Raw genomic sequence first — 72,089 nt, forward strand, 5'->3', positions numbered from 1 at the left:
CCTTAAAGGGTTAAGGCTGTTTCCTTAGATATGGGTATGTTTCCTCTCCATAGACGGTGCCTGAGAAAGTGGTGGCCAAGAAAAAGAATAAAGAATGCCCTATCTGCAAGTGTTCGCTGACATCTTCGTATACTAAGAAGCTCTTTCAGCAGTGCATTGAAAAAACTGTGGCGGAAGAGAATCCGGGTATTCTGAGGGATTTGAAGTCTCATGTCCGAGGTTAAAGTGTCCCTTAAAGCTGGTAGAAAGAAGAGAAAATCGATGAGGCAGGAGTCGGATGTGGAGTCCGAAGACAGTGAGTCTCCTTCTGCATATGGGGACTCTGATGATTCCTCCTCTTCAGAGGATGAAGGGAGAGAAAGAAAATTTCTATTCCCGGCTGAAGATACGGACAAATTACTAAAAGTTATTAGATCTACCCTGGAGTTAGAGGACACCAAGGAGGATAGATCAGTGGAGGACTCCGTATTTGAGGGTCTGAGGGAAAAGAAGTGTAGATGTTTCCCAGTTCACAAGTCTATTTTAGCGGTAGTAGAGAAGGAATGGAAAAAAACGGATAAGAAGCCATTTATATCAAAGACCTTTAAACAGAAATACCCCTTTGAGGAGGAAGCATCTACCTCCTGGGATAAAGCCCCAAGACTAGATGTAGCTATTTCAAAAATTTCTAAGAGATCATCCTTGCCTTTTGAGGATATGAGTTTCTTAAGAGACCCAAAAGAATAGATTCTTCACTTAAAAGTTCTTGGGAGTCTTCTGCGGCTGCGTTCAGGCCTAGTATAGCCGCCACAGTGGCCGCCAGATCAATGTTTCTGTGGCTAGATAGACTGGAAGGGCAGATCAGGGACAGATGTCCTAGGGAGCAGTTGTTAGCATCCATACCTACTTTCAAAAAGGCTGCAGACAGAAAGAAAAAATTTCCTCAGGAGTCCTTTACCCAGTTTAAGCAATATAATCAGCCCTTTCGGAACCCGTCCAGATTCCAAAATAAAAAGAAGACGGGAGACAGAGAGCAGGGAGCAAGGCCTAGAAGGTCAGGAAATTCAAGATGGAGACTATCAGGTCAGCGATCTATCTTTTATCTCCAGGATGCCATATGGCGGTTCTTGATCTAAAGGATGCAGCCATCATATCCCGATACATCCAGACCACCAGAAATTCCTCAGGGTGGCTGTAAGATCAGAGTTCGGTGTTCTTCACCTTCAGTTCCAGGCGCTACCTTTTGGCCTCTCTATGGCGCCTCAGATTTTTACCAAGGTAGTGGCGGAGATGGCTTCTTTCATCAGAAAGGAGAATATCACGTTCATGCCTTACCTGGAAGATTTCCTGGTGGTGGCCCAGTCTGGGGAGGCATGTGTCAGGGCGCTGAATCGGGTGATGGATGTCCTGCAAACTCTAGGATGGTTATTGAACTTCCAGAAGTCCAGGATGCAGCCATCGACAAGTCAAGTTTTCTTGGGTCTGGTACTAGATTCCAGACAAGAGAAAACTTTCCTCACAGTGGAGAAAGTTGCCGGGGTTCAAAATGCAGTTCAGAGGGTTCAGTCAGGAGATGCCTTGTCCATAAGGAAAACTATGTCCTTGTTAGGAGTTCTGACGTCCTGTATACCAGCGGTCCAGTGGGCTCAGAGGCAGTCTCGGCAACTACAAGTAGAGATCCTGGCCGCCACGAGATGGGCAGGGACTTCCCTGGAATCAATTATAAAGCTATCAGATCCAACACTTTCATCCCTGAACTGGTGGAAGGAAGCAGAGAATTTAACTCGGGGAGTTCCCTGGTCCTTTCCGGAAACAGTAGTAGTAACTACGGACGCCAGCTGAGAATGGTCCCAGGTTCAGAGATGTTTATCTTCAAATCGAAAAGAGCTACGGGTGGTCTTACTAGCTCTGAGAGCAGCTCTACCAAAAATCCAGAACAGGCATGTAAGAGTGATGTACGACAATCGGTCGGTCGTTTCGTACCTCAATCATCAAGGGGGAACCAGGTCAGATTCCTTAATGAGAGAGACGGAGTGGATTTTCAAGGAAATAGAAGGGAGAGTTCTACATCTTTCAGCCATACACATAAGAGGAGTCGAGAATACTCAGGCAGATTTCTTGAGTCGTCACAGGTTACGTCAGGGCGAATGGTCTCTGAATCCAGAAGTATTTTCCCAGATAGTGGATTTATGGGATCTTCCATCAGTAGACATGTTCGCCACAAGGGAAAACAGAAAAGTCAACAAGTTCTTTTCCCTCAGTCCAAGGGAGTACCCATCTGGAATGGATGCCTTTCTCCAGAGATGGAACTTCTCTCTGGGATATGCTTTTCCCCCTCTGCATTTAATTCCACTAGTGATAAGGAAGATCAGGTACGAGGAAGCGAGAGTGATTCTAATAGCGCCCTTCTGGCCGAAGAGGGCATGGTTTTCCCTGTTGAGAGCCATGTCAGTTTCGGACCCATGGATTCTGCCAGAGATCCCAAACCTGTTGTCGCAGGGTCCAGTATTCCACCCGGAAGTAGAGTCTCGACGCCTTTCGGCGTGGAATTTGAAAGGTCATTTTTAGCCAGTCAGGGATTTTCAAAAGAAGTTGTTTCCACTCTGATGAAAAGTAGGAAAGAGGTGACTAACGTTATCTATGCGCGAGTCTGGAGAAGGTTCTTATCCTTTCTAGGTGTAGATAGTTTCTTGGCTTTTAGAATTCTCAGTTGTACAGGTGTTAGAATTCCTCCAGAGAGGGTTGTCCCTTGGGTTGGCAAAGAGTACACTGAAGGTGCAGGTGCCAGCATTGTCAGTCTTAGGGAGAAGGAATTTAGCCATGGACCCATGAGTGGTTAGGTTTTTTAAGGCAGTTGACAGGGTGATACCGATGAAGGACACCAGATTTCCTCCCTGGGATCTAAACCTAGTATTGTATGCCTTAACCAAGCATCCTTTTGAGCCACTAGATTCTTTCTCAGCTAAATTGCTTACCCTTAAGCTGGTTTTGTTAGTAGCCTTAACGTCAGCCAGGAGGGTTGGTGAGATTCAAGCCCTCTCCATTAACCCCCCTTTTATGACTGTCAGAGAGGATAGAGTAGTGCTGAGGCCAGATCCAGGTTTTCTGCCGAAAGCCCCTTCTAGGTCAAATAGGTCTCAGGAGGTAGTCCTTCCAGCTTTCTTTTCAGAACTGAAGAATGACAGAGAGAAGGAGCTGCATTCTCTTGATGTCAAGAGGTGTATTTTGCAGTATCTGGAAGTAACAAAAGATTGGAGAAAATCTTCTGCCTTATTTGTACTATTTGGTGGGGTTAGAAAAGGTAATACGGCCTCTAAGGCATCTATTGCTTGCTGGATTAGAGAAACCATATCCTTGGCATATTCAGTATCTGGTGTTTCTCCTCCTGTTTCTGTGAGAGCACACTCCACGAGGCCTGTGTCGACTTCCTGGGCGGAAAGGGCCAGTGTATCCATAGAACAGATTTGTCGGGCAGCTACCTGGTCCTCTCCATCCACTTTCTATAAGCGCTATAGGCTTCAGCTCGATTCTATTTCTGACCTACTCTTTGGCACAAAGGTCTTGGGCACTGTCACCCACCCTGAGGATAATCTCTGAAATCTCTCTCTAAGGTGCTGTCGAGGGGGGAGGGTAAAAATGATGATTACACTTACCGGTAATCGGATTTTCCTGACCCCACGACAGCACCTCTTTATTCCCTCCCTTTGGTGTAGGGCTGTGTGTTCACGGGTGTCGCAAAAAAAGTGTATATATGTATGAAATTTAAACTAACGTAAGGGGGAGTCCCTCATGCTCTGAAAACTCACTGAGGTGGGAGAGTGGCTCCACCTTTTTATGCTGCAGGTTTCCTGTCCTGGAGGCGGAGCCATCTCTCTAAGGTGCTGTCGTGGGGTCAGGAAAATCTGATTACCGGTAAGTGTAATCATCATTTTTATGGGGTTGTGGAAATGACCGCCCGACGTGTGACTGAGAATTACTAAAAGCTCATTCCCTTTGCTGGTTCTGTACAACGCTGCAGATTTACCGCACAGAAATCCGCAAAGCAGATCTGCAGCTGACCAGTCACGTGTGAACCCCGCCTTATACTGCACTGCAGCCGTTCTCTATGTGCTATATGGCGGAATTATTTCTGTACTGTGCGATGGACGCAGCTGAAGGTTTCTTATTCATTAGTTTCTTATTCACATAATTTGTATTTTTCGTGTGTTGTTAATGAATAAAATAAATTGCACTGAGCGGTCCTGAGGGGAAATCAGCTGAACGCGGTATGACCACAGAAATGACTGGCACACGGCATCAAAGTGGGCATGAGTGTGATTTGAAGGCTTAAATGACTATGTGGGCCACTGACCAGCATACATGTTCGTATATGGTTGCATTGCTAAGAAAAAATTTTTTTTAACCCCTTCTCGCCCAGCGTACATGTATGGCGCAGCATGACGTAACGTGCCATACAGCTACGTTCCGGTGATCGGGCAGGTGAACTGCGATAGAGGGGAGGAGTTTTCGCTGAGTAACACTGGGGCCTGTGCACTTTGAGCAGCAAACACCGCCCCTGGGCACTTACAAACCCCGTTTCCATATGGTGTAAACTTCATTTTTGGAACATTGCAGCTACAGAAGGGGCAAAAAAAGGTCCCGTGTGTTATCTGTGTGTGACCTACAAGGCGGTATAACAGCGAGACAGGACTGAGGCTGGTGACAGACGGCCTGTAAGAGTTTGCTGTTTATACAGGAAACCGTCACCAGTCTACTCTAGAATTGGTATTCTATACATAAATAGCAAATTTACACAATTTAAAATTTCTAACTTTTATGCAATTTAATAATCCAGGATACACAGAGCCCTGATAAACGTGATATAGACTGATATGAGGCAAATACACTCACTGATCGCTGCACCAGCGGGCTCTGGCTGAGCACCAAACACAGGGACAACACAGGAGAGTTTGGCTTTGTACTTCATCATACCTCTCGGAGTCCTGACACCGGATTGTGACCTCTAGTCCGGCAGTCACCTCCTCACCTCTCATGTCGGCAGCCGGTTCCGCAGTCAGAAGAAAGCCGCCACGCTGCACTGTAAGTGATCCCATTAGCCCGGTGCAGGGATCAGAGCTCTGCTGTCCGTCCGCCGCTCCTTATCAGCTTGTCCCCAGACATCAGTTTGCCTCCTCACCGGCTGCTCTCCCGTCTCCATGGATCTTTCCTCGGCCAGACACTACTCAGCCTACACAGTCAGGGATCTGGAGCGGCATGGAGAAGCAGCGCGCCGAAATTGGCCAATGAGCAGCCTCCCTCCTTAATAAAAAGCTCCTTCCTCGCGGCCTACCCTACACCTGCCAGTAAGGAGCTTTGCTATTGGATGCTTTGGGTAACAGCGGTATTACTGTGCTGCCCATGAGATTCACAGCGTGCAGTGCGCTGGTTAACTACATGAAAAGCCTTAATGTATATTCATACGCAACAGCCTTTTTTCAAAGTGTAACATTTCCTAATCCGGCGTCTATGCCGCTTGTACAGACGTTACTGCGACCTCTGATCAGAACCATCTCCCCGTGACCTTCCGGTATGGAGCTATGAGCCATAATGGGTTTTGTGGATCTTTGGCTACTAGGACCAGGGAGGGGGATCCTCCCGGGGAGTGAGGGGCGCGACCCACTAAGGATTACACTGCCTGTGCGAGCAGCGGCCATGGAATTTCTCTAAAGGGGGTCCCATCGTGTAATGTGTTTGGAGGGACCGTGGACAACCTGCTGATGTCACTGCTCCCATGTGACTATAGCATTCGTCATCATAACCCAAAGGATTACTCATCTACCCGGTAACTGACTTTTCATCTGTTTAACTCTATTTGTACCATATCATCTGTATTTGCACATCTGACCATCGTATATATCTGTGTGTATATAGTGTTGTGTCTAGTGCGCCCTTAAGGCAATTAAATATATAAATTAATCTTGCGCTGTTCTGTATCTCGATCACGAATCCCCATGTCCGTGTATCAGCATAACACTGTAAGCTACCTGGGGTTGGTTCCGACCCAATGTAATCCCATTAACGGACCGTGCTTATATCTAATGAGGAACTGGAGGCAGTCTACCGGGCTGGCCGAGCTCTGCTTCACTGGGGCAGTGAAAAGGTTCTCTCAGCTTGTCAGGGTTGTGAGCGAGTGTTGTGTCACACCGGCGGTAGCGTGGATCACCCTCTATCACTCCCCGTGCCTCCCTGCGCCCGTGTCTGTGTAAACTGTGCCAAGCGGACCTTATGTACTCCCAGGGAGGGCGTAACATCACGTCTTGGAAGCCAGTGACAAAACTGTACCACGTGATCCCAATGTACAGTGTCGGTGGGCAAGGCTGCAAGGTGCGGTATCGTTGCATATTGGTGTCACTTTTTGTTTTTACTGTAGGGGTGCATCAGGGGGACTTTAAATGTTACATGGCATCTTAAAATTGTCTTAGTGAAATCTGACCTCCAAAATTCCTATGTCGCTCCTTACCTTTTGCGCCCTGCCGGGTGCCCGTACAGCAGTTTACGACCACATAAAAAATATTGAGGTTTATATTGCTGTTAACCCTTGCTGTGTTGCATGAAAAAATAGATTAACAAAAAATCTGCAAAAAAAATGTAATTTTGAAATTACCTTCATTTTATTTTAAACTGTTGTGGAACACCTCTAAGATTAGCAAAGTTTGTAACACCAGTTTTGAATAATTTGAGGGGTTTAGTTTCAGAGATTGGGTCATTTATGGGCGGTTTCTACTATGTAAGCCCCTCTAAATCACTTTATAACTGAATTGGTGCTTAAAAAAGCTATTTTGGAAAAAAAAATTAAAATTTGAAAAATGACTTCTGTGGCGGAACCCGCCTCGCCACTGGGCATTGGAGAGGCCTGGCTGCCCGCCTCCTACCTGCTGACTATGGCCCCTGGTAAATTGGTACGTTTGAATGCAATATTTGGGCATGTGGTATTTTATATTGCTGCTACTGGCCCTTTAATGGCCATCCGTGGACATGTTATGACTTTTAGGAACAATGCCCCTTTAAGACTGTGTAGCAGATTGCATTCAGGCCGTCTTTAATATTATGTATGTTATTATGGGTTCGGTTAAATTGTATTGCTGTGTGTTGTGGACTGTATATATCTTGCTCTTACTGTAATGGTTGCTAGGTTACAGGCATGGCTGTTCTGTGCCTCTTCTCCTCCCCCTTTTTCCTGTCCCATTGTTTCTCCAGCAATGTGTTGTCGCAGGGACACCAGTTTAAACCAGCTGCTCTGTCCCTCCTCAATCTCCCATCAGCCCTTGCTATTGTCTGGCCCCCACCCTTCCTTGTACCAGAGTCCTCTAGGTGCCCTATTGTATGTAAATGAGGCTGTTGGGGAGTTTAAAGTAAGTGTGCTGTGTCTAAATAAAGTTCAGTTCCTGTTTTAACCCTCAAGGTGAAGTGTCGTCTCATTCTTGGGGGAGGATTTATTGCATGCTGTTCCAGTTTGACTGCTAGGAGCGTAAACCTATTCGTATGGTTTCCTATTCAACTGTCTACAGCATTCATCTGCTTGAGAGGATTTATATGCTTCCTCGGTTCAGTGATTGTGGTGTCTGCCAGAGTGCTTGGAAACCTCAGGAAAACGCTAGGAGCATACGTCAACGGAGGTACTCAGTCGGGGTGCCAGGTGATCCGTTACAACTTCTAAAATGTTAAATCTTCTAACGTCCTAAAAAAAATTTACGACATTTACAAAATGATACCAACATAAAGTAGACATATGGGGAATCTTGGCTGATAACTATTTTACCAATTTTTTTTATAAGTTAAGGAAAATAATATTGACCCAATTTTTCCGCTAACATGAAGTACAATGTGTCACCAATAATCTCAGAATCGCTTAGATAAGTAAAACTATTCCAAAGTTATTTCTACATAAAGTGACTCGTGCAAAAATAGGCCTGGGCAGGAAGGTGAAAACTGACCTGGGGTAGAAAGGGTTAATATATGCAAATAAGCCTCTGGCAGCAACAGGGGTGTTGCCCTTACACCTAGAAGCTCCTCTTTTTCTGCACCTGCCACGCCCATTTCACTTTCATTGACAGGGTCAGGTGTGATTACGTTTTCACTGTCTGGTCCTGTCAATCAAAGTGAAAAGGGCGTGGCAAGTGCAGAAAGGAGGAGCCTCTAGGTAAAAAGGCAACACCCCCGTTACTCCTGGAGGTTCATTTGCATATAATAAAACATAATTTTTCTCAGCAGTGCGGGCACATAGCAACATGGGACCAACACAGATGCCTTCAGCTGCCAAGCGCACATGCACCAGGTCAGCCGGTGTCACAGGTACCAATCTCCTGACAGATGCCCTTTATTCTTGTGATTCCAACTGATAGGACGAGGGCAGTCTGAGCTCTAGATCTATGAAGTGATCCACCAGATTACAGCTTTAGGCTACTTTCATACCAGCATTTTCAATTCCGCTATTGAGATCCGTCATAGGATGAAAACGCTTCAGTTTTGTCTCCATTCATTGTCAATGGGGACAAAACTGAACTGAACGAAACGGAGTCGCCAAAATGCTTTCTGTTCCGTTTGGTTGCGCTCCCATCGCGGACAGAATAACACTGCAAGCAGCGTTTTTCTGTCCGCAATGTGTCTGTCCTGACACACAATGTACACACAATACGTTTTCTCTGACACAATAGAAAACAGATCCGTCCCCCATTGACTTTCAATGGTGTTCGTGACGGATCCGTCATGGCTATAGAAGACATAATACAAACGGATTCATGCGGTTGTATTATTGTAACAGAAGCGTTTTTGCAGATCCATGACGGATCCGCAAAAAAATGCTAGTGTTAAAGTAGCCTTATACTGGTATTACTGCTGTGACCTGTAACTGACTATAGTGGTAATATGAAGGTGTGACATGCTTTGACCTGAAACATGGAGGAACTGCCTTGATACACGTTATTATCTCCTCCAGTGTTTCCTCTTCTTATCTCCAGTAATTGTATTTTACATGGGATTTTCTATGTTTTTACATCGGTTCATCTTCTTTCCATTCAGGTTCCTACAATATAGGATCCGCTCAGCGTATATCTCCTATATAAGATCATTCTCCTGATTGACCCATCAAGGATGGATAAGGATGGGGACAAGATGGCAGAGATTATAATAAATCTCACCCTAGAGATCCTCCTCTTGCTTACTGGAGAGGTGAGAGATTCTGATGATGTCACATTACATCATCTTATCTATTTTACTAACAGATGGACATGACTGGAGAGGTGAGGGACTCTGGAGATGTATGGAGTGATATTTATTACTGCGTCTCTCTATAATCAGGAATACACAATAGTGAAGAAGACCTCTAGTGAGCATTGTCAGGCCCCGGTATCTGAAGGACGGGGAGGAATCCTAAGCCCAATATCCAGGCCGACACCTCACATCCCGATACATGAGAAAGTCAACAGAGAGAAGGTCCTAGAGCTCACCAACAAGATTATTGAGCTGCTGACTGGAGAGGTGATATCGCTGGGAATGTCGTGACATTATACAGTAACAACACTATGCAGGGATCCAGGTGATGACTGTATCATTGTGTTGTCAGGTTTCTATAAGGTGTCAGGATGTCGCCGTCTATTTCTCCATGGAGGAGTCTGAGTATTTAGAAGGACACAAAGATCTGTACAAGAACGTTATGATGGAGGATCACCAGCCACCAAGTAAAGACATGACTAAATACACACATCCTCTCACTAGTTACAGTATATGTAAGAAATTAATTGTCACCGTATGTTTTTCCTACAGTTAAAGAAGAGAGAACAACTCCCAGTCCTCTTCTTCTACAGGATGATAGATGTCCCAGTCCTCTTCTTCTACAGGATGAGAGATGTCCTAGTCCTCTTCTACAGGATGGTTCAGAAGAGCATCAAAGCATTCCATATGATGATCAGATAGATGGAAATAAGGTCTCATGAAAGGTTCCCTATGATCTGTAGAAGCAGTGGCGTAGCGTGGGTTGCCAGCACCCGGGGCAAGCCATTTATTGCGCCCCCCCTCCCAACCTGTGGACACGCCCCTTTTACAGATAATATAGCAGTCCTATATAACACCACAGATAACATGGTGGTAACTCTCTAAGTACAGATGATGTAGTAGATGGGTATAAGGCCCCACACAGTGTGACCTGAAGTCTGGGGCCAGGATGCGGCAGGGTTGGCCAAATTCTCAATCCACCACCCAACCCTACCATGAAACAAATATGTGTTTGGACATTACATACATCACTACAAAATATACAGTATAATACAGCACCACATACCTCATCCATCCAGTGACATCTCCTGTGATGTAGACTTTCCTCAGCGTCTTCATTCGGAGATAAGACCGCCATGACACCTTCTTTCAGCCGCGTCTCATCTCTGCAGAGTTTTATTATTATTAGTTATTATTATATATAATGGCCCTCTGTATAATATATAATGGCCCCCTCTGTATTATTATTATGTATAAAATGGCCTCTCTGTATAATTATTATATATAATGACCCCTCTGTAATATTAGGATATATAATGTCCCCTCTGTATTATTAGTATATATAATGGCCCCCTCTGTATAATATATAATGTCCCCCTCTGTATTATTAGTATATATAATGGCCCCTCTGTATTATTATAATATATAATGGCCCCTCTGTAATATTAGGATATATAATGGCCCCTCTGTAATATTAGGATATATAATGGGCCATTATATATCCTAATAATACGGAGGGGGCCATTATATATCCTAATAATACGGAGGGGGCCATTATATATCCTAATAATACGGAGGGGGCCATTATATATCCTAATAATACGGAGGGGGCCATTATATATCCTAAAAATATGGAGGGGGCCATTATATATTATAATAATACAGGGGGGGGTCATTATGTATAATAATTATACAAGGGGGCCATAATATATTCTACAGGGGGCCATTATATATTATAGTTATACAGAGGGGCCATAATAAATGATAATTATACAAAGGTGCCATTATATATTATACAAAGGGGCCATTATATATAATAATTATATAAGGGGCCATTATATATTATACATAGGGGCCATTATATATTATAATTATACAGAGAGGCTATTGATAATGGGCCCTCTGTATAATTCTAATATACTGTATAATGGCCCCCCTGTATAATTATTATATATAATGGCCCCTCTGTATAATTATTATATATTATGGCCCCACAGTATAACTATAAATTATAGTTATACAGTGGGGCCATAATATTTACGGTAATAATTATACAGGGGGGCCATTATTAATAGCCTCTCTGTATAATTATAATATATAATGGCCCCTATGTATAATTAATGATGGCCCCCTTATATAATTATTATATATTATGGCCCCAATGTATACCTATAAGCTGCCACATCAGAACCATGAATGCCAGACTGCCACGCCACCTATTTGGCCTGGCAGAGATCTGGCACTTCACTTATTGATTTATTACCATTATTATTGCATGCTGCTCAGCCTGGCTCAGACAGTGGTGGCACCATCCCCCCACACACAGACTCAGGGACAGGGAGGGAGGTCATCATTGTGACATCTGACATGGCCACCCACTAACTCCCTTTCTACCTCTGCTCTGTAGTAGTCTCAGGACAGTCTGGACGGCTCACTGGCTCAGGGCTCACTCAGACTCAGGGCCTGGTCAGTCTCTGACTCAACAGTTCTCTGTCTGGACTGGAGTCTGAAGTGACACAGTGCACACTGACCAGTGGACTCAGTCTGTCTTCTGCCGCGGCGCCGCCTCCTGCTCCTGGCAATCTTCTGCTGGCTCTGGCTCCCGCACTCCGCACTGTGTTTCCCGCCTGGAAAGTGGGCGGAGCCGGCGGGAGCCAGGCCAGTCAGACTGTCTAGTTGTTAACAGTTAACTAACCAACACAGTAGTGCGCCCGCCGCGACGACCGCACAAATGAATCATCAGGGCCGGGCGGGCGCACGCACTAAACAGCTTTCTGCCTCAGACTCTGGCCGGCCGTTGCGCGTCCTGAAAAAAACACACAATATAAAAACTTTTCAGCCGGCGCCGGAGCGCCCCCTGCAGTTTGGCGCCTGGGGCAACAGCCCCCCTGGCCACCCCCCACGCTACGCCCCTGCGTAGAAGTGCTGTGAAGATCTTGTGTTCAGTCTTGTTTTATAAACCAGTATTATATGTTTTATCCTTGTATAAGGCGAAAGGTAGAGATGGCAGGATTACAGCTAACTATAGACCTTACATGTCGTCTGGATCTTCTCACAGTTTTCTGGTCTGTAGTGACTACTGGTTGGAATAAGGAACCAACTATATGCATATATACAGGAGGCCTGCAGATATTTTTTGGGTCAGACAATGAAACATGGCACATGTAGATTCATGGTAGCTAAGCTTGACATGGTTCTGCTCCAAAGTGTGTTATATAAGTGACTCCCTTCCTTCCCATTTTATCCCCTGTAGACGGATCTGGACTTTGTTGCAGGGGAACCACAGAACGGAGATCAGGCAAGGGTCGGGTCAGGCAGCAAAGGGTCCAATCTAGAAGTCGGGCAGATGTCTGTACACAGAACAGGCAAGCAAGCTTTCCATGAAACTAGCATACTAGAACCTATTGATCAGGCTCCTTTCCATGGCTTGTAGAGATCAGAGTGCGTGCATGCCGGCCCTATGAGAGCCAGAGATAGTGTGTGCACACATGACCTATGGTCAGAGAAGGTCATTATCGGCAGGAAGCAGGCCTCAGCTTGTGTGGGAGGACAGCGTTATTCCAGCAGCCGGGACCACTGGGAAGGGAGAGAGGGATGTCTGTGGGACTGGACCGCTGGAGCCCTAAAGCTATGGAGCAGGTAAACCAGGCAGCAGGCGTGCCCACCAGCAGGAAGGAGAGGAGCTATAGGCATGGACCGCTGCCATAGCAGATAACTCTGCTGACATTTCATCACTTTTTGTCATTGTAATTAATGATCTTTTCTGGTCTCATCAAACATTCCACACAACTTCTCCATCAGTCTGCTGACTTTTACCATTTCTGTTTCACAGCTTTTAAATCTGGGTAAAGATCTGAACGATATTAAGGCTGAAGATACATATGTGAGGGGCGATGAGCAGATCATAGAGGACATTCCCACCGATAACCACCCAGGTGAGTAGTAACCACTACATATAATAAATTGGTGGTTGGCTCACACTTCAGGTGGTTATGGGCAGGTGCTACTAACTCACAACTTGGGTGCCCGAACCCAAAAGAATTAGAAAATAATAGAAAAAGAGAGGAGTGAGCACTCACACCATCTGGACCATAGGATATATTTAATAAATGGTAAACAATAAATCACATCAACAATCAAATCCAATAAAATTACATAAAATAATGGTTGGTACCAACATAAAATGACACTGACGAATGGTAGTTGTGCAAACCTTGCCTAATTGGTATTCAAAACTAGCACTTTACACCGCGTAGAGTTGTATGGTAGAAGAACCACTCTCAATAGTGGTAATACCGCAGACCGCAGTCGGCAGTTCTAATGTCCCGCTGAGAAGTCCATATAACTCCGGATTAATACTCAAGTGTCCTCGTGCATAGAGATATATATCTTTCAATATAACAGTCTCTCCACAGTTGATCCGCTATAACCGCACAGGGCTATAGATATTAGGTATACAGTTCAGGTTCCTACCTTATCCCAAATTGTTCCAAATTGTTCCACGCTGGTCCGTCCTACCACGAGGAGCGAGTGATGCCGGCTGCTTCGGCGTCTCACATCGCAGATCTCGGGTTGCTGACGTCACGGTATCGCGGGATCACAAAATTCGGCTGATAGGAATAATGAATCGTTGTTGGAACCTGTAGTTATCTCCTGTATCCTAGAGAGGTATTATTGGGATTCCTTATCGCATGGCCATGCAATGTGTTTCATCAGAATCCAGTGGGTTAGGTGGGCGCTTCTCTTCCAGTCACCAGACGCGTTTCGGGGCGTCTACACCCCTTCCTCACTGAGATATTTATTTTTGCGGCTTGGATGTGGACCCATTCACTTCAACGGGGCCGCAAAAGATGCGGATAGAACTCCATGTGCTGTCCACCTCCGTTACTCCTTTCTGCAAAATGCAGAACACACATGGCTGGTGTCCTGCGGACCAAAAGAAAAGGTACGGTCATGTGTATGAGGCCTTACTTGCCGGGAAAGCACTGATTGGTTAACCCTTTAATAACCAGGCCTGAAAAGGCCTTTATGACCAGTCACTTTTTTGTGATTTAGCACATGTGGTTCAAACACTTGTACCTTTTTTATTTTTTGGACTACCAAAATAACTTTGACATCTTTTTTTTACATAACATAGAGTTTTTAATATATTTTTTAAGTTTTATTTAGGGGAAACTGTACATAATTTTTTTTTTTAAAAGTCATTTTTATTTAAACAATAGCTCATTATTTAAATGATAATTATTATAATTAGTTCCCTAAATGTGTTGGATCGTTTTATTATACAATATGTATAGTTTCACATGAATGGGGTGATAATTTGTAATAGTTTGTATCTTATAATTTTTTTATCATCATCACTTTTTTTATTTATTTTTAAAATATATTTTTGCCACATAATATGACAATTTTATTTAGCACTTTTCCTTTTTATAATTTTCTTTTACTTGTATTTTATATCTTTTTGCTAAACTTTTTTCTTTATTTTTAATTTTAATGACCAGTCACTTTTTTGTGATTTAGCACATATGGTTCAAACACTTGTACCTCTTTTATTTTTTGGACTACCAAAATAAATTTGACAGCTTTTTATTACATAACATAGGGTTTTTTAATATATTTTTTAAGTTTTATTTGGGGGAAACTGTACATTTTTTTTTTTAAGTCATTTTCATTTAACCCCTTAAGGACTTGGCCATTTTTTGCAAATCTGACCAGTGTCACTTTAAGTGCTGATAACTTTAAAACGCTTTGACTTATCCAGGCCATTCTGAGATAGTTTTTTTTTGTCACATAGTGTACTTCATGACACTGGTAAAATGAAGTAAAAAAAAAAATCTTTTTTATTTATAAAAAAAATACCAAATTTACCCAAAATCTGTAAGAAATTGCAGATTTCCAAGTTTCAATTTCTCTACTTCTATAATACATAGTAATACCTCCAAAAATAGTTATTACTTTACATTCCCCATATGTCTACTTCATGTTTGGATCATTTTGGGAATGATATTTTATTTTTTGGGGATGTTACAAGGCTTAGAAGTTTAGAAGCAAATCTTGAAATTTTTTTAGAAATTTTCAAAAACCCAATTTTTAGGGACCAGTTCAGGTCTGAAGTCACTTTGCGAGGCTTACATAATAGAAACCACCCAAGAATGACCCCATTCTATAAACTACACCCCTCAAGGTATTCAAAACTGATTTTACAAACTTTGTTAACCCTTTAGGTGTTCCACAAGAGTTGATGGCAAATGGTGTTAAAATTTCAGAATTTAGATTTTTTGGCCCATTTTCCATTTTAATCCATTTTTTTCCAGTAACAAAGCAAGGGTTAACAGCCAAACAAAATGCTATATTTATTGCCCCGATTCTGTAGTTTGCAGAATCACCCCATATGTGGCCATAAACTACTGTACGGGCACACAGTAGGGCGTAGAGGGAAAGGTGCGCCGTATGGTTTTTAGAAGGCAGATTTTGCTGGACTGTTTTTTTTGACACCATGTCCCATTTGAAGCCCCCCTGATGCACCCCTAGAGTAGAAACTCCATAAAAGTGACCCCATCTAAGAAACTACACCCCCAAGGTATTCAAAACTGATTTTACAAACTTTGTCAACCCTTTAGGTGTTGCACAAGATTTAATGTAAAATAGAGATACAATTTCAAAATTTCACTTTTTTGGCAGATTTTCCATTTTAATATTTTTTTTCCAGTTCCAAAGCAAGGGTTAACAGCCAAACAAAACTCATTATTTATGGCCCTGATTCTATAGTTTACAGAAACACCCCATATGTGGTCGTAAACTGCTGTACGGGCACACGGCAGGGCGCAGAAGGAAAGGAATGCCATACGATTTTTGGAAGGCAGATTTTGCTGGACTGGTTTTTTTGACACCATGTCCCATTTGAAGCCCCCCTGATGCACCCCTAGAGTAGAAACTCCAAAAAAGTGACCCCATTTTAGAAACTACGGGATAGGGTGGCAGTTTTGTTGGTACTAGTTTAGGGTACATATGATTTTGGTTGCTCTATATTACACTTTTTGTGAGGCAAGATAACAAGAAATAGCTTTTTTGGCACCGTTTTTTTTGTTATTTACAACATTCATCTGACAGGTTAGATCATGTGGTATTTTTATAGAGCAGGTTGTCACGGACGCGGCGATACCTAATATGTATACCATTTTTTTTATTTATTTAAGTTTTACACAATGATTTTATTTTTGAAACAAAAAAAATCATGTTTTAGTGTCTCCATAGTCTGAGAGCCATAGTTTTTTCAGTTTTTGGGCGATTATCTTAGGTAGGGTCTCATTTTTTGTGGGATGAGATGACGGTTTGATTAGCACTATTTTGGGGTGCATATGACTTTTTGATCGCTTGCTATTACACTTTTTGTGACGTAAGATGACAAAAAATTGCTTTTTTTACACCGTTTTTATTTTTTTACGGTGGTCACCTGAGGGGTTAGGTCATGTGATATTTTTATAGAGCCGGTCGATACGGACGTGGCGATACCTAATATGTATACTTTTTTTATTTATGTAAGTTTTACACAATGATTTCATTTTTGAAACAAAAAAAATCATGTTTTAGTGTTTCCATAGTCTAAGAGCCATAGTTTTTTCAGTTTTTGGGCGATTATCTTAGGTAGGATGAGATGACTGTTTGATTGGTACTATTTTGGCGTACATGCGACTTTTTTGATTACTTTTATTACCTTTTTTGGGAAGTAAGGTGGGCAAAATTTCAATTTTCTCATAGTTTTTATTTTTATTTTTTTATGGCGTTCACCGTGCGGGGAAAGTAACATGACCATTTTATAGATCAGGTCATTATGGACGCGGCGATACCGAATATGTGTAGTGTATTTTATTTGTTTAATTTTTATTCAGTGATAAATGTGTTTTTTTTAACTTTACTTTTTTCACTTTAAAATTTTTTTTTTTTTTACCCAGACCCACTTGGTTCTTGAAGATACAGTGGGTCTGATGTCTGTATAATACAGTACAGTACACTATATAGTGTATTGTACTGTATTCTACTTACACTTTGTCTGAACAGATCTCTGCCTTTAGCACAGATCTGTTCAGCACCATGGACAGCAGGATGCCTGAGAAGGCGTCCTGTTGCCATGGGAGCCTTCCCCGTCTGCTCGGTTGTGGCCACAACTGTGCAGACGGGGAAGGGTAAGGAGGGGGGCTCCCTGATGGGAGAGGGAGGGAGCTCCCTGACCCTGACTGTTAACCTTTTCCATACAGCGGTCCGTATGGACCGCAGTATGGAAAGGGTTAAACGGCTGACATCTGCACAGATGTCAGCCGTTTATACCAGAGTGTCAGCAATGTGCTGACACTCTGGTATAACCACTGGAAACCAATGAATTTTCAAGAGGAGGCGGGCGGGGGATCGCGATCCCGCCTGCCGCACCGCCCACCTCCCGCACCGCCTGCAACCGCCTGCAAATCGAGCTTTTAAAATATGCAAATTACTTCACTACCATCAAGTAGGGCGTCTACTTGCTGGTAGCCGCCGCATCCTCCTTTTAAAAAAACGCCCCTCCTCCTGTTGATTGACAGGGCCAGCGAGCTCTCTCCTCCTCCGAGTGGCCCTGTCAGCTTTTAAATCCCACGCCTGCGCCTTACGTGTCTTCATTCGGCGCAGGCGCTCTGAGAGAAGGACGCTCGCTTCCTCAGCACTCCCTCAGTCCGCCTGCGCCGATGACGTCTTCTCTTTCGGGTTTACAGGTGACGTCATCGGCGCAGGCGCACTGAGGGAGTGCTGAGGAAGCGAGCGTCCTTCTCTCAGAACGCCTGCGCCGAATGAAGACACGTCAGGCGCGGGATTTGAAATGCTGACAGGGCCAGCCGGAGGAGGAGAGCGCTCGCTGGCCCTGTCAATCAACTGGAGGAGGGGGCGTTTTTCTAAAAGGAGGATGCGGCGGCTACCAGCAAGTAGACGCCCTACTTGCTGGTAGTGAAGTCATTTGCATATTTTAAAACGAAGCCACAGAACAAGGTAAGAGCCCTATATAGGGAATAGTCGTCCAATAAGGATTTTAATATGCCCAAAAATGAAAAATGAGTTTTGGGGGTGACAGAATATATTTTTACCATATAATATGACAATTTTATTTAGCACTTTTCCTTTTTATAGTTTTCTTTTACTTGTATTTTATATCTTTTTGCTAAACTTTTTTCTTTATTTTTATATTTTTTTACATATATTTTTGCAGCACTGCATGTCCCCCAAGAGGTCTTTAACTCCTTAAGGACACATACATATTTCACCTTAAGGACCAGGCCATTTGTTGCAAATCTGACCAGTGTCACTTTATGTGGTGATAACTTTAAAACGCTTTGACTTATCCAAGCCTTTCTGAGATTGTTTTATCGTCACATATTGTACTTCATGACACTGGTAAAATGGAGTCAAAATTTTTTATTTTTAATTATAAAAAAATACCAAATTTACCAAAAATTAGCAAATTTCCAAGTTTCAATTTCTCTACTTCTATAATACATAGTAATAACTAAAATAATTGTTATTACTTTACATTCCCCATATATCTACTTCATCTTTGGATCATTTTGGGAATGACATTTTTTTGGGGGGGACATTACAAGGCTTAGAATTTTAGAAGCAAATCTTGAAATTTTTCAGAAATTTTCAAAAACCCACTTTTTAAGGACTAGTTCAGGTCTGAAGATACTTTGTGAGGCTTACATAATAGAAACCACCCAAAAATGACCCCATTCTAGAAACTACACCCCTCAAGGTATTCAAAACTGATTTTACAAGCTTTATTAACCCTTTAGGTGTTCCATAAGATTTAATGGAAATATCATTTCAGAATTTAAATATTTGGGCAAATTTCCCAATTTAATCAATTTTTATCCAGTAAAAAAGCAAGGGTTAACAGCCAAACAAAACTCAATATTTATTGCCCTGATTCTGTAGTTTACAGAAACACCTCATATGTGGTCGTAAACCGCTGTACGGGCACACAGCAGGGCGCAGAAAGAAAGGAACGCCATATGGTTTCTGGAAGGCAGATTTTGATGGCCTTTTTATTTTACACCATGTCCCATTTGAAGAACCCCTGATGCACCCCTAGAGTAGAAATTCCATAAAAGTGACCACATCTAAGAAACTACACCCCTCAAGATATTCAAAACTGATTTTACAAGCTTTATTAACCCTTTAGTCGTTCCATAAGATTTAATGAAAAATGGAGATAACATTTCAGAATTTCAATTTTTTGTTACCTTGCCTCACAAAAAGTGTAATATAGAGCAACCAAAAATCATATGTACCCTAAAATAGTACCAACATATGGGGCATTTCTGTAAACTACAGAATCAGGTCCATAAATATTGAGTTTTGTTTGTCTGTAAACCCTTGCTTTGTTATGGTGGAAAAAAGCATTTAAATGGAAAATTTGCCCAAAAATATTTATTTTATTTACAACATTCATCTGACAGGTTATATCATGTGCTATTTTTATAGAGCAGGTTCTTACGGACGCGGCGATACCTAATATGTGTACTTTTTTTTTTTTTTTTAGGTTTTAAACAATAATATCATTTTTGAAACAAAAAAAAATCATGTTTTTGTGTCTCCATAGTCTGAGAGCCATAGTTTTTTCAGTTTTAAGGCGATTGTCTCAGGTTGGGTATCATTTTTGCGGGATGAGATGACGGTTAGATTTGCACTATTTTGAGGTGCATATGACTTTTTGATCGCTTGCTATTACACTTTTTGTGATGTAAGGTGACAAAAGATGGCTTTTTTGACACAGTTTTTTTTATTTTTTACGGTGTTCACCTTAGGGTTTAGGTCATGTGGTATTTTGATAGAGCAGGTTCTTATGGACCCAGCGGTACCTAATATGTCTACTTTTTTACCTTTTTATTATGTTTAACATAAAAAAGCATTTTTGAAATCATGTTTTAGTCTGAGAGCCAGTTTTTTATTTTTTGGGCCATTGTCTCATGTAGGGGCTAATTTTTTGCAGGATGAGGTGACTGTTTGATTGGTACTATTTTGGCATACATACGACTTTTTTGATTACTTTTATTACTTTTTTTGGGAAGTAAGGTGGGCAAAATTTCTATTTCATCATAGTTTTTTTTTTTTTATGGTGTTCACCGTGTGGGGAAAGTAACATGATCGTTTTATAGATCAGGTCGTTACGGTCACGGTGATATCAAACATGTGTAGGGAATATTATTTTTTAAAATTTTTAATCAGTGATAAATGTTTTTTTTTTTTTTTTTACTTTTTTTTTCACATTTTTTTTATTTATTTTTACCCAGACCCACTTGGTTCTTGAAGATCCAGTGGGTCTGATGTCTGTATGATACAGTACACTATATAGTGTACTGTACTGTATTTTTACTTTACAAAGTCTGATTAGACTTCTGCCTTTAGCAGAAGTCTGATCAGCACCATGGACAGCCGGTCGCCTGTGAAGGCGTCCGGTTGCCATGGTAACCATCACTCGCTGCCACAACAGAGCAGTGGGTGATGGGGAGGGAGGAGGGCCAGCCCCCGATGGGAGAGGGAGGGAGCTTCCTCCCTGTTAACCTCTTCCATACAGCGGTCCCTACGGACCGCGGCATGGAAGGGGTTAAACACCTGACATCGGTGCAAGCACAGATGTCAGGCGTTTTAAGCAGAGTGTCAGCAATGTGCTGACACTCTGAAAACCGCTCGGCCATCCTGAGAGAGGGGGCGGGCGGATGATGGTGTGCCTGCCCGCCCCCCCCCAGCACCGCTCTGATGATCCCGGCCATCCCGCACAAGCCCCCCGCTGCGCCCGCCGGCACATATCCCAGAGGGCTGCAGGGGGGGGTTAAACATAAAATAACAGCATTTTGAATTTTATGATCAGAAACCTCCCGAAAGCGCTGCAAACCGCAGGTCTGAATTGACCTGCGGTTTGCAGCGATCGCCGATACGGCGATCAATGATTTGAGCAGGCACCGGGTTCCAATCACCGCCTGCCGAGCGGCGGTGATCGGAAATACATAGGACGTACAGGTACGCCCTGTGTCCTTAATGTATGCCCTATGTCCGGAAGAGGTTAAAAGACCTCTGTGGGGCACTCGCTTGTTTTTTTTTGTTGTTTTTTTTGCACTTTTATTTTCCTTTTTATTTGTATTTTTTTGTACAGTATATTTTCTTCCAATAGACAGCTATACAGCCAGATGGCTGTCCATGGACAGCCACATTCTGTGGCACCCTTTTTCTTGCCTGGTATCGTGCAGGCAAATTGGACATCTCTTACCAATTCCACTTCTCACTTGCTCTGCTGCAACACTTCAGCTGTCCATGCTCAGACAAACTCTGCTCTGGTGATTTGTCTCCTGATCATCATTACCATGGTGACTGCATCACTTAATCCTAGTCAGGGACCTTGCTCCACAACTGGTCTGCAGTCTGTGCTCCCAACCCTGGTCTGTGGCTCAGGCTTCAGCACATCCCTGGCATAGGACAGTGCTCCACTTCCGACACTCATGCACCACTTTGTCATCTATGACTCTCGTGCACCTTTGCTAGTCTTCATGCTGCTGCATCCCTCTTCTAGCGCACCCCTAGCAGAGGATACACATGACATCCCAGCATGACTGTTCCACATTCTGCAGGAAACACTCTTCTGGTTATGTTACCTGGTTGAAGGAGCAAGTGCTCTTCACTTGCTGCAGCAAGACATAGTGCTCACTCATCCTCAGCTGAGAGATGAGTGCCTTAACACGCGGTATGCACTGCACTCTGCCCAATATGCCATTATCAGGTGCTTATGAGGGGATGCCTACTGTCCTTTAAATTGGGTGACATACTGGATATGTCACTTCTTATCACTACAAGGGGGCTGGAAATGTATCCACTGAGCTCCCTGCATAAAGCTGAGCATCAATGGTGCTACATCTACTGGCCAAACTGTGGCATTGCATCCAGGCCATCATTATCTTCCAGCGACAGAGCAGTGCAGCGTTCTAACCGCAACTTAGCTTAGGACTTAGGACTTAGACTTCAGAGGAGCGAGGCTTTGTACAGGGCAGATTTGGTGAGGCTCTGCACTCCTCTGCCCCTGACACCCGGGTCTAAACTGCACAGCACGCCGCTCACCTGTGTAAGGAGAAGGCAGAAGCGCTGATACACTGCTTCTGCCTTCTCTTCGGCTCCCCCGCAGTCGGGGAGCCGTCCTGCTCCTGCTACAGTGTGGGACCTGGAGATGGAATCCTGCAATTGTGCAGCGCTCCCGGCAGAAACGCATTTAATCGCACAATCGGCTGTGTTTCTTCCCAGCAGGACGGGGCCCACAAATTATGCTGTGTTGGCTGCAGGTTGTGCACTCCTGACTTAGACGCTTTATTGACACTTCAGAATTTTTGGAAATGGGAGAAGCCTTATGGTAGAGCCGAAATAAAAAGAGCTAAAATAAAAAAGGCCACCAATGAACAGTAGCAGTAAGTCTTTTGGAGTGTTATTGACCTATTTACATGTCCCCATTGTACAAGATGCCAGCTTTCAGAAACAGGTTTTGTTAAATTTGACAATCAGGTTGTTTGTAGGAAAAATGTATTTTTAAAATGTACCTGATGTCATCAAACATAGCTCAGGTAGTCACTGGGGCGTACTGCTGGATGAGGCGAGACACAGCGTCATCTCCTCTATCCTGCCCAACTTACTCTCACAGAGCTCTGCTGGCTTCTTGATGTCGGCTCCTGGCAATGGGAAATCTCGCACAGCAGAAGACATTGGCAGGGATCTTGACATCTGCTGACTGTGGTCCCAGCATCTCCTGGGCTAACACAGTGAGTGCTTGAAGCCGGGGTGTATACATATCTGCACGCTTCACATGTCAGGATCCTGGTGCCGGAACAAGGCCTTCTGTGTCTGCGTGAGATTTCTCACTGCCAGGAGCTGACATCAGTAAGCCAGGGAGGTCTGCAACCTGGGCAGGATAGAGGAGATGACTCATCCAGCGGTACGCCCCAGTGACTCATGTTTGATGACATCAGGTACAGTTTAAAAGTGGGTCTTTCCTACAAACAACCTGTTTGTCAAATTCAACAAAACCAGTTTCTGAAAGTTGGCAGCTTGTACAATGGTGACATGTAAAGAGCTGCATAGGTCACTTCTGGTGACAGGTTCCTTTTAATGGATTTTTAATAATGGCCGCCCTTTATTTTCATAGAAACAGTTATAAACCATTTTCACTGGAATAATAAAAGTTACGTTTTCGTGCAACGAAACATTCAGAGAAGAATTAGTACTGGATGCAGTCTATAGGTGGCTGCAATATTCATTACACAATTTCCCTTTTCCTAATTGGGTGTGAAACCCAGGACACCACCAGTGTAGGATTTATGTCTAGAACCCCGATAACACACGTTGTAAGGAGGAATGTTAATTAAACAAATTACTTGAATGTGGACATGACAGCTTCATCAATCTCTGGACTCCTGGATTATGCAATTTTGTAATGTTTGTTCATTTTTTGGCCCCCTGTTTGGGTTTTATTTTTTTTGTTTAGTAGAGGACCTCATCAGAGGACTGCATCCATTTTTTATATAGAAATGTTATAAAATAGCAATATAATTTTGAGGTTCTATTATTTAAAAATTATAAAACTCAGATTTATTCTTGGCAGATTACTGTACCAGGAGCTCAGAAAAACATGTGATGTTCTCAGATTTTAGAACAGATGATTGTGGTTTTACAGAAGATACACATGAAGAGCATGCCACTATCTCGGATGTATCCTCAGCCTTTCACAGTAAAGATCTATTATCTGATCCTTTGGATGGATTTCAATCTTCTGATACATCACAGACTGTTAAGCAAAATAAAAGCCACAGAAGAAGTGTTCATCATCAAAGAAGTCAAACAGGGGAGAATGCTCTTTCATGCTCAGAATGTGGGAAATGTTTTAAATATAAATCAGATCTTATTAGACATCAGAGAACTCACACAGGGGAGAAGCCATTTTCATGTTCAGAATGTGGGAAATGTTTTATTGGTAAATCACATCTTCTTAACCATCAGCGAATTCACACAGGGGAGAAGCCATTTTCTTGTTTAGAATGTGGGAAATCTTACACACAGAAATCATGTCTTGTTTTTCATGAGAGAACTCACACAGGGGAGAAGCCATTTTCATGTTCAGAATGTGGGAAATGTTTTATTGGTAAATCACATCTTCTTAACCATCAGCGAATTCACACAGGGGAGAAGCCATTTTCTTGTTTAGAATGTGGGAAATCTTACACACAGAAATCATGTCTTGTTTTTCATGAGAGAACTCACACAGGGACTAAGACATTTTCATGTTCAGAATGTGGGAAATGTTTTATTGGTAAATCATATCTTCTTAACCATCAGCGAATTCACACAGGGGAGAAGCCATTTTCTTGTTTAGAATGTGGGAAATCTTACACACAGAAATCATGTCTTGTTATACATGAGAGAACTCACACAGGGGTGAAGCCATTTTCTTGTTTAGAATGTGGGAAATGTTTTATTGAAAAATCAACTTTTGTTAAACATCAGAGAACTCACACAGGGGAGAAGACATTTTCTTGTTTAGAATGTGGGAAATATTTCATATATAAATCACATCTTATTAGACATCACAGAACTCACACAGGGGAGAAGCCATTTCCATGTTCAGAATGTGGGAAATGTTTTCAGCAGAAATCACATCTTCTTAACCATCAGAGAATTCACACAGGGGCGAAGCAATTTTTTGTTTAGAATGTGGGAAATGTTTTACTGATAAATCAAGCCTTGTTATACATGAGAGCACTCACACAGGAGAGAAGCCATTTTCTTGTTTAGAATGTGGGAAATCTTTCATAAATAAATCAAATCTAGTTGCACATCAGAGAATTCACATAGGGGAGAAGACATTTTCTTGTTTACAGTGTGGGAAATCTTTTGCACAAAAATCCGATCTTGTTAAACATCAGAAAATTCACACTGGAAAGAAGCAATTCAGCCTATCAATCAATGAGCCCATTTTTAACGGCCCCTTAGATCGAAGTGCACCCATCTAACGGCCATCAAAAACGATAATACACTACTGCAATATGGCCTTTTGGGTTAAAAAATAAAAAATCACTCACCTCATCCATTTGCTCACACAGGGGCTGTCTGCTCCTCTCTTGATTGAAAAAGACCTGCTGAAGGACCTGCACTTAGCGTGATGACTTCACCACATGATCATACTGGGAGAGCACGGTGACATCATCACATTGAGCGTAAGTCCTTAGATAGGTCTTTTTTAGTTGAGTGGAGCGGACTGCCTCTACGCGAGCAAGTGCATTAGGTGAGTAAATTGTTTTTTCTAAGACAACTCCAGCCGCTATTTTAGGAAAAATGTTTCGTAAACATGACGCCCAAGGAAATTCGGCTTCATTTAAAATCAAATTTTCCATATCATCACCACGACGGCCATACAAGGAGATTGACCCCTGACCTCTGTAGGGGCAGGAAGCAGAGAAAGGTTTAAATGTTCCCCTCCCACCACCAAACACCAGTGTTTCCTGTCCCTACAGAGGACAGGGGCGGAGAAAGGTCTCCGGGGCAGCCGCCGTGGAGATGAAGACAGAAGTGGTATAGAGTCGCGTACCTGCTTTTGCGGGCCCCCCCTGTCTGCCCGCGGTCTCGTACTAACGCCGGGGTAGGGAGAGACTCGCCTCCGGTTGATCTGGGGCCTGCTCCCGGGAGCACGGAGATGCCCGCTGGTTCATCGAAACCATGCCGGCTTGTGCTCCCAGCGCCGTGCGGCGCTATACAAATTCGTCACTTCCGGGTAGCCGGACGTTTCCGGAAGTGACGCGGACGGAGGGGGCCGGCTTCAGAGGGCGGGAAGATTCAAATGGATTCTCCTGCCGGCAGCGTCCTGCGGTGAGTACCTACCTGATTTCGGCTGTACTACAGGATGTCTGCTTCTGAACACACCGAGACCTCTACTCTACCGTCCGTAAGTTCCCCATAGGGGAGAGTTTTTTCTTCCTCTCTCACCGGGGCACATTTTAATGGGGTTTTCTCTCTTGGTTTTCCAGACTGCAAATGAACCTCTGAGAAAACCCAAGAAGTCATTGAAGTGTATCTCATGCCTCAAACGACTTCCTGATGATTACCCTAAGAAACTGTGCAGGGTCTGCATTACTAAGATTGTCCGGGAGGAACAACCGTCCCTCATGGACGAGATTAAGTCCATGATGCAGGAAGAAATTAAATCCTCTTTTGCTGCTTTTTCCTCTCTTCAAACAGTGAAGCCTGTGGTTTCGGAGCCCCCCGCTAAACGCCACAAATCGGACGATGATGTCTCATCCGACTCTGAGGTTTATGGGGGTTCAGCTTCCTCCTCTAAACATATGGAGGATGAAGATAAGCTCTCTGAACGGGATTTTTCAGAAAACAGAAGGAAATTTTATTTTTCCTCTGAGGATATGCCCGAGCTGTTAAAAGCCGTCAGAGCTACTATGGGAGTAGAGGAGGTTCCCTCTACGCCGTCAGTACAAGATGAGATGTTTGGAGGTCTCAGGGTAAAAAAATCCAGAGTCTTCCCTATTAACGAGAACATCAAGGGGATGATTTTGGATGAATGGGCAGATCCGGAGAAACGGCTAGGCGTCGCCAGATCCTTCCAAAACCGGCTTCTCTTTGATCAGGAAGAAGCTAGGACATTTAATACCATCCCTAAAATTGACGCCCAGGTAGCTAGGGTCAATAAGAAAACCAGCCTACCATTTGAGGATGCTTCTCAACTCAGAGATCCACTGGATAGAAAGGCTGACGGCCTGCTAAGGAGATCCTGGGAAGCGGCCATGCTCACGCTTAAGTCAAACATAGCAGCCACTTCCGTGGCCAGATCTATGTTCATCTGGCTCTCTGAGTTAGAGAATAGGGCCTCCGACGATTCCTCTACAAATGAAATCATGAGCGCCATTCCCCTGTTAAAATCCGCTACAGCTTTTTTGGCAGACGCTTCCGCGGAGTCAGTGCGTTTTTCAGCAAAAGATGCGGGTCTGTCCAATGCAGCTCGCCGTGCCTTGTGGGTGAAGTGCTGGTCGGGGGACAAAGTATCTAAATCCAGATTATGTGGCATCCCTTTCTCTGGAGAATATGTTTTCGGACCTGAACTAGAAAAAATCCTAGAGAGGGCCTCCGATAAAAAGAACGGTTTTCCGGAGGAGAAGGTCTATAAAAGGAAGTATCCCTTTCGTGCCCCTTCCAACCAAGGTAGTCAATACACGGGGAAGGGCAAGTCGGGCCGTTTCAGTTACCCCAAAGGGGGGAGAGGTAGGGCTCCCGCTTCTGCTCCCCAGAAAGGAAATGGAAACCAGTGACATCCGGGTGGAGGGGAGATTGAGGATGTTTTTTCCCCGCTGGGAGGAAATATCCTCAAACTCCTGGGCTCTGAGGATTGTAGGGTCAGGTTACAGAATACAATTCTCGGACCCTCCCCCAAAGAGGTTTTTGGTCACCAAGGTTGCGGTCCCAGACTTCAATCATCCCATTTACGTGGGCATCCGGGAATTACTCGCAAAGGGGGTAGTGGTGAAAGTACCTTTATCCGAACAGGGAGGGGGTTTCTATTCCAACCTCTTCCTAGTGAAGAAGAAGGAGGGATCCTACCGCACAATTATAAACTTAAAGCGCCTGAACAGATACATTACTTATCAAAAATTCAGGATGGAGACCCTAAGATCTATAGTCCCTTTGCTCCAAAGCAATTCAGTAATGTGCTCGGTCGATCTGACCGACGCCTATTATCATGTACCGATACATCCCAGCTCTCAACGGTTCTTAAGGTTCGCGGTCAGAGACCATCACGGCAGAATCCTTCATTACCAATTCACCTCTCTCCCCTTCGGCATATCATCAGCCCCTCGAGTTTTTACAAAGCTAATGATCGAGGTAGTGGCTTATCTAAGAAAAAAAAGGTCTGACAGTCTTTCCGTACTTGGACGATTTTCTGATTTCAAACAGTTCCGCTCCTCTCCTGCTGAGAGATCTAGGTTTCTTCCGTCAAACTCTAGAAAGCCTGGGCTGGTTGATCAACATAAAAAAATCTCAGTTAGATCCGACAACGAAGATCCAGTTTCTGGGGGTTATTCTGGATTCTCAGAAACAGATAACCTGCTTACCTCAGAGCAAGATACGGGACATCCAAAGGAAGATCTCCATCTTCAACTCAAAGAATCTCTGTTCCATCAGGGACTCAATGAGTCTACTGGGGATCCTTACATCCTGCATACCATCCGTTCAGTGGTGTCAGATCCATTTTCGAACCCTACAGATGTGGATACTCAGGGTTTGGGACAGAAGAGAATCTTCTTTAGACCAAAGGGTGATCATCCCTCAGAGGATAAAGACCTCCCTTCTTTGGTGGAAGGACAGGCTAAAGATCTCCAAGGGGGTGCAGTGGTCAAGAAACCCCTATGCCCAGATCACCACAGATGCGAGCCAGTACGGTTGGGGAGCAAAGGTCGGAGAAGTTTATTACCAGGGAGTCTGGCCCAGATCTGTCAGCCTCCAGTCATCAAACCTTCGAGAACTAAGGGCAGTCTGGAAGACTCTAAGACAAGCAAAAGTTCATCTTCAGGGCCATGATGTAAGAGTCCTGTCAGACAACACGACAGTGATCAGGTATTTAAACCATCAGGGAGGCACAGGTTCGGGCAGCCTGCTGGAATTGTCGGCAAGAATATTCGCCTGGGCCGAAGCGAACGTCCGGTCAGTATCCGCAGTCCACCTGAAGGGGTCCCTAAATGTGGAAGCAGACTACCTAAGCGGGGCAAGAATAGATCACTCGGAATGGTCCTTAAACGAGGAGGTCTACCTGATGATAGTGGACAGGTGGGGGAGACCTACAAGAGATCTCTTTGCCACTCGAGCAAACTCAAAATTACCAGTTTTTTGTTCCCTACATCCCAGAGACAGTCCGAGTTTCCTGGACGCTTTCTCTCTCAGATGGAACCGAGGTCTCCATTACGCTTTCCCTCCTCTTCCATTAATACCGAGGGTGGTACAGAAGATCATACAGGACGGTACTTCAGTCATTCTGGTGACACCCTACTGGCCAAAGAGGAACTGGTTCCCAATCCTGTGGAACCTTGCCAGCGAAGGTCCTTGGATTGTACCAAAAAGACGAGACATCCTTCATCAGGGTCCGATCCTACACCCGGACCCGGACTTCCTCAACTTAGCAGCCTGGATCCTGAGACCCAGATCCTAAAGCGTCAGGGTCTATCAGAGGCGGTAATTTCAACTCTAAAGGCTTCCAAAAAGAAGGTGACCTTTTCAATTTACCTAAAGATCTGGAAGCGTTTCTGCTCATGGTCAGGTTTGCCTTCACCGAATACCTCATCCCCAAACATCCAGATGATTCTGGATTTTTTACAAAGAGGTTTCGAGATGGGATTAAGACCATCCACACTCAGGGTACAAGTATCAGCCCTTAGTTGCTTTTACGACACCGAGCTGGCAAGCCATAGGTGGATAAAACGCTTCATGAAGGCAACAACAAGGCTACGTCCGACCCTAAAGTCTCATGTACCTACCTGGGATCTAGATATCGTCCTTAGGGGGCTATCGCATCCCCCATTTGAACCTCTGAGTGACTGCTCTTTGAAGCACAAATCCTACAAGACTGCATTCCTGGTTGCCATCACCTCAGCCAGGAGAATAAGTGAACTACAGGCCTTTTCAGTTAGAGAGCCTTACCTACAGGTCCTAGATGACAGGATAGTCCTAAAACTAGACCCGTGTTTTCTACCAAAGGTGGTCTCAAAATTTCATAGGGACCAGGAGATCACCCTCCCTTCCTTGTTTAATAACCCATCTAATTATCGGGAATCTACCCTTCATTTACTTGATGTCAGACGGGCAGTACTGGATTATTTAGAGACCACAAAGGACTTTAGGAAGTCAGATTGCCTCTTTGTCCAGTTTGGAGGAAGAAACAAGGGTCAGAAAGTTTCCAAGTCCTCCATTGCTAGATGGATCAAAGCTACCATCACCTCCTGTTATTCCCTACAGAATCTTTCTTGCCCTGGCGATATCAAAGCCCACTCTACCAGGGCAATGTCTTCTTCTCAGGCAAAAAGAGCGGGTGTCTCCCTAGAGGAGATCTGTAGGGCAGCCACTTGGTCCAGTATCCATACTTTTGCCAAACATTATAGGTTGGATCTTTTTAAAAAAACTGACATGGCCTTCGGACAGGGGGTTCTTCAGTCTGTGTCCCACCCATAAATTCATATTTGATATACCTCCTTGTATGGCCGTCGTGGTGATGATATGGAAAGCCGGAATTAGTACTTACCGGTAATTCATTTTCCATGAGATCACCACGACGGCCCGTATTTCCCTCCCTATTGTTACCCGGGGGTTGATATGATGAAATATCTTCTCCTGTTTATTTATTTTTTCACGTGTGTAGCCACCACCCTTTACTCTGATATTTTGGAAGCACTGGTGTCTGGTGGTGGGAGGGGAACATTTAAACCTTTCTCTGCTTCCTGCCCCTACAGAGGTCAGGGGTCAATCTCCTTGTATGGCCGTCGTGGTGATCTCATGGAAAATGAATTACCGGTAAGTACTAATTCCGGCTTTTCCTAAAATTCTGACTGAATTCCACTTCGGATGGTTCGCTTCGCTGAACATAATAAAGATCTTGTTAGACATTTGAGAATGCACACGGGGAGAAATTATTTTTATGTTTTGAATGTGGAAAATGAAATAGAATTCAGTCAAGTGTTATCACACATCAGTGAATTCACACAGGGCCAAAGCCACTGTCATGTTCAGGATGTCATCTATAATTGCATAGCAGAGAGCCTACAGAGAAAAAAAATATTCTACCAAGGGATTTTTCTAAATTTTGTCAACTTGCGTTACAAGTTGTAGTTTTTATGGTGCCATTTTGGGGTACACATGACCTCCTAATTAACTTTTTTTTTAACTCTTTCTGGGAGAAAGATGGAGAAAAACATCAATACTGTTTTTACACTATAAAATTTGCAGTGTTTATTTTTTGGCACAAATTACATAATAACTTTATTCATTATTTGATTATAGTGATACCAAATACATTGCTTTTTTTTTTTTAGTTTTATTACTGTTGCACAATAAAAACATTATTTTTTTAAAAAGTAGAAAATGTTTTTTGCATCGCCAAATCCCAAGACACACAACTTTTTTTTTTTTTTTTTCTTCTTTCCATGGAGCTGTATAAAGACTTGATTTTTGCGGGATAATTTGTAGTTTTCATTGATTTCCTTTTGGGGTACACATTGACTTGAATGGGCCTGCAGTCCGTAAAATACGTCAAAAGATAGGACATGTCCTAATTTTGCGGAGCTCACAGTCACAGATTGAAAGCCCATGGAAACACTCAGAAGCTCGTCCAAGGACTTTGGGGTCTGTGCCTCCACAAGGTAAAAGATTGGACATGTCCTATCTTCTGATGTATTTTGCGGATCACAAACCCATTTAACTCAATGGGTCCGAACCGCCATACGGACTTCACACGGCCGGTACCCATGTTTTGAGGACCGCTATTTGAAGTCCGCAACAGGGGCACGGCAACCATACGTTCATCTGAATGACCATTAAAAAATGGACCTGAGCTCTAGAGCCCACTAAATGTATTGCACACGCTCTCAGGTCCTGAGTAATGTTAAGTGAAGTACTGCGTGAAGCAAAGTAAATGACCCTGCGCTGTAATCGGGCGATCCGTCACATGATTTCCTTTAGTCTTTATATAACTGTGTCAAACATGTTGTTACCATTTGTTAATAAATATCTGCATTTTGGACCTATGTCTCTTTATTCTTTACATGTTAAGATATGGCCCCAGAACCTACGGAGTTAAGGAAGAGTTGGTGGTCACTGTGTGTGCAAATGGTGAGGGGAGACTTCCACCATGGATCCAGGACTTTGGAATTGAGGGTCATTTATCAAAGAGACTTTTTTCTCTGGTCTTTGATAGCCGCTACACTGCCAAAGGATGTGCCTAATTTATCACAAAACATACAATTCATCATAACTTAGGCGTATACTCTGGCAGTGTGCATCTGAACTGAAATTCTACTCCACTCCCTGAGTGGATAAAATTTTAGACAACTTTTACACCTGAAATTGGCTAAATGTGCCAATTTTCCAGCCCCGCCATTCCCTAGTAGCGAGAAGGGTGAAAAAATGTCTGAGTGATAAAAGTATTGTCACACAGGCTTTGGCCTTGCAACTTTCTATACCCCATTTCTGTTTTTGAAAATGATCCTTTAATATTACACCACCGAGCCAAGCGAGTGTGTAACAGTCCTACAGGCTCACCTGAGTCAGAGGACCGCTGGCTGGAGGTAGGAGTGGAGCCCAGTGGCAAGGACCGCAGGCAGGTAGTAAGCGTGGTCAGACAATCCGGATGGCAACGGTGGTAGCAGTTCAGTAGGTAGGGATAAGGCAGAAGAGTAGTCGGTAGGCAGGCGGTGGGTCAGGGCAGGCGGCAGTAAGCGTGGTCAGACAATCCGGATGGCAACGGTGGTAGCAGTTCAGTAGGTAGGGATAAGGCAGAAGAGTAGTCGGTAGGCAATTCCTGGTCAGCAGTGGACTTCCAGCAGTAGTAAGAGCAACAGATGAGGAGAAGCTTGATCAAGGCTCAGGAGCTCAATAATCAGCAAACTGGAGTGCAAGGGGCTGGACTATATAGGGAAGTACCAGGTGTGGGGAATCAAGGGTAATGAGCAAGGCTAGGCAAGACTGAGGTTAACTAATAGGCTTCAGGGAGGAATGTCCAGAGAGGACGGTAGCCTAGTAAGCAGGGCTACCACCTGGGATGTGGCTGGTCACGGGTTCGAATCCCGACAGTACTCCCGCCCTTCCAAGGTGACCTCTGGGCACCGCAGGGGCAGGCTTACCGGGGTGCCGTTGGTGGAACTCTTTTACCAGTCTGGGGGCGTGGACATTTTCTTCTCGCTCCCAGGAGTTATCCTCGGGAGGGTAACCCTCCCACCCAATTAGGTATTGTAGTCTTCCCCGGTGGATCCTGGAGTCGAGAATCTTTGCGACAACGTATTCTTCTTCACCCTGTACCCTCACAGGTGGTGGAGGGGGCGAGTGGCGGCCTGTGAAGGTGTTCTCCACGTATGGCTTGAGGAGAGAGCAATGGAAGACAGGGTGCACCCTAATGGAGTCCGGGAGGTCGAGCCGGAACGTGACCTCGTTGATTTGTGTGGTGATCCGGAACGGACCCATGTATCTTTGGGCAAATTTTTTGGAGGGGACCTTCAATCTGAGGTTCCTGGTGGACAGCCACACCTTGTCTCCCACATGGAAGCCCGGGGTGGGTTTGCGACGTCTGTCTGCTCTCTGTTTAAAGCGCCTCTGGGCAAGCTGGAGGTTGTCTATAATGTTCTCTTGTGCCTCCTGTAGGGTTGTTAGGCGTTCGGCCACTGCTGGGAGGGTGGAGGCGACGGGTAGGTGGGGAATGAACACCGGGTGCGAGCCTGTGTTAGCAAAGAAGGGGCTGTGCTTGGTTGAGCTGTGCTCAGCATTGTTGTAGGCGAACTCGGCCGTGGGGAGATGATCAAGCCAGTCATCCTGCAGGTGGGAGCTGAAACAGCGTAGGTATTGCTCTAGGGTCTGATTAGTTCTCTCCGTCTGCCCGTTTGACTGAGGGTGGAAAGCAGAGGACAGGTTCACTTTAACCCCGAGCGCCAGGCAGAAGTTCTTCCTGAACTTTGAGGCAAATTGTACGCCTCGGTCGGAGACCACGTCGTCCGGGATCCCATGCAGCCTGAAGACCTCTCTGAGAATAAGATCGACCGTCTGTTTGGCTGTGGGTAGGCCTTTGTAGGGGATGAAATGGGCCATCTTGGTGAGACGGTCGACCACGACCAGGATGGTGTTCATCCCTTTTGAAGGAGGAAGGTCTACCACAAAGTCCATGGAGATCGAGCCCCAGGGGCGGGAGGGAATCGGGAGGGGTTGTAACAGACCCACGGGAGAGGAACGAGGAGTCTTATTGCGGGCACAGACCGTGCATGAGGAGATGTACCTCTTGATGTCCTCCTTGTATGTTGGCCATCAGAAGGAGCGGGAGAGAAGCTCCTGGGTCTTTCTTGTGCCAAAATGGCCGGCCACCTTGGAGTCATGGTTGAGTTTGAGCACTTCGAGCCGTGCGATTTCTGGTACATATAGTTGTAGGTCCTGATGAAACCAATGACCGTACTTAAACGTAAGGCTGACATTGCCTGTGGGGTGGGAGAGGAAGGGGTCATTTTCATATCCTTCTTTGATTGTGCCCAGAAGTTCTTTAGAGTAGGTGGCCCCTACGACCCTTCTCTCGGGTAAGATGTCATTTTGGCCCTTGTTACTCTGTGAGGGCTCGGAAAACATTCTGGAGAGGGCGTCAGCCTTGCCGTTTTTTGATCCAGGGCGATAGGTGATGAGATAGTTGAAGCGGGAAAAGAATAGGCTCCATCTGGCCTGTCTGGCTGAGAGTCTCTTAGCGCTGCGGATGAACTCGAGGTTCTTGTGGTCAGTTAGTACGATTATGGGGTTGGTGGCTCCCTCCAGCAGGTGTCTCCACTCGGAGAAGGCATCCTTGATCGCCAGTAGTTCTTTGTTCCCGATGTCATAGTTCTTCTCGGAGGGGGACATCTGGCGGGAGAAATATGCGCACGGGTGTAATAGCATCCTCTCCCCTGTCCGTTGTGACAAAACTGCCCCCACTGCAGAGTCTGATGCATCCACCTCGACTGTAAATGGGAGCTCGGGGTTCGGGTGGATTAGGATTGGGGCAGAAGTGAAGAGGAGTTTCAACTTGGTGAAGGCCTCCTGGGCCTCGGGTGTCCAGGAGAAGGGGACTGCCTTCTTGGTGAGTTGGGTGATTGGTGCTATGACCTTGGAGAAGTTCCGGATAAACTTCCGATAGAAGTTGGCGAAGCCAATGAATCTTTGTATCTCCTTCTCGTTTTTCGGAACGGGCCAGTTCATCACAGCTTGGACCTTCCCCGGGTCCATACTTAGGCCCGCTGGGGAGATGATGTATCCGAGGAACTGAGTGGTGGTTCGCTCAAACTCGCATTTCTCTAACTTGATATAGAGAGAGTTCTGTCTGAGCCTCTGCAGTACCCTGCAGACGTGTTCGCGGTGCTGCTCAAGGTCTTCAGAGAAGATCAAGATGTCGTCCAGGTAAACGACTACAAACAGATCCAGCATGTCCCTGAGGACGTCGTTAATGAAGTGCTGGAAGGTGGCGGGAGCATTGCAGAGTCCGAAAGGCATGACCAGGTACTCGAAATGACCATAACGTGTCCGGAAGGCGGTCTTCCATTCGTCCCCAGGGCGGATTCGGACGAGGTTGTAGGCCCCTCGAAGGTCGAGTTTGGTGAAGATCTTTGCTTCCCGGAGTCTCTCAAGGAGTTCGGAAATCAGTGGGAGCGGGTACAGGTTTTTTACGGTTATGTCATTAAGCTTTCTGTAGTCTATGCAGGGACGCAGGGAGGAGTCTTTTTTCTCTACGAAGAAAAAGGGGGCTCCCGCGGGGGAGGTGGAGGGCCGGATGAACCCCTTCCTCAGGTCCTCGTCCAGGTACTCTTTCAGAGCCTTGAGTTCAGGCTCTGAGAGGGAGTAGATACTGCCAAAGGGTATTTCGGCCCCGGGCAACAGTTCTATAGGGCAGTCGTAGGGTCGGTGTGGTGGCAGCTTGTCTGCGTTTTTCTTGTCGCAGACATCCTGGAACTCGCTGTATTGAGGGGGTAGCAGATCCTTGACGGATAGCTTTGAGATGGTGGTGTCTTCGGTAGGAAGGACGGGTCTGTGGGAGCAATTTAGCGAGCAGAACTCGGATGGGAATCGTATGCAGCGGGTTTCCCAGTCCACCGAGGGGTTGTGGGTGGCCAACCAAGGGATGCCCAAGATCACCGGGAACTTCGGGGAAGCGATCAGCGAGAAGTGGATCTTTTCGCGGTGATCGGGTTCTATGAGGAGTTGTAGTTCGGTGGTCTCGTGAGTGGCCGGCCCCGAGGAGAGTGGGGATCCGTCGACGGTTTCCAGGTCAACGGGGGCTGCCTTGATTGTCAGTGGAATGTTCTTTTCGCGGGCGAAGGTTAGGTCCATGAAGTTGCCTCCCGCCCCGGAGTCTAACATCGCTGAACAGGGGAGTTGTCGCCCCTCAATGTCGATGAGGATGGGAATGATGAAATGGGATCCATGAGCCGCCGTATTGTTATTTTCCGGGGCTGCTGACGGGGTTGGAGTCTGTGGTTGCTCCTTTAGTTCCGTGACGGCAATAGTCTTTCGGATCTTATGAGGACATTTGATGGCAAAATGACCCGGCTCCCCACAGTAGAGGCAGAGGTATTCGGCCAGCCGTCTCTCCTTCTCAGCTGTAGATAGAGACCTACGTAGAGCGTCGACCTGCATAGGTACAGTTGCTGATAGGGGGTCGCGCTGGGCGTTGGAAGAGAAGGAGTAAGTGGGTCTGTGGTCCGAGGACCAGAGTCTTTCTCTCTTCCTCTCGGAGAGTCTTTGATCTATCCGGATGCATAACTGAATGAAGTCATCCAGATCGTCCGGGGCCTCAACTCTGGCGAGTTCGTCCTTTATTAATTCTGACAGGCCTCGCCGGAATTGGCTCCTCTGTGCCGCTGGGTTCCAGGTGGTGTCCGTGACCCAACGGCGAAACTCGGCGGTGTATTCGGCGACGGAGCGTCTCCCTTGCCGCAGACCATGTAGTCGCGCCTCAGCTGTCGCACAGCGGTTGGGGTCGTCGAAGACTTGGCTCATGGCGGTGATGAAGTTGTTTAGGTCGTCCAAGAGCTGACTGTTAGTCTCCACGTAAGGTGATGCCCATGCTAATGCTTCTTCCGTCAGGAGATTGACTATGAATAGCACCTTTTTTTTCTCGGTGGTGAAGGGGGCCGGGTACATCTGAAAATAGATGCGGCATTGGTTTAGAAACCCCCGATACTGGCGTCTGTCGCCGCCGAATCTTGATGGGAGTGGCATGCGGGTGTCTGCGGCCGCGCCGCGGACGTCCAGGTGTTGCCTCTGTAGTTCAATAATCTCCCTTTGCTGGCTTTGGACTACGCCTTGGAGCTGGGCAAATTTCTCCTGATATGTAGTACCAAATTCTTGAAGTTCGGAGACCTGCTTACGCAGAGTGGCCATTGCGGACTCCATAGTGGGGCTGATTATTCTGTAACAGTCCTACAGGCTCACCTGAGTCAGAGGACCGCTGGCTGGAGGTAGGAGTGGAGCCCAGTGGCAAGGACCGCAGGCAGGTAGTAAGCGTGGTCAGACAATCCGGATGGCAACGGTGGTAGCAGTTCAGTAGGTAGGGATAAGGCAGAAGAGTAGTCGGTAGGCAGGCGGTGGGTCAGGGCAGGCGGCAGTAAGCGTGGTCAGACAATCCGGATGGCAACGGTGGTAGCAGTTCAGTAGGTAGGGATAAGGCAGAAGAGTAGTCGGTAGGCAATTCCTGGTCAGCAGTGGACTTCCAGCAGTAGTAAGAGCAACAGATGAGGAGAAGCTTGATCAAGGCTCAGGAGCTCAATAATCAGCAAACTGGAGTGCAAGGGGCTGGACTATATAGGGAAGTACCAGGTGTGGGGAATCAAGGGTAATGAGCAAGGCTAGGCAAGACTGAGGTTAACTAATAGGCTTCAGGGAGGAATGTCCAGAGAGGACGGTAGCCTAGTAAGCAGGGCTACCGCCTGGGATGTGGCTGGTCACGGGTTCGAATCCCGACAGAGTGAGTCTCATTCCATTCCATTCATCTCATCACTATATTTTGCTTTGCTAAGAAAAATATTTTACAATTCACAGTTTGATTCCCATGCCCCACCTCCAAATGCTCCGTGTTTAAATTACGAAGGTCTTTCAACAAAGCGTGTAATACTCACAAGAGGAATCAGTGCAAAGCAGCAGAGACTATCATTATAACTTTCCAGGCAGATCTGCATAGGGAAACATACCTACGCACCAGCTGCCTTACTCGGGTCCGCGCTGTCAATGTCTACTTTGACCCCACTGCTGGCCGCAGTGGTGACCTGCTGCCCTTGCATCATGACAATTGGGCACATGATGCAAGATGAGCAGATCAACACTATGGCTAGTATTTTGCTGCAAAGCGGCTATTGGCAGCAGGGGACCTGAGCAAGGCAGCTAAGACCAGGGAGTAGTGTTGAGCGAACTTGTGCTTTAAGTTCGGCTTCGGGTTATCGAAGTATCCCGTTATGGAGTCCGCTACCACGGACCATAACGGAATTTAGAATCCATAATGGGATACTTTGATAACCCGAACCCGAACTTTAGACACCGAACTTAAAACACAAGTTAGCTCAACACTACCAGGGAGTAAAAGAGTCGGGACCCAGTACCGGGAGCAGGTAAGTGTGCTCCCCTTTGCAGGTCTGCTTAGAAGAGAGGGCTGCCAAAAACAAAAAAGGTGCACAATCTTTTTGAAACGATCAACATTTCAACCACAAAAGCCTGTTTTGGTTTTGCCATGAGGACGAACAAGGAAAGCAACTCAAACACCAGTTGTGCCAAAAATTTATTTTTTTACTTATATGCAACAAGCTTACAAACAACAAAATGGCTGCACACCGTTATATATTCAAACAATAGAGCTAAGAAATGGGGGTCATTCTAGATAAAAGTGGTACAATACCGACTATAAATGAGTAATGGAAGCTCTTAGCGCACATACGTGTCGGGCCCATCTACCAGGCGTCAAGGTGGCTTCCGCAGATGGGTCCCTAACACTAAATATACTGCCTCACTTTGGACTTACTTAAGCCTACAATATTCAGGGCAGTGTAGGAACCAGCTACAAACGTACTCTGCTCAGAATTCCCAGGTAGATAGGCGTGTTCAGTCTAAATAAGGTGCTACCCTCATCATTTTTACTTATATGATCATGAACGCAACCACAGATGCTGGTTACACACAAATAAATTTACATACTACTCTGAAAGGGCCATAAGGGGGGCATAACTACTGTGAAGGGGCCACAAGGTGGGCATTAGTACTGTGTGGTCTCACTAAGGGGAAATTCCCTAGATTACAATGTTATACATTGCCATGGCTCAGTCTTACAGGCCAGCATAGCGCTCCATAATAGATATTTAACATGGACAGTTAGCATCCCTTCCTTATGTGATCATTCTTTTCTCCCTATCACTGCTGTTACCTTTTCCGGATCCAGCAGACATCACGCTGACGCCAGTGACACTCAAGATGAGGTAGGACCAGTTCTTTAATTTATTGCAAGGTGTATTGGTACCACCTGAGACAATACTGCACCTCACAGCCCAGCCTGACGTCACTGTACGTCACTGGTTACTAAGATGTGACGTTACGCCCTCCCTGGGAGTACGTAAGGTCCAGCTTGGCACAGTTTATACAGACGCCTTCTGCCCGCACAGGGAGAGAGAGGGTGGGCCACGCTACCTTGAGCGTGACACAACCCTTGCTCACAACCCTGACAAGCTGAGAGAGCCTTTTCACTTCCCCAGTGAAACAGAGCCCTGCCAGCCCAGTAGACTACCAGCAGTTCCTCGTTAGATATAACCCCAGGTAGCGTATAACGTTATGCCGAGACACGGACGTGTGGGATTCGTGGATCGAGATACAGCGCAAGATTAATTTATATAGTTAATTGCGTTAAGGACGCACTAGACACAACACTATATATACACATATATATATAATGGTCCTATAAGCAAATACAGATGGTGGTACAATCAGAGTTAGCAAATGAAAGTCAGTTACCGGATAAAGGAGTAACCCTTTAGCTGTAATGGTGAATGCCATAGTCCCCCGGGAGGCAGGGACATAAGCAGGTTTTCCAAGGTTCCTCCAAACATGTTACACAACCTGACAACCTGACCGTCAGGGATATTTGATTCCAATTAAAAGTTCCCCCTATCTCCCCTTCCCTGTGTCCCACACGCAAACAAAGACCGGGAGAACATCCGTATCGGTCCCAGGGTCGCAGAGACATAAACGGTTTCTTTCTGAGATGTGCGGTTAGTTCATAATTTCTTATGAACTCCTGGTTCCATGATGTCTAGGTAGTTCTTTTGTCATGTATGTGATCAGTGATTAGCTCAGCACCCCCATCCCAAGGGGGATTTTCCTGGCAGAGGCGCTTGCTTCCAGTTTGGGTCTGGGAACGGAATGCATTTTGGAGCATTCCGTTCAGTTTTGTCCCCATTGACAATGAATGGGGACAAAACTGAAGCGTTTTGTTCCGGTATTGAGCCCCTATGACGGAATTCAATACCGGAAAACTGCTAGCTTTAATGCTAACCCTTACACCTACAACAACTTCTTATTGGACAAAAGTTTCTTATCATGACCACTTCATGCGGAAATAATTTATTGCTTGGGCCTTCCATTAATCCACTCCAATTTTAGTACCAATCTCCATTTGTCCTTCCGAGGAGCCACATGGGCTATAAACTCAAAAGTGAGCTTCACCTATCCAACACCAAGAATCAAGCATGATCATAAACATGCTAATCGCCTTCTTTAGTTTGAATGACTAGGGATGATCGAACCCAGACATTGCGGTGTCCCGAACCCAAACTTTGCCACAAAAGTCAGTGTTCAGGTGAAGAATAAAGCTTGTTAAAAAGCTGCAGTGCATTTTTTGGGAGGTGCAAAACACCTCATTTGCATCCGTGACAATGTAACAGAATAGTTAATCAGTCTGTTAATTTTGTCGGTGACATAAACCCATTTTATGGGGTGAGATACACCTCATTTGCACCCGTGACACAGAAATACAATTCTTCGTTTGTCTGTCAATTTTCTGCGTGACCTCAAAGAATGAGGAGAGCATCAAATAAGGGACATGGCCCTGGTCGTGGTGCTCTGGTGTTGGTGGTGGTGAAGACCCTGCTGCAGAAAGAGGACTCTGTCAATCTGTGCCAGCTATGTGCCCAAATGAAACACCTTCCTCTGGTGCACGGAGGCGACAGGACGTTCTGCATCATTTTGTAGGCCTGAATACCGCTGTACGAATGGTGAAGCCAGAACAAGTAGTGGCGGTATTAGATTGGATGACCGACAGTGCCTCCAGTTACTGCACATCGTCTTCTATCCAGTCCCCTGCTGAAAGCGCAGAGTTGGCACCAGCGGCGCATGGGCATCTGTCTTCCTCCTCACCCCTTGCAAATCAGCCAAGCAGTCTGAGCCCCAAATCATGCAGCAGGCACTTATGCTTTTTGATGACTCTGCTGGCGGGGGTTCCGTGCGCCATCCACCTAGTCCTGACCCAGAAGATGAAGAGAATGAGTGCACTGATGCCCAACCATTTATGTTTGCGGATGAGGACGTGGCAGGACCACCAGCACGTCGCTGATGACGAGACACAAGTGTCAACTCCTGCGACTTTCTGCAGTGTGCAGACCAGCAAGGAGTGCAGGAGTGAGAAGTGGGTGGAAGATGATGTGGAGGAAGATGAGGTCCTAGACCCCACATGGAATCAAGGTCATCCGAGTGATGTGTTCGGAGGAAGAGGCAGTGTCACGCAGCTAGCCCCTAGCCAGTATGCCTCCTACTGCCCACTGCATCGAGGGACTGAGCACACCATAGCCAGCTCAAAGGAGTTCCCTGGTGTGGCAGTTCTTCAGGCAATGTGCTGATGACAAGACACGGGTGGTTTACACGCTGTGCAGTCAGAGCCTGAAGCGAGGCATAAATGTTCTAAACCTAAGCACCACCTGCATGACCAGGCATCTAAAATATCTGCTTCCTCTTTTGCTGCGGTCTCGGCCTCTTCCATACCCGCAACAGGGCCACCTGGCACCCCGCAAAGAGAGGATGGGACAGCACTACCACCAGCAGTGTCATCTGCAGCGGGCACCTCCCCCAGGGCCCTTTAAGAGAAGGATAGTATTTGTTTTGTGACGCCAATTGCAATGAAGCAACAAGGGCACAGGGCACCTTTTAGTGATATAGTGGATGGTACCCAGGTATAGGAATGCCAGAGTGGTATAGAGTAGCCTAAAAGTTCCTTTAATGAAGGTGCACGTGTCACGGTGCTCCTACCTGGATACACTGGACCGCAGGCGTTGGCTCTGAAGCAATGAAAGGGAGGTTGTTGATGAAGGGGATGGAGAAATAAATTGAGTCCAGGCCTTGTGATGAAGTTGAAAAACAGCTTTACTTTGCATAAACATTCTCTAAACAGTTTCAGGCTTCATATTGGTTCCCAGCAGGCTTTAGCAATAAAAACTCTGGCAGGCGAACACATCTGTTGCTCTCTGGATCTGCTGTACTGACAGGTTGGCTATATAACTTAGCTCTTGCTGTATGCTGCAACTTCTCTTAGTAGTCTGACTTTAGATTAGTCCAGGGCTTCAGAGGCTCCAAGCTGTGGGCTCCACATCGAGCAGAGCTGAAGGTGTTCTAGCTGGCCTAAACAGGGCACATCCAGCAGGGACGTGCACACTGCACAACCTCCCTTAGCAGGGGGTAACACTAGACTGATTTCTAACTAACTAGTCCCTTTCCTTAGAGGGAGAATTTGAATGGAAAGAAGGGTTCCATTCTCTGTAAATGTAGCTCTGCCGTGCTTGCTGCCACCTTCTGGTGAACCAGGTAAATTATGAACAATACCAGTTTTATAGGAATAGCAATGCACATTATATAAGACCTGCAATAAACACACAACATGACATGATATTAGCCCATAAAAGACAGTAGCGGGGTGCGGAGTGTTAATGGCACTCCGGGACATTACAGAAGTACCCCCCTATCCACTAGTGTTGAGCACGAACATTCGTATTGCGAATTTTTAGCGCGAATATCAGCACTTCGAGAATTTGCAAATATGTAGAATATAGCGTTATATATTCGTAAATTTGAATATTCGTGTTTTTTTTTAAACAGTACACATGATCCCTCCCTGCTTCTAGCTTGTGGGCCAATGAAAAGGCTGCAATATCTCTGTCAGAGTTTAGCAACATCCATAGCAACCAATAGGAAAGTTGCCTACTCCTTACTATATAAGAAACTCCCCAGCAGCCATTTTGTGCTGTTTCATACAGTTGTGTGAGAGAGAGAGAGGAGTGTGATATTTGTGCTTTGCTGAATTCCTGTGTCATATTACATCTGATACCTCATATATATAATCCAGATAGTTTGTGGTAGATAGTGTAGGTTAGTTAGTGAATAGGTTAGCTGATAGGTTCCAGTGTAGGATGTTAGGTACATTAGTTAGTTAGCCCAGTCATAGTTATAATCCAGATAGTTAGTGGTAAATAGCGTAGGTTAGTAAGTGTAGCTGATAGTTTGCTGTGTTTTAGGGTTTTCTGTGCTAGGATTGTCAGCGTCTTTTGTCTGTGAAAAAAACAAAAAAAAAGTTCTTTGCCTGTGTTTTAGTGTTTTTGTTTTAGGGTTTCGTGTCTATTTTATTTCATTTTTGCTCCATTGTCTCCAACCCAATTAAGTTTGCCCATTGCCGGCAGCCATGGTCGTGGTAGGGGAGTTGGTTAAAGTGCTGGACTGCTACCAGCACGAGGCTGCTCCTCTACCCACAGAGGGTCGGGCGCAGGTGGCAGGGGCATCCGCCTCATCCGTGATTTTTTGGTGCCTGGCAGCCGCCCCATTTCATCTCAGGATGCCGAAGCAGTTGTGTCATTCGTGACACAAGCCAGTGGCACGAAGTCCTCTGGTCCGACTCTGAGCAGCAGCAGCTCTCCGCCTCCTGCAGGACCAGCCCCCAGCCACCAAGACTTGTCCCCAATGCTGTTTGACAGCGACAGTGAGGAGGACATCTTGGGGAAGGTAATGCAGGAGAGTGAGCTAGAGCTTGGTCCGGATGCTCAGGATCTTTTGGAAGGGACGAAGGAGGAGGAGGGGGTACCGCCCGTCAGTACCCCAGTGACATCCCTTCCAACTGGTGCGGGTGGTTTCAGCCACAGAACCCCGCACCTAGTCAGACCCAGGCGTCAGCGAGGGGACAGCGGAGCCAGGTCAGGGGCTCCACGTCTGCCAGGTCAGGGGCTCCATGTCTGCCACGTCTCCACTGGTCGACCTTGGGTCTGACATTACAGGGGATGAAGAGGAGGGTGATTTAGAATGGGTGCCACCTCCCTTGTCAGGTGATAGCAGCACTGATGAGGAAGGTAAGCACCCAAGGCAATTGGTAAGCCAGGTCACCAGGGAGCCCAGTGACAGGGGCTCCACTGGTAATGGTAGTAGGAGGCGGCGGCAGCAGCAGCAGGTTTCAGCTCCACCTGTGCGCACCGAGCCTGAAAAGGCGCAAGCCAGCACCACACCATCTGACAGGAGGTCGGTGCGTAAGTCGCCTGTTTGGGCTTACTTCACCCTGGCAGCAGACGATCTGACAATTGCCATCTGTCAGCTGTGCCATGCCAGGGTGAGGAGAGGGAGGTCTGTTGCTCGGCTGAGTACCACTGCCCTTACCCAGCACCTGAGAGACAACCTACTGACGGGAGTGGGACCAGATGCAGGGTGGTCGCTGCAGCGCCAGGAGCAGTGCGCAGGGGACAGCAGTTCCTGCCACTGTCCTGCAGCCACCCCACCCCCTTCCAACAATGCATTCCCACTCCCTCTCCTAGAGATACTGGTGCAGTAAGCCGGATTGGGACAGATGCACACTGGCGCAATATTAATGGTTTTGAGTTTGTGACGCCAATTGCAGCTTGCGCAGGTACTGTAGCAGGGCCCTTTAAGATGTTGCAACTCACGTACTAGGTAAGGAATGCCAGAGGGGGAATAGTGTCTCTGTGTATGTCAACGGTGTCTCCTACCTTGGTACGGCTGGACTTCTGTATCCTGGCTCACATGCAATAAATTGAGTGTGGTTAGCAGGAGTAATTGAGGAATAATTTAAATCCACACAGATAATAGGGTCCAACTTGTGTTTACTTGGTGGTTTGCAGCTTTGATCCATACAGGTACAGCAATAGTCTAGGATCCCAGCAGGTAGTGGCAATATGTGGCAGTAATTTATATTTATTCTGCTTCTTATACATACGCCTAGTAGAATCTGTCAGGTATCTATCTTCTGCTCTGTCTTTGGTCTGCTTAGTTTGGGCCTGACTAGCTGATGAGGTACTTATCTTCTCTTTGTCTTTGGATCTGTACTTACAGGACTGCTCGCAGGGTATGGTGTTGTCTTCCTGGAGATCTATAGTGCTGTATATAGCTGCTTTCTTTGTCCACAGCTGAGGTAGAGGACTCAGGCTGGGAAGATTGATCTTGGGCCTCAGCCGAGGCTTGGATCCTAGGTTGGGATCCCTGTTTCTGGGAGCTCCTACTAACACAGCCTACCCCAACAGGGGGCTGGCTCACACTCCCTAGAACTTTCCTTCCTCCCCCTGAAGTAGGATGTGGGAACATTCCACTCCTCCTCAGAAAGGGGGGAGCTAACCTGGAATGGTCTATTCCAGCCTAGGTACTACTATGACCTGCTGCATACTGCTGCCACCTGCTGGTGTACATTGGGAATTACAGCAAATATATAATACAGGCATAGAAATACATATATTGGCAATGCACAGTTAGTTTACACTGGATGGAAATACACATGTACACCTAACCTTATGAAGCAGGGTGAAAGAAGTTTAGTGACATACTTCAGGATGTTACACTGGTACCGGCAGCCAGACCTCTGCACCCTTCTCTATCGCCTCCACTGCTGTCCTGTGCCAGCCGTCAGTTGCTGACGCATTTGAACGCACCGCGGCCTACGCCCCTGGGGACCGATGGGTGCGTTCATTTAATGGGCTCCTGGCAAGGGTTATCACCCAACATCTGCTGCCATTTAATATCGTGGACTGCAATCCATTCCGGCAGATGTTGGAGCAGGCCCAACTTAGATGGCGTGTCCCCAGCCGCCATTTCTTTGCCAGGATCAGTGTCCCTTCTCTACACCAGCACATTGTGCAGAATGTATCCCTGTCGCTGGATCATGCTGTCAGTGACAGGGTGAATATGACAATGGATGCCTGGACCAGCATACATGGGCAGGGACAATACATAAGCTTTACAGCTCATTAAGTGTCCCTCCGAGCCGCCGGGGAGGGATCATCAGATGTGGAGGCATCTCAGTTTGTGGTGCCGCATCGGGGTGTCCAGGGGTGAACTGCTGCTCTCACTCAATCCACTGTCTCCACCGCTGCTGAGCGCCCCAGCAAGCGTCCCCGTAGCTACGCAAGTGTGGGGCACGTCCGCTGCCAGGCCGTTCTCTAGCTTGTGAGCTTAGGGGAACGGAGATACACTGGACCTGATGTTCTGGCCGCCCTCCAGGCTCAGGTCCACAAGTGGCTGACATCCCGAAGGCTCCAGGCAGGTATAGTTGTCTGTGACAATGGCAGAAACCTCCTCGCCGCACTCCATGCTGGCATTCTAACACACGTGCCCTGCATGGCACATGTCCTCAACCTTGTGGTACAGAAGTTCCTACGCACATACCAAAGGTTGAGCGACATCGTGCCAAGGGTATGGAGGATTGCCAGCCACTTCCAACGCTTCCCAACCGCCATTGCGTCCCTGTCCAAACTGCAGCAGGACAACAGCCTGCCACCTCACAGGCTGTTTGTGGACACCGTGACGTGGTGGAACTCAACCCTCTACATACTGGAGAGGTTGTGGGAGCAGCGACAGCTGGTGAAAGAGTACCTGTTGGACTAAGGCACTTCCAGGCCATCACACCCACTCCCCTACATCACCAATGCGGAGTGGGGGCAGATACACCATGTCTGCCACATGTTGGCCCCATTCGAGCAGGCAGCCAAGATGGTCAGCGGGGAGTATGTTGGCCTCAATAACGTGCTCCCCATAGTGTTCCTGCTGGACAGGACACTAGAACGCCTGCTCGATGCTGGGGAGAGTGCCTTGCTGGAGCAAGAAGAGGCAACAGTGCTCCACCAAGACCAGGCCCAGGAGGAGGAGGAGGAGGAGGAAGAATTTGTTGAGAAGTTTGCTGATGTCCAGGAGTCTGGGCCTGGTCAGGAGGGAGAGCCGGTGCTGGGGGCACATTAGTCCGGGGGTGGGGCGGCTCCCACAGGGAGCAACAGCAGCAGGAGGACCAAGATGTCATGGACTCGGGCGGCCAAGAAGAGTCACAGCGGGATGTTCTCTTCCCCATGGCTGCCCACATGGTGCAATGCCTCAGGAGGGACCTCCGGATCAGGAAAATTAGGTGAGGGATAATTTTTGGTTGGCCATCCTTTTAGACCCTTGCTGCAAGGGGAAACTTGAGCAGTTCATCCCAGCCAGCCGGAGAAATGCCCGTATGCAAAACCTGCAGGCCTGTCTGCACGATCCAGTAGCAGCAGCAGTCACCACCATGATGTTCCCTCATGGTGGCAGACTACATGGGGTCCGTCGGTGCATCCGACAGCATGAGGACCGATGACCCCATAGAGTACTGGGTTGCCAGGCTGGACACCTGCTGTGAGCTCGCTCAGTATGCGCTGGAAGTACTGTCTCTCCACCCCCCCCCCAGCATACTGTCTGAGCAGACATTCAGCGCGGGGTGGTCACCGACAAGCGGATCCGTCTGTCCACAGACTCCGTGGACAGACTGACATTTATCAAAATGAGTCCTGGATCGGCAGAGACTTCTTGGCCCCTGCCGTCGGTTCAGGGCGCTGAAGGGTCCCTTGTCAATCCCTCTGCTTGGCTCTCCCTCCCAAACATCGTTGTTTTTTAAGTTCTGTATATATTTCTGTATTTATTTATTTATGGATTAATTTTTTTATATATTTATTTATTGATGACTTTATTAATATATTTCTGCATTGATTAATTTTTTTATGTATTTATTGATGACTTTATTTATATATTTCTCTATTGTTGAATTTCTTTAAGTATTTATTTGGCGAATATTTTTTTTATCGATGAGTTTAATTATCTTTTTTTAGTAAATTTATTAAACATTTTATTTATTTATTCAATTAACTAATTGTTGAAATATATATATATATACTACACATTAAGCCCGTTAGAATAACGGGCGCTAGAACAGTAGTGCATAAACATTAGTAGGAACAATTGTTCTTAAATGTCATTGGCTTTTTGTGTCAAATTACTCAATTCAATTGATTTTAATAGTTTCAGCCCTAGTATATTGTTACCCATAGTCCTCTGTGTGATCTCTGGACACTGCCCTCCATACCTAAACCATACTGGAAAATAAACCTCTCAGATACCAATTGGCACACAGCGCTTCAATGGAGAGATGGGGTAGATATATAGATTATAGCATGATGGACAACATGTATATATCTATCTACCCCATCTCTCCCTGGAAGCCCTGCATTCTTCCTCCCTCCAGACATCTGCATTGTATAGGACCGGATTGCCGGCGTGTGTGTGGTGCTGATTATGTATGGGTTGTGCGATCGGCGGTAACCATGCCTCTTCACAGACAAAAGGAGGATAAGAGAGCCGCTGCTAAACCCCGACAGTCCTGCTGCCCTCTGGATTGGAGGAATCAGCACACGGTGCGGCTGGCTGCGTTACCGCAGTGTTCTTCTCCAGACTCGATGTGCCCGATATGGAAACTGAGAGAAGACCGGTGCGGGCAGTGTGTGGAGCTAATGTTGTACTAAGTAATTGTGGGCTGTACAAACTTAAAATACATTTGAAAAACAATTTTGTCAAAGGAAAATATTGTATTTTGCATGCATGGGAGCACATTCCTGCTCTAGACAAAGAACCTGCTGCTGTCAGAGATGTCTAAGTTTATTTTTGGTGTTGCCCCGGTCTGGTGGGGGCCCGTTCCTGGGAACCAATTTCTACTACAATAACTTGAAGAAGAGTAGTTGTGATGGCACACTCTCATCTGGTATAGATTCACATAGGTTTTTGGATTTAAAAACGTATTTATTTACACTTTTAATATAAAAACACTTTAATAGACTGCCTTGGTATATATTCCAAGAGCTAAGGTGCTATATGCAGGCTGAATACACAACAGTGCTATATAAACTGAATGTGCAAATTTGCTAAATGTGGCCTGGATACAAAAATGCTGTGTGTCAGCTATAATATAAAGTGCTATGTGCAAGCTGAGTACACTAAAGTGCTAGTGCAAGCTGATTATGCTTAGGTGTGGATATAAGTTAAACACTAAGGTGCTAGTGTAAGCTGGATACAATAAAGTGCTAGTGTAAGCTGGATACACTAAAGTGCTAGTGCAAACTGGGTATGTTTAAGTGCTAATGCGGGCTGGATACACTAAGGTGCTAGTGCAAGCTGGGTACACTAAAGTGCTGGTGTTTGTCTAGATATATTAAAGTGCTATTTTGCATAGTATGTATTGAAATGCTAACGTAAGCTAAAATACACTTAAGTGCTATACATATATAAATGTGATGCTTGCTGGATATAGCTATAAATGAGCTGAATGTATTCAGTGCTGTAGGCAAATGAGATATGGTATTCAGTAAGCTTTGAGTATAAGCAGTATACTATAGCTAGATATGGAGGTAGACAATAATATCTAAAAATGCACAGTTAAGGATTAATCATTATGCATTGCGTACTTGAAATCAAAAAAATCGCTAGGTATGCTGTGCATACAATTCAGTGCACTGAAACTTTGTTCAGGACAAAAGAGAAAAAAGAAAGAGGAAAAAGGAATGTCATTAGGACATAATGAATCTGGAATGTCACTTAGATGGAACGTTTGGTGTTGACATAAACTAAATAGTGACTTGGTATTCAATAAAATCTCGATCACAAATGTTCCCACTTTGTGGGGAAAATGTCAACCGGATTGCGGGTATATACAGTAGTAATGAGAAACTTCATAGTTTAAATTCAGCTGCTGTGAGCTGGTTGGGTACGTTACCACTCCTCGCCGATTTTGGTTGCTTTGTTCTGCAAGGACCTTACGCGGCGTCCCACGTGGTCTCTTGCTTTATCTTGTGGCGTCCCACGTGATCCTGGCGGGGCGGTACGTCACTTAGACCGCGATTCCTGATTGGTTACTTTCTTCGTTGCGAAGATTCGCAAGGCGCTGCGATTGAACGTATTCGGCTTTTTGTCGTTCCTTTTAGTGCGTGGATACGATCTTTGATAATTGTCCTGGTATTGATGTTCCTCACTGTTTCTCTGTATCAAATGCGTTTCGGGACAAGTTCTTGTCCCTTCCTCAGTGGTAAATAGCTCGAAAACGCGTTTGGTACAGAGAAACAGTGAGGAACATCAATACCAGGACAATTATCAAAGATCGTATCCACGCACTAAAAGGAACGACAAAAAGCCGAATACGTTCAATCGCAGCGTCTTGCGAATCTTCGCAAGGAAGAAAGTAACCAATCAGGAATCGCGGTCTAAGTGACATACCGCCCCGCCAGGATCACGTGGGACGCCACAAGATAAAGCAAGAGACCACGTGGGACGCCGCGTAAGGTCCTTGCAGGACAAAGCAACCAAAATCGGCGAGGAGTGGTAACGTACCCAACCATCTCACAGCAGCTGAATTTAAACTATCAAGTTTCTCATTACTACTGTATATACCCGCAATCCGGTTGACATTTTCCCCACAAAGTGGGAACATTTGTGATCGAGATTTTATTGAATACCAAGTCACTATTTAGTTGATGTCAACACCAAACGTTCCATCTAAGTGACATTCCAGATTCATTATGTCCTAATGACATTCCTTTTTCCTCTTTCTTTTTTCTCTTTTGTCCTGAACAAAGTTTCAGTGCACTGAATTGTATGCACAGCATACCTAGCGATTTTTTTGATTTCAAGTACGCAATGCATAATGATTAATCCTTAACTGTGCATTTTTAGATATTATTGTTTACCTCCATATCTAGCTATAGTATACTGCTTATACTCAAAGCTTACTGAATACCATATCTCATTTGCCTACAGCACTGAATACATTCCGCTCATTTATAGCTATATCCAGCAAGCATCACATTTATATATGTATAGCACTTAAGTGTATTTTAGCTTACGTTAGCATTTCAATACATACTATGCAAAATAGCACTTTAATATATCTAGACAAACACCAGCACCTTAGTGTACCCAGCTTGCACTAGCACCTTAGTGTATCCAGCCCGCATTAGCACTTAAACATACCCAGTTTGCACTAGCACTTTAGTGTATTCAGCTTGCACTAGCACCTTAGTGTTTAACTTATATCCACACCTAAGCATAATCAGCTTACACTAGCACTTTATTGTATCCAGCTTACACTAGCACCTTAGTGTTTAACTTATATCTGCACCCAAGCATAATCAGCTTGCACTAGCACTTTAGTATACCCAGCTTGCACTAGCACTTTAGTGTACTCAGCTTGCACTAGCACTTTATTGTATCCAGCTTACACTAGCACTTTATTGTATCCAGCTTACACTAGCACTTTATTGTATCCAGCTTGCACTAGCACCTTAGTGTTTATCTTATATCCACACCTAAGCATAATCAGCTTGCACTAGCACTTTAGTGTACTCAGCTTGCACATAGCACTTTATATTATAGCTGACACACAGCATTTTTGTATCCAGCCCACATTTAGCAAATTTGCACATTCAGTTTATATAGCACTGTTGTGTATTCAGCCTGCATATAGCACCTTAGCTCTTGGAATATATACCAAGGCAGTCTATTAAAGTGTTTTTATATTAAAAGTGTAAATAAATAAGTTTTTAAATTCAATAACCTATGTCAATCTATACCAGATGAGAGTGTGCCATCACAACTACTCTTCTTCAATTTATTGTAGTAGAAACTTGTTCCCAGGAATGGGTCCCCCCCAGACCGGGGCAACACCAAAAATAAACTTAGACATCTCTGACAGCAGCAGGTTCTTTGTCTAGAGCAGGAATGTGCTCCCATGCATGCAAAATACAATATTTTCCTTTGACAAAATTGTTTTTCAAATGTATTTTAAGTTTGTACAGCCCACAATAACTTAGTACAACATTAGCTCCACACACTGCCCGCACCGGTCTTCTCTCAGTTTCCATATCGGGCACATCGAGTCTGGAGAAGAACACTGCGGTAACGCAGCCAGCCGCACCGTGTGCTGATTCCTCCAATCCAGAGGGCAGCAGGACTGTCGGGGTTTAGCAGCGGCTCTCTTATCCTCCTTTTGTCTGTGAAGAGGCATGGTTACCGCCGATCGCACAACCCATACATAATCAGCACCACACACACGCCGGCAATCCGGTCCTATACAATGCAGATGTCTGGAGGGGGGAAGAATGCAGGGCTTCCAGGGAGAGATGGGGTAGATAGATATATACATGTTGTCCATCATGCTATAATCTATATATCTACCCCATCTCTCCATTGAAGCGCTGTGTGCCAATTGGTATCTGAGAGGTTTATTTTCCAGTATGGTTTATGTATGGAGGGCAGTGTCTAGAGATCACACAGAGGACTATGGGTAACAATATACTAGGGCTGAAACTATTAAAATCGATTGAATTGAGTAATTCGACACAAAAAGCCAATGATATTTAAGATCAATTGTTCCTACTAATGTTTATGCACTACTGTTCTAGCGCCCCCGTTATTCTAACGGGCTTAATGTGTAGTATATATATATATATTTCAACAATTAGTTAATTGAATAAATAAATAAATAAAATGTTCAATAAATTAACTAAAAAAAGATAATTAAACTCCTCGATTGCTAAAAAAAAATTATTCGCCAAATAAATACTTAAAGAAATTCAACAATAGAGAAATATATAAATAAAGTGATCAATGAATACATAAAAAAATTCATCAATGCAGAAATATATTAATAAAGTCATCAATAAATAAATATATAAAAAAATTTATTCATAAATAAATAAATACAGAAGTTAAAAAACAACGATGTTTGGGAGGGAGAGCCAAGCAGAGGGATTGACAAGGGACCCTTCAGCGCCCTGAACCGATGGCAGGGGCCAAGAAGTCTCTGTCGATCCAGGACTCATTTTGATAAATGTCAGTCTGTCCACGGAGTCTGTGGACAGACGGGTCCGCTTGTCGGTGACCACCCCACCTGCCACGCTGAATGTCTGCTCAGACAGTACTCTGGGGGGAAGGGGGAGAGACAGTACTTCCAGCGCATACTGAGCGAGCTCACAGCAGGTGTCCAGCCTGGCAACCCAGTACTCTATGGGGTCATCGGTCCTCATGCTGTCGGATGCACCGACGGACCCCATGTAGTCTGCCACCATGCGGGCCAGCATGGTGGTGACTGCTGCTGCTACTGGATCGTGCAGACAGGCCTGCAGGTTTTGCATATGGGCATTTCTCCGTCTGGCTGGGATAAACTGCTCAAGTTTCCCCTTGCAGCAAGGGTCTAAAAGGATGGCCAACTAAAAATTATCCCTCTCCTAATTTTCCTGATCTGAAGGTCCCTCCTGAGGCATTGCAGCATGTGGGCAGCCATGGGGAAAAGGACATCCCGCTGTAACTCTTCTTGGCTGCCCGGGTCCATGACATCTTGGTCCACCTGCTGCTGTTGCTCCCTGTGGGAGCCGCCCCATCCCCGGACTAATGTGCCCCCAGCACCGGCTCTCCCTCCTGACCAGGCTCAGACTCCTGGACATCAGCAAACTCCTCAACAAATTCTTCCTCCTCCTCCTCCTCCTCCTCCTCCTGGGCCTGGTCTTGGTGGAGCAGTGTTGCCTCTTCTTGCCTCACCAAGGCACTCTCCCCAGCATCGAGCAGGCGTTCTAGCGTCCTGTCCAGCAGGAACACTGTGGGGAGCACGTTATTGAGGCCAACATACTCCCCGCTGACCTTCTTGGCTGCCTGCTCAAATGGGGCCAACATGTGGCAGACCTGGTGTATCTGCCCCCACTCCGCATTGGTGATGTAGGGGAGTGGGTATGATGTCCTGGAAGTGCCTTGATCCAACAGGTACTCTTTCACCAGCTGTCGCTGCTCCCACAACCTCTCCAGTATGTAGAGGGTGGAGTTCCACCACGTCACGGTGTCCACAAACAGCCTGTGAGGTGACAGGCTGTTGTCCTGCTGCAGTTTGGACAGGGACGCAATGTCGGTTGGGAAGCGTTGGAAGTGGCTGGCAATCTTCCATACCCTTGGCACGATGTCGCTCAACCTTTGGTATGTGCGTAGGAACTTCTGTACCACAAGGTTGAGGACATGTGCCATGCAGGGCACGTGTGTTAGAATTCCAGCATGGAGTGCGGTGAGGAGGTTGCTGCCGTTGTCACAGACAACTATACCTGCCTGGAGCCTTCGGGATGTCAGCCACTTGTGGACCTGAGCCTGGAGGGCGGCCAGAACATCAGGTCCAGTGTATCTCCGTTCCCCTAAGCTCATAAGCTAGAGACCGGCCTGGCAGCGGACGTGCCCCACACTTGTGTAGCTACGGGGACGCTTGCTGGGGGGCTCAGCAGCGGTGGAGACAGTGGATTGAGTGAAAGCAGCAGTTCTCCCTTGGACATCCCAATGTGGCACCACAAACTGAGATGCCGCCACATCTGATGATCCCTCCCCGGCGGCTTGGAGGGACACCTAATGAGCTGTAAAGCTTATGTATTGTCCCTGCCCATGTATGCTGGTCCAGGCATCCATTGTCAGATGCACCCTGTCACTGACAGCATGATGCAGCGACAGGGATACATTCTGCACAATGTGCTGGTGTAGGGAACGGACGCTGATCCTGGCAAAGAAATGGCGGCTGGGGACATGCCATCTGGGTTGGGCCTGCTCCAACATCTGCAGGAATGGATTACAGTCCACGATATTAAATGGCAGCAGATGTTGGGTGATAACCCTTGCCAGGAGCCCATTAAATGAACGCACCCATTGGTCCCCAGGGGCGTAGGCCGCGGTGCGTTCAAATATGTCAACAACTGACGGCTGGCACAGGACAGCAGTGGAGGCGATAGAGAAGGGTGCAGAGGTCTGGCTACCGGTACCAGTACCTCTAGGAGAGGGAGTGGGAATGCATTGTTGGAAGGGGGTGGGGTGGCTGCAGGACAGTGGCAAGAAACTGCTGTCCCCTGCGCACTGCTCCTGGCGCTGCAGCGACCACCCTGCATCTGGTCCCACTCCCGCCAGTGGTTGTCTCTCAGGTGCTAGGTAAGGGCAGTGGTACCCAGCCGAGCAACAGACCTCCCTCTCCTCACTCTGGCATGGCACAGCTGACAGATGGCAATTGTCAGATCGTCTGCTGCCAGGGTGAAGTAAGCCCAAACAGGCGACTTACGCACCGACCTCCTGTCAGATGGTGTGGTGCTGGCTTCGCCTTTTCAGGCTCGGTGCGCACAGGTGGAGCCAAACCCTGCTGCTGCCGCTGCCTCCTACTGCCATTACCAGTGGAGCCCCTGTCACTGGGCTCCCTGGTGACCTGGCGCACCGTTTGCCTTGGGTGCTTACCTTCCTCATCAGTGCTGCTATCATCTGACAAGGGAGGTGGCACCCATTCTATGTCACCCTCCTTCTCATCCCCTGTAATGTCAGACCCAAGGTCGACCAGTGGAGACGTGGCAGACGTGGAGCCCCTGACCTGGCAGACATGGAGCCCCTGACCTGGCTCCGCTGTCCCCTCGCTGACGCCTGGGTCTGACTAGGTGCGGGGTTCTGTGGCTGAAACCACCCGCACCAGTTGGAAGGGATGTCACTGGGGTACTGACGGGCGGTACCCCCTCCTCCTCCTTCATCCCTTCCAAAAGATCCTGAGCATCCGGACCAAGCTCTAGCTCACTCTCCTGCATTACCTTCCCCAAGATGTCCTCCTCACTGTCGCTGTCAAACAGCATTGGGGACAAGTCTTGGTGGCTGGGCGCTGGTCCTGCAGGAGGCGGAGAGCTGCTGCTGCTCAGAGTCGGGCCAGAGGACTTCGTGCCACTGGCTTGTGTCACGAATGACACAACTGCTTCGGCATCCTGAGATGAAATGGGGCGGCTGCCAGGCCCCAAAAAATCACGGATGAGGCGGACGCCCCTGCCACCTGCACCCGACCCTCTGTGGGTAGAGGAGCAGCCTCGTGCTGGTAGCGGTCCAGCACATTAACCAACTCCCCTACCATGACCATGGCTGCCGGCAATGGGCAAACTTAATTGGGTTGGAGACAATGGGGAAAAAATGAAATAAAATAGACACGAAACCCTAAAACAATAACACTAAAACACAGGCAAATACTTTTATTTTTTATTTTCACAGACAAAAGACGCAGACAAAAATCCCTTCCTAGCACACGAAACCCTAAAACAGTAACACTAAAACACAGCCAAAGCCTTTGTTTTTTTGTTTTTTTTTCACAGACAAAAGACGCTGACAATCATAGCGCAGAAAACCCTAAAACACAGCAAACTATCAGCTACACTTACTAACCTACGCTATCTACCACTAACTATCTGGATTATAACTATGACTGGGCTAACTAACTAATGTACCTAACATCCTACACTGGAACCTATCAGCTAACCTATTCACTAACTAACCTACACTATCTACCACAAACTATCTGGACTATATATATGAGGTATCAGATGTAATATGACACAGGAATTCAGCAAAGCACAAATATCACACTCCTCTCTCTCTCACACAACTGTATGAAACAGCACAAAATGGCTGCTGGGGAGTTTCTTATATAGTAAGGAGTAGGCAACTTTCCTATTGGTTGCTATGGATGTTGCTAAGCTCTGACAGAGATATTGCAGCCTTTTCATTGGCCCACAAGCTAGAAGCAGGGAGGGATCATGTGTACTGTTTAAAAAAAAACACGAATATTCAAATTTACGAATATATAGCGCTATATTCTACATATTTGAAAATTCTCGAAGTGCTGATATTCGCGATAAAAATTTGCAATACGAATGTTCGCACTCAACACTAGTGGATAGGGGGGTACTGTAATGTTCAGGAGTGCCATTAACCCCTTAGGGAACCATGACGTATCGGTACGGCATGGTTCCCGAGTCCTTAAGGACCCATGACGTACCGGTACGTCATGTGTTGTTCCGATCACCGCCGCCTGGCGAGCGGTGATCGGAACAAGGTACAAGCAGGCACCTCTGCTAAATGCGCGGGGGGGGGTCCCGTGACCCCCCCCCGCGTGTCAATTCAGACCTGCGGTTTGCGGCTTTTCTAAGATGCGGTGGCAGCGGCGGTGGTGCCATCGGGTCCCCATGGGGCTGTGGGGGGGGGACCCGATGGCTTGGAAGGCAGCGCGATGTCTAAGGAAGGCATCGCGCTGCCTTCCGGTGAAGAGCCTGTGAGATCCAGCCCCCTGGATCTCACAGGCTGGAAGCTGTATGAGTAATACACACAGTATTACTCATACAGCCAATGCATTCTAATACAGAAGTATTAGAATGCATTGTAAAGGATTAGACCCCCAAAAGTTCAAGTCCCAAAGTGGGACAAAAAAGAAAGTGAAAAAAAAGTTGAAAAAATAACGTTTTCCCCCCAAAAAATTAAAAGTTTCAAGTAAAAATAAACAAAAACGTCATTTTCCCCAAATAAAGTAAAAAAAGGGGGGAAAAGAAAGTATACATATTAGGTATCGACGCGTCCGTATCGAACGGCTCTATAAACATATCACATGACCTAACCACTCTAACCGTCACCTCATCTCGCAAAAAATGAGCCCCTACCTGAGACAATCGCCCAAAAAATAAATAAATATGGCTCAGAATATGGAGACACTAAAACATCATTTTTTTGTTTCAAAAAAGCTGTTATTGTGTAAAACTTACATAAATAAAATAAGTATACATATTTTGTATCGCCGCGTTCGTATCGCCCTGCTCTATAAAAATATCACATAAACTAACCCCTCAGATGAACACCATAAAAAATAAAAACTGTGCTAAATAAACCATTTTTTGTCACCTTACATCACAAAAAGTGTAATTGCAAGCGATCAAAAAGTCACACGCACCCCGAAATAGTGCCAATAAAACCGTCATCTCATCCCGCAAAAATCATACCCTACCCAAGGTAATCGCCCAAAAACTGAAAAAATTATGGCTCTCAGACTATGAAAACACTAAAACATGATTTGTTTTGTTTCAAAAAAGAAATCATTGTGTAAAACTTACATAAATAAAAAAAAGTATACATATTAGGTATCGCCGCATCCGTGACAACCTGCTCTATAAAAATATCACATGATCTAACCTGTCAGATGAATGTTGTAAATAAGAAAAAATAAAAACGGTGCCAAAACAGCTATTTCTTGTTGCCTTGCCTCACAAAAAGTGTAATATAGAGCAACCAAAAATCATATGTACCCTAAACTAGTACCAACAAAACTGCCACCCTATCCCGTAGTTTCTAAAATGGGGTCACTTTTTTGGAGTTTCTACTCTAGGGGTGCATCAGGGGGGATTCAAATGGGACATGGTGTCAAAAAAAACAGTCCAGCAAAATCTGCCTTCCAAAAACCGTATGGCATTCCTTTCCTTCTGCGCCCTGCCGTGTGCCCGTACAGCAGTTTACGACCACATATGGGGTGTTTCTGTAAACTACAGAATCAGAACTATAAATATTGAGTTTTGTTTGGCTGTTAACCCTTGCTTTGTTACTGGGAAAAATAGATTGAAATGGAAAATCTCCCAAAAAAGTGAAATTTTGAAAGTTCATCTACATTTGCCAATAACTCTTGTGGAACACCTAAAGGGTTAACAACGTTTTTAAAATCAGTTTTGAATACCTTGAGGGGTGTAGTTTCTTAGATGGGGTCACTTTTATGGAGTTTCTACTCTAGGGGTGCATCAGGGGGGCTTCAAATGGGACATGGTGTCAAAAAAACCAGTCCAGCAAATCCTGCCTTCTAAAAACCATATGGCATTCCTTTCCTTCTGCGCCCTGCCGTGTGCCCGTACAGCGGTTTACGACCACATATGGGGTGTTTATGTAAACTACAGAATCAGGGACATACATATTGAGTTTGGCTTGGCTGTTAACCCTTGCTTTGTAACTGGAAAAAAATTATTAAAATGGAAAATCTCCCAAAAAAGTAACATTTTGAAATTATATCTCTATTTTCCATAAATTCTTGTGGAACACCTAAAGGGTTAACAAAGTTTGTAAAATAAGTTTTGAATACCTTGAGGGGTGTAGTTTATAGAATGGGGTCATTTTTGGGTGGTTTCTATTATGTAAGCCTCGCAAAGTGACTTCAGACCTGAGCTGGTCCCTAAAAATTGGATTTTTGAAAATTTCTGAAAGATTTCAAGATTTGCTTCTAAACTTCTAAGCCTTGTCACATCCCCAAAAAATAAAATATCATTCTCAAAATGATCCAAACATGAGTAGACATATGGAGAATGTAAAGTAATAACTATATTTGGAGGTATTACTATGTATTATAGAAGTAGAGAAATTGAAACTTGGAAATTTGCAATTTTTTTATACATTTTGGGTACATTTGGTATTTTTTTATAAATAAAAATGATTTTTTTTTTTACTTCATTTCACCAGTTTCATGAAGTACAATATGTGACGAAAAAAAAATCTCAGAATGGCCTGGATAAGTCAAAGAGTTTTAAAGTTATCAGCACTTAAAGTGACACTGGTCAGATTTCCAAAATATGGCCAAGTCCTTAAGGTGAAATAGGGCTGAGTCTTTAAGTGGTTAACACTCCACACCCCGCTACTGTCTTTTATGGGCTAATATCATGTCATGTTGTGTGTTTATTGCAGGTATTATATAATGTGCATTGCTATTCCTATAAAACTGTTATTGTTCATGTAATTTACCTGGTTCACCAGAAGGTGGCAGCAAGCACGGCAGAGCTACATTTACAGAGAATGGAACCCTTCTTTCCATTCTAATTCTCCCTCTAAGGAAAGGGACTAGTTAGTTAGAAATCAGTCTAGTGTTACCCCCTGCTAAGGGAGGTTGTGCAGTGTGCACGTCCCTGCTGGATGTGCCCTGTTTAGGCCAGCTAGAACACCTTCAGCTCTGCTAGATGTGGAGCCCAGGAGGAAAAGTTCCCTGGACTAATCTAAAGTCAGACTACTAAGAGAAGTTGCAGCATATAGCAAGAGCTAAGTTATATAGCCAACCTGTCAGTACAGCAAAGCCAGAGAGCAACAGATTTGTTTGCCTGCCATAGTTTTTATTGCTAAAGCCTGCTGGGAACCAAGATAAAGCCTGAAACTGTTTGGAGAATAGAAACATAGAAACATAGAATGTGTCGGCAGATAAGAACCATTTGGCCCATCTAGTCTGCCCAATATACTGAGTACTAAGGATAGCCCCTGGCCCTATCTTATATGAAGGATGGCCTTATGCCTATCCCATGCATGCCTAAACTCCTTCACTGTATTTGCAGCTACCACTTCTGCAGGAAGGCTATTCCATGCATCCACTACTCTCTCAGTAAAGTAATACTTCCTGATATTACTTTTAAACCTTTGCCCCTCTAATTTAAAACTATGTCCTCTTGTAGCAGTTTTTCCTTTTTTAAATATTCTCTCCTCTTTTACCTTGTTGATTCCCTTAATGTATTTAAAAGTTTCTATCATATCCCCTCTGTCTTGTCTTTCTTCCAAGCTATACATGTTAAGGTCCTTTAATCTTTCCTGGTAAGTTTTATCCTGCAATCCATGTACCAGTTTAGTACCTCTTCTCTGAACTCTCTCCAAAGTATCAATATCCTTCTGGAGATATGGTCTCCAGTACTGAGCACAATACTCCAAATGAGGTCTCACTAGTGCTCTGTAGAGCGGCATGAGTACCTCCCTCTTTCTACTAGTAATGCCTCTCCCTATACACCCAAGCATTCTGCTAGCATTTTCTGCTGCTCTATGACATTGTCTGCCTACCTTTAAGTCTTCTGAAATAATGACCCCTAAATCCCTTTCCTCAGATACTGAGGTTAGGACTGTATCACTGATTTTATATTCTGCTCTTGGGTTTTTACGCCCCAGGTGCATTATTTTGCACTTATCCGCATAAAATTTTAGTTGCCAGATTTTTGACCATTCCTCTAGTTTTCCTAAATCCTTTTCCATTTGGTGTATCCCTCATGGAACATCAAACCTGTTACAAATCTTTGTGTCATCAGCAAAAAGACACACCTTACCATCGAGTCCTTCTGCAATTTCGCTGATAAAGATATTAAACAATATGGATCCCAGAACAGATCCCTGAGGTACCCCACTGGTAACAAGACCTTGGTCTGAATATATTCCATTGACTACAACCCTCTGTTGCCTGTCCCTCAGCCACTGCCTAATCCATTCAACAATATGGGAGTCCAAGCCCAAAGACTGCAATTTATTGATAAGCCTTCTGTGTGGGACAGTATCGAAAGCCTTACTGAAGTCTAGATAAGCGATGTCTACTGCACCTTCGCCATCTATTGTTTTAGTCACCCAATCAAATAAATCAATAAGATTAGTTTGACATGATCTCCCTGAAGTAAACCCATGCTGTTTTTCATCTTTCAATCCATGGGATTTTAGATGTTCCACAATCCTCTCCTTAAGTATGGTTTCCATTAATTTCCCCACTATTGATGTCAGGCTTACTGGCCTATAGTTGCCCGAGTCCTCCCTACTACCTTTCTTGTGAATCGGCACAACATTTGCTAATTTCCAATCTTCTGGGACGACTCCTGTTGCCAGTGATTGGTTAAATAAATCTGTTAATGGTTTTGCTAGTTCACCGCTGAGCTCTTTTAATAGCTTTGGGTGTATCCCATCAGGCCCCTGTGACTTATTTGTATTGATTTTAGACAGCTGACTTAGAACCTCTTCCTCTGTAAAGACACATGCATCAAAAGATTCATTAGTCTTCTTTCCTAACTGAGGTCCTTTTCCTTCATTTTCCTTCGTAAAGACTGAACAGAAGTATTCATTGAGGCAGTCAGCTAGTTCTTTATCTTCTTCCATATACCTTCCTTCTTTTGTTTTTAATTTTGTAATTCCTTGTTTTAGTTTCCTTTTTTCATTTATGTATCTGAAGAATGCCTTATCGCCTTTTTTCCCTGACTGAGCTAATTTCTCTTCTGCCTGTGCTTTAGAAGCTCTTATAACTTGTTTGGCCTCTCTCTGCCTAATCTTGTAAATTAGCCTGTCATCCTCGGTTTTTTTTTTTTTTATAATTCCTAAATGCTATCTTTTTGTTTTTAATGATTTTGGCCACTTCTGCTGAGTACCACAGTGGTCTTTTCCTTTTTTTGCTTTTACTGACAAGCCTAATGCAATTTTCTGTTGCCTTCAATAGTACCTCTTTTAAGTAGTCCCATTTCTCCTGGACTCCAATGAAACTGTTCCAATCTGATAGGGACTCGTATACCACTAGTCTAATTTTAGAAAAGTCAGTTTATCTAAAATCTAAAACTTTTGTTTTTGTGTGGTGTGACTCAGTCACTGTACTTATAGTAAACCACACTGACTGGTGATCACTAGATCCCAAGCTTTCCCCTACAGTAATATCATATACCAAATTCCCATTTGTGAATACTAAATCTAAAATGGCCTCCTTCCGGGTTGGCTCCTCAACTACTTGCTGTAGAGATAATCCCAGTAGGGAATTTAGAATATCTGTACTCCTGGCAGAACTAGCTATTTTGGTTTTCCAGTTTACATCAGGAAGATTGAAGTCTCCCATAATGATAACTTCCCCCTTCAATGTCATTTTAGCTATTTCCTCAACTAGTAGATCATCTAATTCTTTGACTTGGCTAGGTGGTCTATATATCACACCTACACGAGTTACCTTATGATTATCAAGCTGCAAGGTAACCCAAACTGACTCTAAATTGTTCTCGCTAACTTGTATCAAATTAGATTTTATGCTGTCTTTCACATACAGGGCCACCCCTCCCCCCTTCTTGCCTTCTCTGTCTTTCCTGTATATAGAGAACCCTGGTATTGATATATCCCAGTCATTACTCCCCTTGAACCATGTCTCAGTAACAGCCACTACATCTATATTCTCAGATGCCATTATAGCCTCAAGTTCATTGATCTTATTCCCTAAACTGCGAGCATTTGTATATAAGAATCTGAGCTTGTCATTTCTTAACCTTTGTGCTACTGGCATCTTCTGGCATTGTTCTGGGGGGGCAGTCGGACTGCTGGATTATCACTTTTTTGCCCCCCTTTCCTAGTTTAAATGCTCCTTAGCAAATACTTGGAACTGTTCACCGAGGACATTCGTTCCTTTAAGAGAAAGATGCAAACCATCTTTCTTGTACAGTTCTTTTCCATTCCAACAAGAGCTAACATGAGACACAAAGCCAAACCCTTGGTATGGAATGTTTATGAAAAGTAAAGCTGCTTTTCAACTTTATCACAAGGCCTGGACTCAATTTATTTCTCCATCCCCTTCATCAACAACCTCCCTTTCATTGCTTCGGAGACAACGCCTGGGGTCCAGTGTATCCAGGTAGGAGCACCGTGACACGTGCACCTTCATTAAAGGAAATTTTAGGCTACTCTATATACCACTCTGGCATTCCTATACCTGGGTACCATCCACTATATCACTAAAAGGTGCCCTGTGCCCTTGTTGCTTCATTGCAACTGGCGTCACAAAACAAATACTATCCTTCTCTTAAAGGGCCCTGGGGGGAGGTGCCCGCTGCAGATGACACTGCTGGTGGTAGTGCTGTCCCATCCTCTCTTTGCGGGGTGCCACGTGGCCCTGTTGAGGGTATGGAAGAGGCCGAGACCGCAGCAAAAGAGGGAGCAGATATTTTAGATGCCTGGTCATGCAGGTGGTGCTTAGGTTTAGAACATTTATGCCTCGCTTCAGGCTCCGACGGCACAGCGTGTAAACCACCCGGGTCTTGTCGTCAGCACATTGCCTGAAGAACTGCCACACCAGGGAACTCCTTTGAGCTGGCTATGGTGTGCTCAGTCCCTCGATGCAGTGGGCAGTAGGAGGCATACTGGCTAGGGGCTAGCTGCGTGACACTGCCTCTTCCTCCGAACACATCACTCGGATGACCTTGATTCCATGTGTGGTCTAGGACCTCATCTTCCTCCACATCATCTTCCACCCACTCCTCACTCCTGCACTCCTTGCTGGTCTGCACACTGCAGAAAGTCGCAGGAGTTGACACCTGTGTCTCGTCATCAGCGACATGCTGGTTGTCCTGCCACGTCCTCATCCGCAAACATAAATGGTTGGGCATCAGTGCACTCATTCTCTTCATCTTCTGGGTCAGGGCTAGGTGGATGGCCCACGGAACCACCGCCAGCAGAGTCATCAAAAAGCATAAGTGCCTGCTGCATGACTTGGGGCTCAGACTGCTTGGCTGATTTGCAAGGGGTGAGGAGGAAGACAGATGCCCATGCGCCGCCGGTGCCAACTCTGCGCTTTCAGCAGGGGACTGGATAGAAGACAATGTGCAGTAACTGGAGGCACTGTCGGTCATCCAATCTAATACCTCCACTACTTGTTCTGGCTTCACCATTCGTACAGCGGTATTCAGGCCTACAAAATGATGCAGAACGTCCTGTTGCCTCCGTGCACCAGAGGAAGGTGTTTCATTTGGGCACATAGCTGGCACAGATTGACGGAGTCCTCTCCCTGCAGCAGGGGCTCCACCACCACCAACACCAGAGCACCATGACCAGGGCCACGTCCCTTATTTGATGCTCTCCTCATTCTTTGAGGTCACCCAGAAAATTGACAGACAAACAAACAATTGTATTTCTGTGTCACGGGTGCAAATGAGGTGTATCTCACCCCATAAAATGGGTTTATGTCACCGACAAAATTAACAGACTGATTAATTATTCTGTTACAGTGTCACGGATGCAAATGAGGTGTTTTGCACCTCCCAAAAAATGCACTGCAGCTTTTATTTCTTTCAAATTTCTTTTTATTGATAAAATAGATCAATAAATAAACAGTACAAACAAATTAGGGGCAACATACCCCTGGATCATATAGCGGTGTACAAATGATAATGAGCAAAAGTATACAGCCATAACAGGTTCACTACTACAGATATGTGCAGCAAGACTTAGCGGAGAGAGAGAGAGAGAGAGAGAGAGAGAGAGAGGAGTGACTATACCTCCAATATGTGAGTGACACAAAAACAAACAAGTGGGGAAGGGCCCTCCCAAGAGACAATTAGGATAGCTGATGTACTGATGTAATTCATCTCTGGGGAGGTGTATCTCAAGATTTATCCAACCATTTGGCCCAAGTGACCATGAACTTATCATGAGACAAAGTCTCCCAGCTAGATAACTCTTCGAATCTACAGATTTCCTGCACTTTGTCCCTCCACATTTGCACAGTTGGAGCTTGTGTGGAGAGCCATTTCAGTGGAATAAGGAGTTTGGCCGCGGCTATAAGGTGGGAGAGCAAGGAGTGTTTGCTAAGGGGTCAATTAAGGCCTGGTAAATTCAGAAGGACAGCTGTGGCTGATAGAGTTATGTTGGTAGAGCAGACTTTCCTAATCTCACTCTCCACTCCATCCCAAAATGGGCGTATGTTAGGGCAAGACCACCAAACATGCAGAGCTGTGCCTTTATCTGCAGAGCATCTCCAACAATCGGCAGACACCTCTGGAAACATTTTATTTAGCAGATCTGGAGTGCAATACCATTTAGTTACTATTTTAAAAGCGTTTTCTTGTATTGATATGCATCGTGAGAAACCGTGTGAGTGGCTGAGGATCCTATCTGCATCTGAATCCGAGAGGTGTATGCCGAGGTCAGATTCCCACTGGTTGATGTAGAGAGGTTTCCTGGTATCTCGAGGTTCTAGTATTTTATTATAAAGACAAGAGAGCAGCTTGTTTCTAGGATTGGGGGACTGTAAAATGACATCGTACCAGGAGGGAATATAATCCCTCCGAGCTTTGCCCAAGTATTCCAGACAAACTTTACTGAAGTGAAGGTAATGTAAGTGCGACCATTTTTGTACTCCATAGGTCTCTTTCAACTGTTCTAATTTCGGTTGTACATTGTCCTTTAGAACATCCCCCACAGCTGCATTCCGGAAACTAGGCCATAGATTGAGGTCGTCCCTATAACCAATCTGAAGGCAATATGGAACTAATCTGATATGCGTGAAAGGAAAGGGACTTACAGGGAGCGACAGTAGAGAGGAGAATTTTCTCCAGGCCTTAAGCACCCCTATAAAGGTAGGATTTGATGGGCTACTTCTAATGGTATCTGACAACGGATTTGCCCATAGTCTAGCAAGTTCTGAGGGATCCTATGAGTCGTTAACTAATTGCCAGCCTAGTTTGCAAGGGTGAGGATTCAGGATTTTTGAGTGTAAGCGAATCAGATTAGCCAGGTAATAGTTTTTGATATCTGGGAGGCCAAAACCGCCCCTAGAGATCGGTTGGGACAGGAGGCTATAAGATAACCGAGGCCTAAATTTCCTCCATATAAAGGCTGAGAAAAATGTTTGTGTCAGGGACAAATATGAATTAGGGAGAGAGATCGGCAGGGTCTGAAAAAGATAAAGTAGTCTAGGAAGGACATAAGTCTTTAGGAGATTCTTTCTACCTATCCAGGACAGAAAGGGGATTTTTAGGTCTTCTAGTTGTGCTTTAATATCTGTAAGTAGAGGAGTATAATTTAAGCGGAACCATTGACTGGGTGTGGGCGAGATATTGACCCCTAGGTATTTAATGTGCGAGGATGACCATTGGAAGGGAAATGAACCTGACAAGGCAGCGATGGTGTTATTCGGTAAGTTAATACCTATGGCCGAGCATTTTGGGAGATTTATTTTAAAATTCGACAAGTGGCCGAATTCCTCTAATAATTTTAGAATCTCTGGGAAGGCTGTGGTGGGATCGTTCAAAATCAGCAGCATATCATCGGCAAAGGCCGCCACGTTGTGTTGCGTGTTGCTAATTTTGACCCCCGTGATGGCATTGTTCTGTCTAATTGCTTGCATAAGAGTCTCTAAGCAGAGTATGAAGAGGGAAGGGGACAGTGGACACCCCTGTCTAGTGCCATTAGATATATTAAAGTAAGGGGATAATACACCATTAACCCTCACCCTAGCATGAGGGGCCGAGTACAGGGACATCACCGCCCCAACAAACGTTGAGTGAAAACCAAACTTGTGTAGAGTGGCTTCCATAAACCCCCAGTCCACCCTATCAAATGCCTTTTCGGCATCCGTGCTCAAAAGGGTCAGACTATTCTTATGTCGCAAAGTATGTTGTATTAACATCTGTACTCTGAAAGTGCTGTCCCTGCACTCACGCCCTCCTACAAAACCTGTTTGGTCAGGAGAGATAATGTTTCTTAAGAGAGGAGCGGAGCGATTCTATGTGCCAGAAGTTTGGCCCAAAGTTTAGTGTTGGTATTTAGAAGGGAAATGGGTCTATAGCTAGAAGGGACCTCTGGGTCTTTATTTGGCTTTGGAAGTACCACAATATGAGCTTCCAGTGCCTGTTTTGCCGGAAGGGGGCCTTCAAGCAATGAGTTAAAGTAAGTTGTAAGGTGGGGACCTAAAATATGGAAGAATTTCTTGTAGTAAACAATCAGTAGGCCGTCGGAGCCTGGACCTTTACCTGAAGGGGTGGAATTGAGTATTTTTTGGGTCTCTGCCAGTGTGACAGGGGTGGTTAGAGAATCGTTATCTACTTGCGACAATGTAGGTAATTGGAGCGATGCAAAGAAGTTTGTAGTGAGGGCTTCTCTGTCTCGGTTAGCGGTGGAGGGATCACTTTTACGCAAGTTATATAGAGCGGTATAATATGAGTTAAATATTTTGGCTATGCTTGGGGTGTCCGATACCATCAGACCTTTCTCAGTACGCATTTTGGCAATGTAAGATTGTGCGTTCCTCTTTTTAATAAGGGCAGACATCAATCTGTTTCCCCTATTTCCATGTGCATACTGTTTGTGCCTGATTTTTAGGTAGGCCTTAGCCGCTTTGGCATTTAAAAGGTCCTTCAATTCCCTTCTAAGAACTGTTAAAGCCTCTAAATCTGTGTCTGACATGGATCTCTTATGGGCTTGTTCTAGTAAAGAGATTTTGGAGAGTAGGGAACACAGGAGTGCCTCACGTTTCTTTTTCAAATGAGAGTCCAAAGCTATGAATTCCCCCCGCACAATGGCTTTGTGGGCTTCCCATATGGAAGCTGGAGAGGTCTCAGCTACATTATTAAGTATAAAATATTCCGACAGCTTCTTCCCAAATGAGTCTGTGTCAGTATGAGAGTTGAGAAGGGTAGGGTTAAGAGACCAAATCCACTCCCTGTTAGTAGATCCAGGGACATTGAAGGATAGGGATACTGGGGCATGGTCAGAAACTGTGATATTGTGTATTTCAGCTTTATCAACCTGGGGCAGTAACCAATCAGAAATGAATAAGTAATCGAGGCGTTGGTAAGACTTATGGGGATGCGAATAAAAGGAATATTCCTTTCTGTCAGCATGAATGGATCTCCAGACGTCACTCAAACCCATGGTTCTGAGCTTACTAAGAATCCCCTTCAGTACCCCGGAGGAGACCACAGACCTGCGAGTGGAGGCATCCAAAGGGGGGTGTAAGGTTAAATTGAAGTCCCCTCCTATAATCAGTATACCAGAGGTAAAAACTGATATTTTATGCAAAATCTTAGATAACCATTTAGAGGTGTTGTTGTTTGGGGCGTATAGATTACATAAGGTGGTCTCTACCCCACCCAATTTGCCTTTCAGGAGTAGATACCTCCCTTCGGGGTCCGCAATCTCCGCCATTACACACAAGGGGACGCTTTTGTGTACACCAATACTGACACCTCTGGATGACGCAGAAGCATTACATGAGTGATACCAGGTTTGAAAAGAGGATGGAGCAAGGTTAGGAACCCGACCTTTCCTGAAATGCGTCTCCTGTAACATGACTATTTGTACTTTACCTGACCTCAATATCTGAAAAACACGGCTTCTCTTAACAGGGTTGTTGCACCCATTCACATTGAAGGTGGTCACATTTAGGTTTAGAGCTGACATCTGAACAGGAGCAGTGACAAACGACGCTGTGCGACAGAAACTCTATGATCCAACTTAAAGAACCAAACTAATGAAGGGAACCTTTCATGACTTAAAGCTTCATAGATGCGCAGTTCCAACTTGCGCAACAATATATGTGGAAAGAACAGTAACCAGAACATCGGTAAAATTCTGAAGTGAGTGATCACATCATACGGTGTATAAACGTTCCGGGGAACGTGAAATGTGGGGGAGGGTTTCAACCAACTCATAACCTAATCTGCCCAAGCTGCACAAAATTTACGCCAATAAGTAGAAAAACTTAATAACATTACTATGGTCTAATTCCACTTAACCACAATAGCAGGTACGAGGAAGGAAGGGGGTAGAAAGGAGGGTAGAGATAAGGCACTACAGGTATGGAGTAAATAGGCACAGGGAGAGGAGATAAAGGAGGCTGTGGTTATAGGATGGCGACCGACAGCCACTACTGAGTAAGGGGCCTCTACAGAGGCATCAGTAGTTACTAACCGCCATAATCAGAGGTAAGTATAATCATACAATGATCACACGTAAGGAGATGGTGACTCCAGACATGCAATCTAGTGAGCTGCGGCAGTCAGTCGTTGGTGTCCATATTTGAGGGCTTACGCCTATTGGGTCTTTGCCTCTGGACGGTGGTCCACGGAGCGGGAAGTGGAGGAGGGTCGCCATCTTGTTGGACAGATAGCCATGACGGGATGTCCATAGGGGGAATCCGGAGGACGCCCCACAATTCTTGCAAATCTTCCGGGGCGCGGATGGTAAGCCTTCTGTTCCCAGATGTGATTAAGATACCAAACGGGTATAGCCACCGATAGGGGATCTTGGCGGAGCAAAGTGCCTCTGTAAGGGGTCTCAGCATCCGTCTTTTCTGGAGAGTGGAGGGCGCCACGTCTTGGTACAGCTGGACAACGGAGTCCGCTATCTTCACCTCCGGTAAGCTCCTGGCTTTTTCAAGTATAGCTTCCGTGTCTCGGAAGCTCAAAAGGCCACAGATGATATCTCTCGGGCCTTCTGTGGGAGGGGGCTTTGGGCGTAGGGCTCTATGCACCCGTTCTACCACTATAGATTTGGCTCTGTCAGACCCCCACAGGTAAACAAATAGATCTTGCATGGTGGCAAAGAGGTTTTCCATGTCCTGTGCTTCAGGAAGGCCGCGGATCCTTATATTTTTTCTGCGGCTGCGATTCTCCTGATTCTCGATCATTATGAGAGCGGTGTTAAGTGCAGCCCTGTGTGAGTCCAGGCTACTGGCTGTGGAAGCTGCATAGAAGTGTAAAACGTCCTTTGATTGTTCAAGGACCTCTACCCTGTTGCATATCTGGTGAATATCAATCTTGATAGAAGATAGGTCTACTGCAATTGGGGCCAGCGCCCTGTGAAGCGCCGAATCAAAGTATTCCTTTGAGAGAGGACAACTATCGCTTACCCCCTTGGCTGCATCGGGGATCGGGATCTGTACTGAGGGGATCGTCATCCGCTCCTTCTTCCTACCGGCGGTGAAGTCCCTTCTCAGGTAGCGCCATCTTGTCCACACATGTGGGGAGCTGAGGCGATCGCTTGTTAAGGTATTTCTCCATCTTTATACTGGGCGCAGGAGCCGTTAAGACACTTGCAGTATCACCCGATCCAGGTTTCGGTTGAATTTTCACCATCTCTCAGGAATTAGAGTGCTTTAGGCGCTAAAGAAACAGCTTGGCAGCGGGAGCGCTTCTCTCAAGCAGCCGCCATCAAGCGCGGTCAGGCTCCGCCCCGCACTGCAGCTTTTCAACAAGCTTTATTCTTCACCTGAACACTGACTTTTGCGGCAAAGTTCGGGTTCGGGACACCGCAATGTCTGGGTTCGATCATCCCTAGTCATGATGTAAAGGTGAGCTAGGAAAAATGTATTTGTCTATTCACACTAAAGAAGGTGATTAGCATGTTTATGATCATGCTTGATTCTTGGTGTTGGATGGGTGAAGCTCACTTTTGAGTTTATAGCCCATGTGGCTCCTCGGAAGGACAAATGGAGATTGGTACTAAAATTGGAGTGGATTAATGAAAGGCCCAAGCAATAAATTATTTCCGCATGAAGTGGTCATGATAAGAAACTTTTGTCCAATTAGAAGTTGTTGTAGGTGTAAGGGCTAGCGTTAAAGCTAGCAGTTTTCCGGTACTGAGTTCTGTCAAAGGGGCTCAATACCGGAACAAAACGCTTCAGTTTTGTCCCCATTCATTGTCAATGGGGACAAAACTGAACTGAACGGAATGATCCAAAATGCATTCCGTTCTGTTCCCAGACCCAAACTGGAAGCAAGCGCCTCTGCCAGGAAAACCCCCCTTGGGATGGGGGTGCTGAGCTAATCACTGATCACATGCATGACAAAAGAACTACCTAGACCAGGGGTGTCAAACTCAAATTCATCGGGGGCCGCATCAGCAGTTTGGTCACCCTCAAAGGGCCGGTTGTATCTGTAGGACTATGTGTCCACTCTTTATTATCATAAATTATTGTCACTGCATTCAATTATTACAGTTTTTTGTAATAATGTAAGTAATAACTAGCTCTGAAAGCAGAAACATAGTCAGAATAATGGCAAGTAGATATTCAAATGTACAATTATTGTACAATTTATTGAAAAATGATTTTTGGTAACAGAAAGTAATATTTTTTTTTTAAACATACAAATACCTAGGTTTTTGGGGAGGAAAATAAGAAAAGAAATTTTTTAACCAAAAGGTGTGCTTTTGGTGGGTTTGGAACTAATGGTGGTCTGTGGATGACGGACACTGTTATGGGGGGGATCTGTGGATGACGGACACTGTTATGGGGGGGATCTGTGGATGACGGACACTATTATGGGGGGATCTGTGGATGACGGACACTGTTATGGGGGGATCTGTGGATGACGGACACTGTTATGGGGGGATCTGTGGATGACGGA

The sequence above is a fragment of the Bufo bufo genome, chromosome 4, assembly GCF_905171765.1.
Source record: "Bufo bufo chromosome 4, aBufBuf1.1, whole genome shotgun sequence".
Classification (NCBI taxonomy): domain Eukaryota; kingdom Metazoa; phylum Chordata; class Amphibia; order Anura; family Bufonidae; genus Bufo; species Bufo bufo.